Genomic DNA, 72,089 nt, shown 5'->3' with positions numbered 1-72,089 from the left:
ACACATAGGTTTGGTCCCAGCCTTTTATTAATTTTCAATAGAATTACACATGCAAGTATCCACCCCCCAGTGAAAAGGCCCTTCAAGTTATTACAAGACCTAAAGGAGCTGGTATCAAGCACGCCAATAAGGCAGCTAATGACACCTTGCTAAACCACACCCCCATGGGAAACAGCAGTGATAAAAATTAGGCCATAAATTAAAGTTCGACTTAGCCATATTGTATTGGGTTGGTAAATTTCGTGCCAGCCACCGCGGTCATACGATTAATCCTAGTTAATAAAAAATCGGCATAAAATGTGCTAAGATGAACTCAATCCAAATAAAGTTAAGCCTTAACCAGGCTGTAGAAAGCCATGGTTATCGTAAAAATAAATTACGAAGGTAACTTTAATCACAATCGACACATGATAGCTAAGGTCTAAACTGGGATTAGATACCCCACTATGCTTAGCCCTAAACTTAAATAATTCGTCAAACAAAATTATTCGCCAGAGCACTACTAGCAATAGCCTAAAATTCAAAGGATTTGGCGATGCTTTATACCCCTCTAGAGGAGCCTGTTCTATAATTGATAGACTCCAATAAACCTCACCAATTCTCGCTAATACAGCCTATATACCACCATCTTCAGCAAACCCTAAAAATGAAATATAGTAAGCAAGATTATAAAAATATAAATACGTTAGGTCAAGGTGTAGCCTATGAGTTGGAAAGAAGTGGGCTACATTTTCTAAAATAGAATACAAATAAACACCTTCATGAAAATGAGGGCCTAAGGAGGATTTAGTAGTAAGCTGAGAATAGAAAGCTCAACTGAATTCGTCCCTAAAGCATGCACACACCGCCCGTCACCCTCTTCAAATCCTTAAATACAGCTAAACATATTAGATAAATACTAAAGCATGAGAAGAAACAAGTCGTAACAAGGTAAGCATACTGGAAAGTGTGCTTAGATAATCAAAGTGTAGCTTAAATAAAGCATCTGGCCTACACCCAGAAGATCTCAGTAATATGTTCACTTTGAACAAATTCTAGCCCAATCAACACTTAACATAAAACAAAATAAAAGTGCATAAACTAAAGCATTTACTAGATTAAAGTATAGGCGATAGAAATTATATAGTGGCACCATAGAAAAAGTACCATAAGGGAAAGATGAAAGATGCATTTATAGTACAAAACAGCAAAGATTACCCCTTATACCTTTTGCATAATGAACTACCTATAAATACTCCAGCAAAGAGAACTTAAGCCAGAAACCCCAAAACCAGATGAGCTACCTACGAGCAGTTTAAAGAACCCACTCATCTATATGGCAAAATAGTGAGAAGACTTGTAGGTAGAGGTGAAAAGCCTAATGAGCCTGGTGATAGCTGGTTGTCCAAAAAATGAATCTAAGTTCAACTTGAAATATACCTAAAAGCCTAAAAACTGTAATGTAACTTTCAAGTATAGCCTAAAAAGGTACAGCTTTTTAGAAACAGAATTAAATCTTAGAGAGTAAATAGTATAATAACCATAGTTGACCTAAAAGCAGCCATCAATTAAGAAAGCGTCAAAGCTCAACAATAAAACATAACTAATACCACAAATCAAAATTAACTCCTAAACTAATATTGGACTAATCTATTAACAAATAGAAGAAATACTGTTAGTATGAGTAACAAGAAATAAATCTCCTTGCACAAGCTTATATCAGAATGGATAATCCACTGATAATTAACAAGAAAACAAACTAAATCTAAAAATAAAACTTTGTTAAACAAACTGTTAACCCAACACAGGTGTGCATATTCTAAAGGAAAGGTTAAAACAAATGAAAGGAACTTGGCAAACACAAGCCCCGCCTGTTTACCAAAAACATCACCTCTAGCATAACCAGTATTAGAGGCACTGCCTGCCCAGTGACTCACGTTAAACGGCCGTGGTATTCCGACTGTGCAAAGGTAGCATAATCACTTGTTCTCTAAATAGGGACTAGTATGAACGGCTAGACGAGGGCTTTACTGTCTCTCATCTGTAACCAGTGAAATTGACCTCCCTGTGAAAAGGCAGGGATAATATAATAAGACGAGAAGACCCTACGAGCTTTAATTAATCAGCTTAAAGTTAACTCAATACCACTCTAAAAGAGATAAAAGTTAACAACCTAAGCTGTCAATTTTGTTTGGGGTGACCTCGGAGCAAAAAACAACCTACGAGCGGTCAAATCCAGACTGACAAGTCCAGATAATCAGTTAATTGATCCAATAGCTTGATCAATGGAACAAGTTACCCTAGGGATAACAGGGTAATCCTATTCAAGAGTCCATATTGACAATAGGGTTTACGACTTGATGTTGGATCAGGACATCCCAATGGTGCAACTGCTATTAATGGTTCGTTTGTTCAATGATTAAAGTCCTACGTGATCTGAGTTCAAATCAGAGTAATCCAGGTCGGTTTCTATCTATTCATGCACTTTTCCCAGTATGAAAGGAGAGGAGAAGTAGGGCCTACTTCACACAGGTACCCTCGAATTAATAAATGACCCTCTCTCAATTTAGCTAATTCATAACAACCTTCAATCCTAGATTCAGGACTAGCTAAGGTAGCAAAGCATGGCAATTGCATAAAACTTAAACTTTTATAACAGAGGTTCAACTCTTCTCCTTAGCACTAATGTAGGTCATCAACATACTAATAATAATTGTCCCCATCCTCCTAGCTGTTGCATTCCTAACATTAGTAGAACGTAAAATGCTAGGCTACATACAACTACGAAAAGGCCCAAACATCATAGGCCCTTGAGGTTTACTCCAGCCAATTGCTGATCCAGTAAAATTATTCACCAAAGAACCCCTGCAACCTCTGACATCTTCAATCACAATATTTATTATAGCACCCATTCTAGCACTGGCACTCACCCTAACCATGTGAGTGCCACTACAAATACCATACCCACTAGTCAACATAAACCTGGGAGTATTATTTATACTAGCCATATCAAGCCTTGCTGTATACTCTATTCTATGATCAGAATGAGCTTCCAACTCCAAATACGCCCTCATTGGGGCACTACATGCAGTAGCTCAGACTATCTCATACAAAGTGACATTAGCGATCATTCTATTATCCTTACTATTAATAAGTGGATCCTTTATGCTCTCTACCCTGATCACTACCCAAGAGAAACTATGACTACTAGTACCCGCATGACCTTTAGCCATAATGTGATTCATCTCAACCCTGGCTGAAACTAACCGAGCACCATTCCATCTAACAGAAGGAGAGTCCCAGCTTGTCGCCGGCTTTAATGTAGAATAGCAGCAGGCCCATTCGCACTTTTGTTTTTAGCTGAATATGCAAACATCATCATAATAAACATCCTCTCAGTAACACTTTTTATAGGAGCCTTTCACAACCCCTACATCCCAAGCCTTTACACAACTAACTTTGTAGGAAAAACACTCGCCTTGACCACTCTATTCCTATGAATCTGAGCATCCTACCCATGATTTCACTATGACCAACTAATACATCTATTATGAAAAAACTTCTTACCATTGACACTAGCACTATGCATATGATATGTATCAATACCAATCGCCATGTCAAGTATCCCTCCTCAATCATAAGAAATATGTCTGACAGAAGAATTACTTTGATAGAGTAAATAATAGAGGTTTAAACCCTCTTATTTCTAGAAAAATAGGCATTTTTCAATCTCCGTGCTGAGAACTCAAAATCTCCGTGCTACCAATTTACACCATACTCTATAGTAAGGTCAGCTAAATAAGCTATCGGGCCCATACCCCGAAAATGTTGGATTATAACCTTTCCGTACTAATAAACCCCATTATATTTGTTATCTTAATAACCCTATTCCTAGGAACTATACTTGTTCTAATTAGCTCTCACTGATTAATAATTTGAATTGGCTTAGAGATAAATATACTAACTAGCCATAGTCCCTATCTTAATAAAAAATTTTAACCCATGAGCCATAGAAGCAGCCACAAAGTATTTCCTAATTCAAGCCACCGCATCCATGCTATTAATACTAGCTATTACCCTTAACCTAATAACCTCTGGACAATGGACCATCACAAAGATACACAACACCGTACCATTGACCATTATCACTGTGGCTATGGCCATAAAACCAGGAATAGCCCCATTCCACTTCTGAGTACCAGAAGTAACACAAGGAAGCCCATTATCATCAGGCATGTTACTTATAACCTGACAAAAGATTGCACCAATCTCAGTCCTATACCAAATCATACCTACAATCAACATAAATATGCTAGCAATTATAGCTGCACTTTCAATCCTAGTTGGAGGCTGAGGAGGTCTAAACCAAACCCAACTATGAAAAATTATAGCATACTCCTCAATTGCTCACATAGGTTGAATAACAAGAATTATAGTATACAACCCGGACATCGCCATCCTAAACCTCCTAATCTACATCATAATAACACTATCTATATTCACAGTACTATTATACAACTCATCAAGAACAACTCTATCCCTGTCCCACCTATCAAATAAAATACCACCAATTACAGTTCTCACACTTCTAATTCTACTATCACTCAGAGGCCTTCCTCCACTAACCGGATTCATGCCCAAATGAATGATTATCCAAGAACTTACTAAAAATAACATAGTAATACTACCAACAACAATAGCGGTAACAGCATTACTTAACCTATATTTTTACATGCATTCCTTCGTATAAATAACATAAGTTTCTGATTACTCCCTCCCTCTTTTCTACTTCTCCTGGCATCCTCCATGGTCGAGGCTGGAGCTGGAACCAGGTGAACTGTATATCCTCCTTTAGCAGAAACTTAGCACATGCAGGGGCATCAGATCTATTTTTTCTCTCCACTTAGCAGGTATCTCATCAATCCTGGGGGCTATTAATTTTATTACAACTATTATCAACATAAAACCTCCTGCAATAAATCAATACCAAACTCCACTATTCATTCATATGATCAGTCCTAATTACAGCCGTACTTCTGCTACTATCTCTACCTGTACTAGCCGCTGGCACTACTATGCTCTTGACAGATTGCAATGTAAACACGACCTTTTTTGATCCTGCTGGAGGAGGAGACCCTATCCTATACCAACACCTATTCTGATTTTTTGGGCATCCCGAAGTATACATTTTAATTCTCCCTGGTTTTGGAATAATTTCCCACATTGCAACCTACTACTCAGGAAAAAAAGAACCTTTTGGGTATATGGGCATAGTCTGAGCAATAATATCTATTGGTTTTTTAGACTTTATCGTATGAGCACACCATATATTCACAGTTGGAATAGATGTTGATACACGAGCCTATTTTACATCAGCTATGATTATTGCAATTCCAACAGGCGTAAAAGTCTTTAGCTGACTGGCAACTCTGCACGGTGGAAACATGAAATGAGCTCCAGCTATGTTATGAGCCCTAGGCTTTATCTTTTTATTTACAGTTGGAGGTTTAACAGGCATTGTATTGGCCAGCTCATCCCTAGACATTGTCCTTCACCATACCTACTACCTAGTAGCCCACTTTCATTACGTCCTCTCTATGGGAGCAGTTTTCGCTATCATAGGGGGCTTTGTTCACTGATTCCCACTATTCTCAGGATACACCCTCAACAATACATGAGCAAAAATTCATTTCACAATCATGTTTGTAGGCGTAAACATGACTTTCTTTCCTCAACACTTGCTTGGACTATCAGAAATACCTCGACGTTACTCGGACTACCCAGATGCTTACACAATATGAAATACTGTGTCCTCTATGGGATTTTTTAAATCACTTACTGCTGTAATGCTCATAGTCTTTATAATCTGAGAAGCATTCGCCTCTAAACGAGTTCTCATAATAGAATCAACAAACACTAACCTCGAGTGACTACATGGCTGCCCACCACCATATCACACATTCGAAGAGCCTGCCTTTGTAAATTTAGTCAAAGGAAGAAAGGAAGGAATCGAACCCTCAAACAATGGTTTCAAGCCAATATCATAACCTTTATGTCTCTCTCAATCACAGAAGTATTAGTAAAATTTATATAACTTTGTCAAAGTTAAGTTATAGGTTTAAACCCTTTATACTTCTATGGCGTATCCACTCCAACTAGGCTTTCAAGATGCCACATCTCCAATTATAGAAGAATTATTTCACTTTCATGACCACACACTAATAATCGTCTTCTTAATTAGCTCTCTAGTACTATACATTATTTCTCTCATACTAACAACTAAACTTACCCATACAAGTATGATAGATGCTCAAGAAGTAGAGACTATCTGAACTATCTTACCTGCGATCATCTTAATCCTCATCACCCTGCCCTCCTTACGCATCCTTTACATAATAGATGAAATTAATAATCCCTCTTTAACCGTAAAAACAATAGGCCATCAATGATACTGAAGCTATGAATATACAGATTATGAAGACCTAAGCTTTGACTCATACATGATCCCAACTCAAAACTTAAAGCCTGGTGAACTTCGACTTTTAGAGGTAGATAATCGACTTGTACTACCTATAGAAATAACTATCCGCATACTCATTTCATCTGAAGATGTTCTGCACTCTTGAGCCATCCCATCTTTAAGTCTAAAAACAGATGCTATTCCCGGATGTCTAAATCAAACAACCCTGATGTCAACCCGACCAGGCCTGTTCTACAGACAATGCTCAGAGATCTGCAGCTCAAATCATAGCTTCATGCCAATCGTCCTTGAACTAGTGCCCTTAAAAACATTTGAAAGCTGAACTGCATCTATACTGTAAATCATTAAGAAGCTAGTAGCACTAACCTTTTAAGTTAGAGACAGAGAACACATCTCTCCTTAATGACATGCCTCAACTAGACACCACAACATGATCTATTACAATTATATCCATAATCCTAACTCTCTTTATCCTATTTCAATTAAAAATCTCTAAACACCACTACTCTCACAATGCAGAGACTTCAATAAAACTACACCATAAAACACTCACTCCCTGAGAAAAAAAAGAACGAAAATCTATTTGCCTCTTTTATTACCCCAATTATAGGAATCCCTATTGTCACAATTATCATTATGTTCCCAATAATCCTCTTCCCAACATCAAAACGACTGATTAATAACTGTGTCGTATCTATCCAACAGTGACTCTTAAAACAAACATCCAAGCAAATAATAAGTATCCACAACTACAAAGGACAAACCTGAACCTTAATATTAGTAACACTAATTATCTTCATTGCGTCTACAAATCTGCTAGGCCTATTACCCCATTCATTTACACCCACGACACAATTATCAATAAACCTGAGCATGGCTGTTCCCCTATGAGCAGCTACCGTAATTACAGGATTCCGACACAAAACAAAAATATCTCTAGCCACTTTCTACCCCAAGGCACACCAACCCTTCTTATCCCAATACTAGTAATTATTGAAACAATCAGTCTATTAATCCAACCCCTGGCACTCGCGGTATGACTAACTGTCAATATTACTGCCGGCCATCTACTAATACACCTAATTGGAAGCGCAACTCTTGCTCTAATATCAATCAATCTCACTGTGGCCACAACCACTTTTATTATCCTAGTCCTATTTACAATTCTTGAATTTGCAGTCGCACTCATTCAAGCATACGTATTCACTCTCCTAGTTAGTCTTTACTTACATGACAACACATAATGACCCACCAAACTCACTCTTACCACATAGTAAATCCAAGCCCTTGGCCTCTAACCAGAGCCCTATCTGCTCTCCTAAAAACATCAAGTCTAGCAATATGATTCCACTTTAACTCTGTAGTACTACTGTCCCTCGGACTAACAACAAATTTTTTAACAATATACCAATGATGACATGACATTGTACGAGAAAGTACCTTTCAAGACCACCATACACCTACAGTCCAAAAAGGACTCCGATATGGCATAATCTTGTTCATCGTCTCGGAAGTATTCTTTTTCGCTGGCTTTTTCTGAGCATTCTACCACTCAAGCCTAGCCCCCACCCCTTAGACACCTTAGTGAGTCATAAGAACAGTAAAGTTTGTTCACTTAGTAACAGTAAAGTAAACTTAGTTCACTGTTCTGTGAAAATATCAAGTAGTACAGTATTTCACTAATAAAAATTCAAAATTCTCCTTTCTGCTCCTCTCTCATATCCCATCCCAAATCTTCTCTAGTTGTGGTCACTATTGGACACTTTTTTAACCTTTCTATGCAAATATGAAAGCATAATTCATGAATTCTCAACAGTTTACAAATCTATGAAATATGAAGATAATTTGGGCACAAAATAATTATTTGAGGCTTTAAAAAATCGTGTTCTAATAATGGATAATCTTAAATGAGCACTTTGTTTCAGGTACTGAACACTTCTAAGTGTGTGATCTCATATTTTCCTCTCACATAGATAGTGGATGTTATTGAACAGATGGAAACATTGAGGCATAGTGATTTACCCAAGATAAATACAACATTAGTGAGAGCGAGGATTTAAATTTACAATTTGGACCCAAAGCTCTGCCTTGCAACCAATATATTATACCACTTTACTCAGATTAGGTGTTTCACTTTGGGTCCCTAAAGGCCTACTGACAGAGAACCAAAAAATTTAAAGGGTCATTTTTTAAAAAAATAAGCACAAAATTAAGGTTCAAAAAAGATTCAATATTCCCAGTATTATAATCTATTCACACTAGACAACAACTTTCTGAAAAGAACTCTGTTTTAGTTCTGGGTCCCAAGGTTCTATTCATACAATACCTAAAAGCAGTTACTAAGCATCCGTTGTGAACCCTTTCTTAAGTTCCAAACAATGTGTGAGTTTCTATAAAAAAAAAAAAATGTCTTTCACATTTCTCAGGAAGTTTCCTCTGGGACATTGGCTGTTTGTTACATAATAAAGGACACTTTCCTAGAAAACTCACCAGCCAAAAAAACAAATGTTCTTGGAAGAACTATGACAAACTACCTTTGAAACATCATGTTTGAATCTTTTGACTATCTCATACAAATTGAGTCTGAACCAGCATATATAGCAACAATATACATAGCCTTGCATAGTAAACTTGACCTTTTAACTCATACTAATATTTTCAAAATCTATGTCTATTGCTAATGATTTATTTTCTTTCATTTTTGTGATTAGTTTTCTAATAAGTATAAATCCAAGAAAGAAATATTCTTTACCAAATCAAAAGCTGGACAAGAAGGAAACTTTCTTCTTAGTTGTCCCGTATCTGACCTATTTCCACTTTCATTTGTTTACGGATTCTGTTGGATTTTCAAAACAAATTGTGTGGTATCATTATCATAGCCATACTTTGCTCTACCTAAAAAGTCCTGATTTGTGTCTGTTGTTTTATTATAATTATGAAAAACAGACCTTGTCATTATTATGAATGTTAATTGTTAGATGATCAATTTTGTGTCCACTTTACATATGACTCTATTACATCAGAATTTCATATTCAGGTAATTATCTTATTTTTTCTTTATTCATAGGACAAAGAACCATCTGATTATAAATGACCTAAATATGTGTTATAAATTTGAGCTTTGTTTTAATGGTTGGAACTGACCAACTTTAACTGATAAAAGCAAATGGAAAATATCAAGATAAAAAACTTAAGTAAACTTAAGACAAAAATTTGAAGGACTTGTCATTGTACCAAAATACAGTGAACACGAAAAATCATGGTTTCTCAAATTATAGTGACTAATTATATTTTACAATGATAAGAATGATTTATTTTTTAAAATACAAACAAATTAACTATCTTCAATAGCTAATTCAGACAAAGTGGAGATTGATTCTTATCCATCAGGGATTATAGATAGAAAAATTTGGATTTTGAGTTCATGAGAATTCCTATGGTATATGTACAAGTTCGTGAAGTGTCTTATGACACAAATTAGATACTTTAAAAAGCCTGTTCCTCTTTGATAACAAGCCTTGTTATTATCAAATCTATGTAAGAAGTTTTGACTGGTTTGATCCTAACATTCAGCTGTTCATAAGTACTCCAGAAGTGCTGGTCACATCTCTATTTTTAAACTATGAAAAATATGAAAATAAAACATAATAAAATGTTTTTCTGTTCCTGTGTTAAAGACCCACCATAAGTGAATAAAATAAATAATAAACAGATAAGGGTATCATTGTTTTTCACAAATTACAGTGGATTTTTATATAGTGCAATTCTGGGTTCAGAATAAAATGAGTCAATCATCTCGGATACACTCCTGAAAAAGCCAAAAGTAAGGTATTATAATGAAGCTGAGGGTGCTTGTTTTCAGCCCCTTGAATGAATCAGAGTAAATAGGAAACACTAGTAAGTTCTTGAACTTGAAGTGATGCAGTCAGCAAGGAAGACACAGTCTAAAAAGAACCTCAGTGTGGAAGACCACAATCTCTTCTGATCCTTAACATGGAGAGCCTGAAACACTGAATTTTTTTTAACTCAGGATAATGCTAGTGTCATATAACTGTGAATAGGCTGCAAAGATCATTATAGATTTAAAAAATTTTAAATATAATGGCATGACTGATTTCTTATTAAAATAGTAGTTACAATCAACAACAGTAATTTTTAAAAATCCTCATTATGTATGGGTATTTTCTTGAACAGACAATATTTTTTCTAAAATGTACAATACCAATTAATCCTAGAAATAGAACTGGAAGTAAAGACAGAGATTTTCAGTTTTTCCTTTTATTCATTTAAAGATGAAAAATCAGAGGTGTGGTTGTTATTTGAAACATTTTGAATATTGAATAACTATTATTTTTAATTATGCAATCTAATAATTAAATTAATTAAGGCTATTATAATTAGTACATCTGAAACAAAGCAGACAAAATATTACCTGAAGTAGTTAACATACCACCAAAATTTGTAGGACAATTATATTTTTTTTTTGAAAAAGAAAGATCAGAGCACATACAGTATGTTACTACATAAAGTAAATAATTAAAATAAATAATAGAGGACAAATTGAGTTTTAAAAGGTGAAATAAATGATGACTTCTTCTCATGGTCTAGAATTTTGATAAAAATTGGAAATTTCTGAAGACCCTATTTTGTCCCAAGTATTTCCTTTATAGACACCAAAATTTTCCAAAGAAATAAAAATAATTTTATTGATATATTAGCCTTTCCAATTACCCATTTAACATAAAATCATATCCCCATAATAACCATAAATCTAGAAATGCTTGTATTTTAATTTTGAATAATGTCATTCTATTTCCTGTATCATCTTATCATAGCATGAATCACTCTATTGTTAAAAACTCTCTTCAGAATTTCTTGGGAAAGGAATGGACAGAAAATTAGTTTCCTATTTGAGAGATTTCTTAGAATTTAAATAAATCTATTGGTTGAACTGAAACCACAAAATTAGCATTTTACTAATCATCAGATTTAAATAGCTGTGAAGCAAAGAGATCAGCCATCATCCCCATCAGCAATCCAGCTTGCTTCCTCCTCCCATTCTTGGGTTCAAGGTATTGTGTTTACATATGGCATTGATTTCACATTGTGTAATCTTTCACTTTTCATTAAGATGCATTTGTACCTTTTCTATGTGTTTGCAAATATTGATAGTTTCTTGTGATATATACTAATAGCTTAAAAATGCACTTGCAAATTTTGATACCACCCATCTCAGAGCTTTAGGAGAAAAATCAGTATAGTTTTATAAAGACTAAATCATTTTGGATAATTGGTAATTAAAATCATATATATATTGAAAAATTAGATACATAATTTTGGTAGAGATTTGTTGTGAGGTAACTGGAAATATTTGGATAATTCTATGGAAAGTTGTTATGCAAAATAATTTCTGATTTTTTAAATTACCGTAGTAAAGATCATACCTGTTAGAATATTTCAAGCCTATTTTTATTCCATGTCATTTGGCTAGTAAAATTAATTCTATGTAGGATATATAAATTATAGACATAACAAACACAGAGATATATGACGACTGTTGTAAAGATGGTTATATTTGGGTATTTGGAAAGATACAAATGGATAAAGCTTGTAAAATCATATTATATTCATAAATATACCTTCTTTAAAAATGCACTTAGATTCTGGAGTTTGTAAACTGAAGCAGCATATATAAAACATGTCAAAATAAATTGTACCTTATTTTGTTGACTAAGGTATAAACAGATTGCATGTGTAACCTGATTTTTTTCCTAATTTCTCTGGAAACCATTTTCCAAGAACACATAAATGTCAGTATTTCTAGATTCTTGCAGTTTTGTGGAACTCAAGAAATCAAACATGACAAGAAATCTGAATCTTATTCCATCCAATTCAATCATCTTCAAGGATATATCAATATAGCAAAACATGAAGTGATAGCTACATCCTTTTAAAAAATAACTGATGGAGGTTAATAGTGCTACATGATGCAGTGGCAGCAATTTTCACTCTTAAAGAACAAGACGTTCTAACATAGATAAAGGAGAAAGACATTTTTTAAAAATTTCAAGTAATTCAAATGCCAGTTCTCAGTAGATTTATTTATTAACCACTTTAACAAATCTGATGATCTAGAAGAAAATGTTTTTCTCTAAATTGTATTTAAATACTGATGGATGTTTCTCCAGTCCTCTGATAAAACCATATTACCACTACAAAGATCAAATGTTTTGTTTTAGAGTGTTAGTGAATACAAATATTGGTTAAGAACTTGGCATTTCTTAATATAAGCATTAATCAAGATAACTAGAATGATAAACATTTATATTGAATAGCAATATTTAAAATCATAAATTAATAAAAATGCTACTTCTCAAAACTATTTTTTTCATAAGATGCTCCTTTGTTGGAAAATCAAGAATTTCTTTTTTTATAGTTTTTCCTGAAACAAATTTTATTGTAAGACATAATTCTTTTTTATTTTGTTTTCTTACATAGGCCTGGGAAATCATGAAGCTTCTTATCCTTACCTGCCTTGTAGTGGCTGCTCTTGCCAGGCCTGTGAGTACAGTAGAGAATTTAAGATTCTTGTTAGACATGACCTGACATAACATTAAACACAAAATACTGAGAATAATAATCTTAAAGTATGGGATGATCTCTAATTAGCTACTGACGTGTTGATACTAAAGTTTTGGTAATGCTTCACATTTGATCATCATTATGTAGCCCATTCAGGCCCTTAATTCAAAATAAAATGTCTGACTTGATATACAACCATCTCACACACACACGCACACACACACACAAATTAAGAATAAAAAGTAAATAAAAGGAGAAATAAAGTATTGCACAATATAATAAATATCAAAAGAATTTAATTAGGTTCTTCCCTGGGTCCATTACAAAATTAGCATATTTGCAGACATATAATAAATGGCTGCCCAGTATTTCTTAGCAAGTATAGCATAAAGCCACAAGTTTCAGTGTATTTTACTTTTGAAGCCTAAGTCAGAACCCCATTTGAGATGGCTTGTGTCCATCATTTTTTTCCAAATTATAGAAAACCAGGTTGATTCTGCTGATTCAGAGATCAAGTTACTGTGGTCACTGTAGAGAGTGAACTGAAGTTAGATAATGTAAATGAAAAGAATCTTTCTTCTTAAAAACAAGTTATTCAATTAGTTATGCAAAGCAAAGTTATTTTGTCCCCATGTAATGTGTATCTAATGAAAGTGAGAGCAATATACAGGGATCACCTGAGTACAAATCAATACAGATAAAATAATGATCTGGGATATTTGGCCTTTGAAACTACCAAATACAGAAGCAAAAGTTTCTGGTATGCTGCGATAATCTATTGATGAGACTTTTATTCTCAAAATCCCCATTTGTAGAATGCAGAATCACCAATCACAATAACCACCACTTTTTAACCAATACAGTTTTTTACCCTACACCCTAAGCACCCATAGAAAGCGATATCTGACTGCAAGTCTCTTAGAAATGTGTCATTGGATTAGTTCTTACCTTGCCCTTTCACAAATGAAATGGATAAAAGTGTCCAGAAAACAGATGCTACACTCCTATTGCAAGAACACATCAGTTTTTTACATGCTATCATTTAACAAACTCAAGTCTTATCCTCACAGTCAAAATGCAGGTTGAGATAAAATTTTATATAATTTAATTGATGATAAAAATAAAATCCAGACAAACAACATATGGTTAGGAAAATACACCTTTTGCTCCAAAAATTTCTAATGGTTTAAAATCACCTTTAGAACTATCATGTAATGTAAATAGTTCAGAAATCTAAATAACTTCTTTATCATTTTGGATTAATTAAAACTCAAAATCTCAGTTTTAGCCTTTTTATCTAGTTTTCTCAATTCTTTGACATTTTCTAGAGGGAAATAACTTATTTTTCTTTGATATTTTTCAAAATAATTATGGTTCTTTTGTTTTGTTTTTGCTGTCAGGAAAATTTGGTCTCAGACAGATTTAGCTATTAAAATACAAACCTTTTTTAAAAAGCAAGGTTATAATTCATAATATTATATGTATATTGTTGTTGTATATTTATTGCTTTTTGTTTTTTAGTTTTACAATCCTTGCATTGTTTTTCACAGAAATTTTCTGGTAGTAGACACCCAGAACTCATTCAAGTAAGTATTCTATTTTATGCTCCAAGAACATCCTCTAATTCTGCAACTTAGATGATATTATATTGACAGCATATAGACCCTAGACCTGTTCCTTCTTTTTCTATGAAATAGCCAGTTTCACACTCACTGAGGTATAATAACTTTAATTCAAGTACTGACAAATGCTGTTTTGTTCTCACAAACCTTCTTGGAGAGGAGGGCATAGGGACTTTGATAAACATCTGTGGTTAATAAAAATCTTAATATTCAAGAGATACAGTTACCTAGACAGAATATTTTAATATGGTTTATTTTAATATACTGATTCTTTCTACTTCTATTACCTGCACTCAAACATATGATTTACAACTTGGTTTCACTTAACACATTGTCTCTTGAATTAGAAACCTCGATCACACCTTTCTATAAATTATTAATCCTCCACTCTGTCCACAATTAACTAATACCTTTTTATTTTTATTTATTCTTTGTAGAATGAACCAGACAGCAGAGAGGTACGGTTTTTCCTTCTCTCTTTCAGTTAGTTATGATGAATGTTGAATGTCTGCTTCATTCCAATTTTTATTTACCTTCAAATATACTCATGTGCTCAGGTACAGGGATAACTCTCTGAATTCTCTGTTTTGATTAAATCCTTATTCAATTCCTCCTTTGACATTTTGATAGGCATGGACTTACTAAATCTCCAGGCCTGGTGAACAAAGACCCAAATAGGGTATCTCCTTTGGATTTTAAAATTAGACAGTAAGACTAAACTTAAGTATCTTCTCTTCTACCTAAGAAATATGCTGGCTTACCAAATTAAATGGAGACCTTGGGTTCAAATGGAAAAACATGATGCTCTTTTTTGGTGTGTTTTCATTTTTATAATTCACAACTTAATTTCTATAGGAAACCCTCAAAGAAAGACAGTTTTCCAGGTTTGTTCTGGTGAGTGTTATCCACTTCTTCTTAAAAGACAAACATATTTTTCCAGGAAAATTAATTTAAATTTAGCTTATAAAAGTTTTTTCACTCAACTTGATTAAACTTTCCCTTCATTCAGTCACCCAGGCACCCACAAAGAATATTGAAACCACAGATGCAAATATTAAAGAGCTGCTTTAAATTCAAATTTTATACTTTTGCCTCTTTGCACACTTGTGCTTTCCTTTGCATAATCTATGTAGAATAAACAGCTTCCACACTCATTAAGATGGAATGTTCTCTATCTCTAAATAATAACCCATATATGTTGTGTAATTTTGTGACTTTATTGTCAAATAGAACACAAATAGGAATTTCACTTCAAGGATACTATTTCAAAGATTTGGGGCAACCCAATTTTGCCTGAATGATTTTTAATATAATCTTTCTTTCTTCCTTTTTTTTTTTGTAGCCTATAGGAAGAGAATTAAGAGAGGTAAGAAAGTCTCAAGATTACTATAGGGTGAACAAAGGGAGGCAAGTGTAGTGCTTGCCCAGTCAGTGTTGTGCTGTCCAATTCTTTATTGTCTTTTTACGTAAATAGCCACTAGATTTATTGAACCAGACAGATGAGATACAGAGGACTCAGAACTATGACTAAAACAAAATGAAAGATAATAATAATAATAAAATTCAGTGGAAAAAATGTTTTAAATATTCTAAGTGCACATTTACATATAGTTTAAGCAAAGAAAGCTTAGCGAAGAGACAATGTTAGAAATGATAGAGCAAGCAATATTAGTGCATTCAAGAAAAACATACTTGTTTTTTAACTTGGAGCAGCACAGTGTAAGGCAAACTATCTCACAGATTTTTATTCCTTTATGTCTCTCTTCATTAATGTTGTTTTTCTGCTCTATTCCTAAGGAATACCAAAATGAAATGAACAGGGTAAGGAACACCAATGATATTTAAATTATTTTAAAATTTGTCTTTTCAAAAGTATATTTTACAAGCTGTACTGTATTGTTTTTAGCAGAGAGAACTTCTGAGAGAAAAACAAGAAAAACAGAGTGATGAAATCAAGGTACCAAAAATTTTCTTAAAATACTATGGCAAAAAAAATGTATTCTTGCACTAAAAGAAGTGTTTCAATTTAGAAAACATATTTTTTCTGTGGCATTTATGTTTTCCTTGAACTTTTCAGACATTCAAATGGCCAGTGAATTCTGTTGAGAATTCTAAAGAATACTGATTTCATTGACTTAACTTTGTAGCTATGAGGAGATAAGGCATTAAAATGAATGAATGAATGAAATTATGGATTGGTCAACTGTTTGCATTTATCACCAAAGTTGATGGAATGCTTCACTAAGGATATTACATAAAGTAATATATCTGTTCCAAGAATGTTTTACATAGTCACAGTTGATCCACTTTCTTTGTAAACATGATTTAAAAAAGAAATTCATAGATTTTTAATATATATGGTGTTGAGACCACAAAGTGCTCAAAATTTCTGACATAAAAATGTACATCTCCTTAACTATCCTTCATACCTGAATGAGTGTCTTTTCTTGGCAAGATACTAAGAATGAATCAACTGAAATAAAATGTTGTTTTAAAATTATCAAATCCAATATAAGGAAAAGAGAAAAACAAAACATTTCCTTTAAATACCCTACCCACATTGAAGTTTTGACTGTTAAGTCAAAACTAAGGCAAATATCTCTAATTCAAAGAAAATAATATTTTATATGTCAGCCAGAATTAGCTGGATAACTAAACCAACACTAATATTTTGAGCTTGTTTACGACAATATCACTATTCTGTATATTGCCATTGTCATGAACACCGAACACAATGTACTAGATGAGGAAAATCATTTTGCTGAAGTATTCATGTGTCATTTAACCAATTCTTTGTGTAGTTTTACTTACCACACATCTTTAATCCAAAGCTCCTGTTTAACATCCAAAAGTCAAGTTAAAGAAAAAACGATGTTAAGCTGTTTAAAAGAAAGTGTAGGATTATTACATTGATTTGTCACAACATATAAAAATCCAAAATAGTTTTTATTAAACTCTGGAATGCAAATTAGGGAGGTAAATCCTTTGGTTAACTCAAGCCAAAGTAGGCAGGCTTTTTGTTTTCCTTATCCCTTAGCTATTGCATCAATTTTCTATTTTCTTTGGCATCTACTATATTTGCTAATTATTATTTTACATTTGAATATTCATCATGAAAAATAAAATTAATTCTCTTTTCTTTTTCTTAAGGAACATGTCATGGGAGACTCTGTGGTAAGATGGCTCTATTTCATTAATAAATTCTACCCTCATACATCACACATAGTAGATGCTATATGCTTTAAGAAAGCTATCTTCTCAACTGGAGCAAGATTTAACTTCTCAAACAGGGCCATTTTACCCAAGAATGTAGTGCTGTGCCAGATAAAGTTAAAATTGGAAAAGGAACTTATCATTTAAATAATTATCAGTGATCAGTAAACATGGCTAATGTATTAAAATGAAAAGTAAAAAGCAAGTGTACGTGAATGTTTAAAATGAAACATGAGACTACCACAAAACCCTGTCTCTGACGTCTAAAGGTTTGAGCTCACTCTCTTCTGTGCTGGGGGTAGTCCTTGCACAGAAAGAATCTATGCAGCAATCGCCTAGCATAAGCCTAATTTAAAAATATGGAAGAAAAAATCTGCTAGCTCATAATATATGGTTAATCAACTCTTACGATAGATGAAAAGTCTGTTGAATATTAATATGAATCTTTTAAAATAGGTTCATAGGAACAAATATGTTCATATGTAAACATACATACATGACTTAAAAGACTAAACCTTTCAAAGTGTAGATGTTTTAAAAGATGGTGTAATTTTGGTTCTATGCTGAAATTGATTGTTGCATTTCCTTGTTTCCAGTTTATTCACATCAAAGTAGCCACAAGGATAAAATGAGAATAAACACTCAACTCAGGGTTCTGTGTGACCCAACTCACTAGCACTCTTTCTTCAAGTCTCATTTTTATCACAAAAATCCATGTACATTTGCATTCTACTCAATCATATGCTTGTGTTCAATAAAAAAAAATGTTCTTAAGTTATTCAGTAAGTCATTATACCTCCACTTTAAATAAATTTTTATCAATATTTTACATAAAATTGATACTCCAAGAAAATACATTATATTAGCCTTGAATCTTTTCATACCATTTCTTTCAGTTCTGAAACTAGAAGTTAGCAACTTAGTATGAAAGTGTGGAACTAATTTCCTTCCGATTCTAAAAGTTCCAGGTACAGTAACACTGTTTTTTTTCTCTTAGCAAAGGGAATCTGGCAGCAGTTCATCAAGTGAGGTAAATAATTTTGATGTTGATCTAGTGTACTAATCCCAGTTGGTGCTTGAACAATAGAGATTTGAATATGTGGGTCCACTTCTATGTGGATTTTTTTCAGTAAATACAGTATAGTACTATTAATATATTTTCTGTTCCTTATGATTTCCTTAAAGGTATTTTCTTTTCCCTAGCTTATTTTATTGTAGGAATGAAGTATATAATACAATAATACATATAACATATAAAATATGTGTTAATCAATTTTGTGTTATCAGCAAGGCTTCTAGTCAACAGTAGGCTATTAATAGGAGAGTTAAAATTATAGAGGAATTTTCAGCTTAGGTTGGGGGCTCAGGGCCCCAACCCCCTTGTTGTTCATTGGTCAACTGTAGTTAGAAAATGTTTATGAAAGCTTATTGTACCATGAAGGTCTCATTGTACAAGGTACTCATATGTAGTTCTATCCTAATTTGACATGTAAATATCAACCCAACTGATGTAAGAAAGCAACTATCTGTCAGAGACAAAATTACAGAATTATTTCTGGGCAAACAATCTTCTGGACATCTGAGGTGCCCAAGCATTTTTTTCCTAATTATTTTTGCCCTTCCCAGATTTGGTAGAACTCTATCCTGTTATTAAAAATTATAATAATGGTTATGCTTCTAAATCAATGATGTAAAAATGTTACATTCTGTGTAGAAATCAACAAATTCTAGGTTAATGAGACACTGGAATCCTTTACAGCTTGCTAATCTAAAGAAAAAAAATATAGCAGGTATAGGTGATGAGGTTTTTCCTTTAACTTTGGGAGAAGACCTTCATCCAAGTTACAAAATAAAATTAACTCAATTATGTGGTTTCTGTGAACTCAGAAATGGTGAATATTTCATATCTACCTTCAACATCCTGAAAAACTTCCCTGGTGAAAATAGTGAGAGAAAAGGGAGCTTCGAGTCTAACATGTGCCTCAAATTACTTATCTTGTCTCAGTTATCCAGGAATTTGTGGCTAACATCAGGTTACCACAGGTTTAGCAATACTATATAGTTAGTTAATATTGTTACTTTAAATGTAAATTAATAAGATATAAAACTAAAACTGTACATACTTTTTTTTCAGGAAGTTTTTCCCAGCAGTGCAGAGGTGAGATATATTTGCTAAGTTTAAAATATATATGTTACAATTTACTAAAACAACACATACATATATAAATATATGTAATATTACATATGTTTTTTTTTATTTTAGCAGAAGCATATTATGAGGGAAGATGTGGTCAATCAACACTATCTGGTAAAATTTCATTAAAGTTTATCGATAGCAAATGTATCAAAGCATGAGTAAGGGTGTAGTATTGATAAATTAGTTCTCCTCAATATCTACTAAACTTTAATTCATAGTAAGCAGTCTGATGGACTCTAGAAGTTTATTGATTCCTATCTGAAAATAAAACTAACAACTTTTTTATCCCAGCATTTAATTCACTTCAGTCAAATATTTGTATTTTATTGTCTGCTTTTATATTTGAAAGACATAGTGTTTAAGTGGCACTCTACAGATTTGGCCAGACTTGAGTTTGATTGTAAACTCTACATTTTACCCACATATGATGTTAGACAGTTTACTTATCTTTTGTAAGTCTATAACTTAATTCTAAAATGACAATGTAATAAAGTTTAAATGATGTAAAGCAATTAATACAATCTATTGCACAAAGTAAACAACTAATGAATGTGGCTAGTATTAGAAATATCATCATTTTTTGTTCAGTTCATCTAATACTCTAATTTAATTTTGCCAAAGTTAAATCTTCAGTCAGAAAGCAAAAACAACTTTCAATTTTCTTAGTAATTCTGACATAAAATACAAAGAAATAAAATTGCCTGAGTACTCATTTATATCTGACTGCATTGTAATTTATTTTAAGTAAAAATTAGTTAAGAAAGTAGTTTTCTTATGTTTTAAAAAGGCATAATTGAATTAGTCCAATTTCTATTTGTGATAGAAATAACATTAGAGTAGGGTAAATAGTTCCACATTCTTTACTCTTGGGAAAAGGCTTTGTGGGATTTTAACTTCATTACTTGAAAATGATAGGGTGGGACTGAATGGTATCCAAGCAATTGAGAATATTTTTCATTTTGAATAGGAACAGCTTCGCAGACTGAACAAATATAACCAACACCAGCTGGTAATATTTATTGTAATACAAAGTCATATTCTGCTGTATTAAAATATATTACATTTTGAATTGGGTTCACTCAAATATGTTTTCACTTTTCTAAAGAAATTATTTATTCTAGACTTGACCTTTAATAACTGACAAACTTTTAATACAATTGCCTATTTATTTACTGTCAAGGCTATTTCTTTGCATTTCTGCCTAGACTAATACTATATGTCATATCTATAATTATTAATCAGAAAGAAATGTACTTTGACTGAATTCTACATCAAATCTTTTTAGAGCATCCCTAATGATACATTATATTCAGGAATTTATCATTTGTTTATTTTCCCAAATTCAATTCTGGTTGGGGATTCCATAAATATGCCTGCTTATGAAAACACAGATATGCCAAATAAACATTCTGTTTAAGGAAACAATGTAGACCTTAGAGAAGGAATCAGGAGTACTCAACATTCAAATTGCTTTAGTCAAAACTCTCTAAGAAAGAATGAGTTGATCTTATTGTCTCTGGACCTATTTCCTAATGTGTAAAAAGGAACTGTAGCTATTCTTACTTCCTGTTGTTATTTTGAATATTGAATGAGCAATCCCCCAATCAGCTATCCCTGAGTCTAGCTTACAGGAAGTCCAGTAAAATGTTCATCCCACCTCTTTCTGTCCCTGCCCAGTTTCTATAAAAGTTGTCCATGACACTTCTGATAGTATTATGAAGGCCTTTCATTGGGGTGTGTTTGAATTATGTGTCATAAACTCCCTATGTGCTAAGGGTGTGCAAAGATCAAAAACATCAATCAGCACAACCCTTGTACCATGATTTAGTTTTGATCCTTTTGAGTGTTGTAGTCTTTTACTGGGAGGACAAAAAATCAAAAAACAAAAATCAGAACAAAACAAAAAAATGCTTTTAGTTATAGCAAAGAAATTTGACTTAATTAAGACCAGGAAAAAGGCCTTATCCTAGTTTAGTAAAGTTATATTTTTCACATTTTTTTTTTCATCAAAGTCAATAATGAATTTAATTTGGACTCCCATCTGTTATTCTTATTTCAGTTTCCCAGTTGCTTGTGTTTAAAATCCAAATAAATTTAAATATATCAGTACTCCAGGGGATTCATCATTACTGATCTAAGAAATTATGTGAAAAATATATTTTGTTACCTTAGCTATGATATAGCTAGGCTGCAACCTTCACAAGTGCTGGTCTTGCCCATAGTGCTCATCGTATTTCATAGTTGTGTCCCAGAACTTAGCATAGCCCCTGAATGAGTGAAAGTACCTAGTAAATGTTTACTATTCATAATGAATAAATGAATAAAATCAATATACTAAAAGAAAATATTTTTTCTTCCTCAGGAAGCTATCTATGACCAGGTAAGATTATTTATTAAGTATAGGATATTTTAACATTTCCTTTATGTGCTGTGTTTTTATAACATGTGCTCTTCTTTCTTTAACAGAAATATATTCCAAGAGAGAATTTGTTCTTCCATCCACAACTGGTAATATCTTATTTAAAATTTATCAAAGATAAAATGTAAATGATTTAAATGACTAATAAACAGCCATGAAGAGAAAATATGTAGTCCCCAGAATATGAACCCTAACAAATTTGTTACTTTCCCAAACTATCGTAAGCCTGGCCTTAGTTGAATTTTTTTTCTGAAGTTAGAAAATATAAAAAGCATTTTGACAATTTTTTGTAATTCTGGCAGTTTATCCTAGATTTCATTGATGATGATATACTCTTGGTATTTCTTGGTACATGGTAAAATGAATGTGTTGTACCAGATGATATCTAAGTAATTTAAAATACGCTGTATTTTCTTTATTACAGCAACAATTTCGCAGAATGAGTGAATACAACCACATCCAATTGGTAATATTTTGCTTGATAAATCACACAATAATAACATTCTGTGAAGTTTAAATGTTTGTTTTTAAATAGTCTCACACTTTTGAAGAGATCTTCTTCTCAGGCAGTTATTTCTCATTCTCAACTTTCCAAAATGATTTATATTAACTGACCTGAGAGATGAGAACTACTTGTCACTATTCTTTGGAATAGGAGCTGTTCTCTCTATCTCAGCTAAAGAAGGCATCATATTTATAACCATAAGCACTATGAAATGTTTATCTCCAAGGTTACATTAATTTCTCTTTAACAGAGTTCTTATTTTACATCTTTTATGCCCATAATTTGATTCTCAAATGTGATTTATATTCAGTAACCTCAAGCTCAGTTACAGTTTTGCTCTCTTGAGCAAAACACATTGGAGATCTATGAGTTGACACACTTTTCTTTTGAAGAAACCATCTAGAGAGTTACTGAATGTCTTCGTCAAAACACTCTGTCTGCTCACCTGTGAACTGAGATCTTCATTAATACATAACACATGCTGATTCTTCCCTGCCCTGAATTCCATCCATTCCACAGTGCTGCTGGAGCTTCTGATTTCATTTTTAAGGCAATAACCAATTACAATCAATATGTACTGCCATAAAAATTCTGATTCCTGTGTATAGCTAGGCAAATTCCATACCAATCGTGGAGCCCTCCAACCACTACTTTCCACTTAGTGAGTCTTGTAAGATTGTTGATGTCTGAGAAGAAATTGTCTCCCGGTAATACAATTAACAAAATTACTATCAGTTCCCAGCTCTCTAGCTTAAAAAGCATTTTAAATAGGTTGCTTCTTCCATCTTTGAAGTTTTATTCAGCCTTAAAAGGTAACTGATTCTCTTTTCCTTTCTATGATCTCACAGAGTAATCACCTCTTGTGTTGCTTGTAGCCATGTGTCAGAAAAGAATGAAATGATTCATTTTCAGAGATTCGAAACAGTGGTTGCTCATAACATTGATGCTTTTCAATGATCTTTCCTTCCAGCCTTTCCAACAGTTCTACCAACTTGATACCTATCCCTATGCTGTTTGGTACTACCCTCCACAATTCATGCAGCCTATTGCTTACCAGCCATTCTACGACATCACAAAACCCACCGTCTCTGAGAACATTGAAAAAACTGACATTGCATCAGAGTGGTGGTAAGTTCATTTAAATTACTCCATATTGATGACCTACCAAAGGAAATAAAATAAACTTACTTCCAGAACATGCCATTAAAACAGATTTATAATGAACACGGTAAATCAATGTTTAATGTTCATACTAGAGTTTTCTGAAATGGAAAATTGGTAATACTTTTTTGCATCTATGGCTAATGTTAAAATCCAATAGTCAGGAACATGTGGAGCAGTGCTAACTATTCTATAAGTGAAATTCATTCTGATAAGGGTGGGGAAAAATCTCTCCAGATTAAAAATATGAAGAGCTCTTATAGATAATTCAACTTTATCCTCTTTGCATTTTTACTAAGCTTTAAATGCTTTCCTTTTGGTTATACCCATGATGTACATAAGGATGAAAGGTGGGGAATAGATCATAGATTTTGGCATCCTGCCATCCTAAATTCAAATCCTTTTTGCTTACTTGAAATAATATAGCAATGCTTATATTTTAAAGCTCTAAAGGTGATTAAATATAATATAATAATCTTTGCTAAGTATAGAGCAGGGAAGTTAGACACAAAAAGTAGCAGTCATTTTTCCCTGTTTTAGAAAAAATTTATTGCTGTCTTTATCACTTTATTACTTATCACTCAAAAATTTTAACAATTTTTTTCTTTAGAAAAATTAAGTCAATTCTCAGAAACTCCACAATTATGGCTCATGGTAAGTTTGGAAATTACCTAACCATTGATCCTTTTTCCATGTAAGGACTAAGTGCAAAGATATGATTGGAGACTATAAAGTTTGTGTTTTTGTCTATATTTTTCCTGAGGTCTAGCTACTTGTGGACACATTAGCACTTAGATAATAATTAAATTGGCATAGACATTTGCAATTTTGTTTCATAATCATACTATACTTAAATATAAACTTAAAAATTACCTAATTTTAACTATCATAATATATAATACTGAGACTCCTATACAAGTATAGGAATGTGACTATTACTAACTTTCCATGAAGATGTGACTTTGAGACACTGGAGAACCCAGCAGTGGTATCTTGTTTACTCTCTGCAATAGAAAGCCTTGGCAAGTCACAAAGTGAAACTAGGTGATGTTTAGTAGGCAAACACACCGCAACATGCATAGATTTGTTTTAATTACCTTCATCTACTATATTGGAGCTTCTAATTGTGTGTGTGTGAGTGTGTGTGTTTTCCATTTCCAATGGTGGATACTTCCCTTCCAACAGATCAAACTAAGGAATATGTTAAAAATCTGAACTATATGGAAACCTTTTCTTCTAATTGCTTTGCCATATCTTCTAGTCACTGTAAATTAACATACTATCTAGTCATAAATTGTTTTTATAACTTAATAATTAGGAGCAATGGGTATGTATGCCAGGAACAGGGTAGCACAAATAACACTGTGAGCTTCCTCTTAAGAGAAAGAGAAAATGATGATTAAAATGTATCATATCATGATCGTCTCTTTCCCTCAATAATATGTAATATAACCATTTATTTATTTTTCTGTTTACAGATGTGATTGAAAATTCCATGCTCTAAATTTCTTCTATCATGTAAAACCATCTGATCCAAAGGCTTCAGCTGTTATTTTAGAATAGGACAATCCCAAATTGAGGACAATCTTTCTTCTTCTGTTCTCTGCTTTACATTAGATAACACATCATTATTTTCCTTAGGCTATATTTTCCTGATGGTTTACTTGCCTAAATTCCAGTTGTATCATGCCAGTATGAAGTCCATTGAATCAGAGTGTATTAAAGTCTTTATTAAGTCTCTTATATGGATATTTTGTATACATATGCTTTTTCTGTAAGTGCCATCATTTCACATAATTGTGTGCAGTGACTGAGTTTTTTTTTCTTTTCAATAAACTACATTTTAAGGCACAATACATAGTTCCTGTCCTTATTCCATTCAGCAATGTTTAATCCTTTATGAGTCTTATGAATGTAACACTTTGTTTTCACTATATTTTGTATAACACTTTCACATCAATGAAAAAATTTTAATGTCACTTATGGCTGATGGTGGCCAATCATAAACTGGGTCTGAGGACTTCCATCTGAAGTGAGCTGTTCATAGGGCACCTCCCCTGGGACCACCGCAGAGGAGAATGGCAGTGTGGTGGTAGTGGGCACACTGGGAATTTGAACAACTGATTATGCAGTTTACTTTTGCCATCAGAACCCATTTTGGTCCAATTCACTTAATTATACCTGTATTTATAGCAAGGTAGTTTAGAGAATAACCATTTAGAGGGTCATCTCAGCACACACATTCACCTAATATCCACTGTGGGCTGTTCAGTATCTTCCAGAGCCCAATAAGGAGCTATTTCTCAAAATGACAATATTTACTTGCTCTGGTATCCTAAAGCCCCTGGCGAGACTTACTTTTCATGGTATATTCCAGGCTCCCCAACCAACCTAACTTGTCATGACCCTTTATGAGCCACCACATCCACCAAGTCATTACATACAAATGACAAAGGTCTCTTGTACCACAGCCTAAACCAACTAGAGAGTCATCAGCTTTTCTGCACCTTACTGATTATATATATAACACCCAAACATGAATATTTTGCCTTGAAAATCAAAAGAAAGCCATTTAGCATTGGGTCTTCTGCCTTCTTTCAGTGTTAAGAAGTACAAGGTGATACAACTTGTTTTCATCTACAGAAAGTTTGCCAACATACTCAGACTCCTGGGCCTGCAGGAAATTAGTGGAGGATGCAGGCCCCTGTGTCATCATTAAATGTATCTCTCAGTTTCTGTTATCATGTCACTTCCAAAAGCATCAAGGACTTGATACTTTTTTTGTTATGAATCCTATAGGAACAAACTCATCGATTTAATGAATTATGAACCATAGAAAGATAAGACAGTTATGCTTCCTGCAGACTGCATTGTGGTACAAGACTAGAGAAGACATGTCCTTAAAAGTGTCACATGAGGCGGAACCACTGTTTTATAAGATGAAAGCACACTATTTCTGGTATTATTTTCTTCTTTAGTTTTAAAGGCAGAATGGAGAAAAAATCGTTTACCATGTTACTAGCCATAACACAAGTCCTAGGAATTTACCTGACGGCATATTTTAAAATACCACCTGTAATAAGTATCACCACCTCATTAAATTTGCAGTTATCCATTGATATTCTCCAAGAAGCTCTTGAGAAGGCCAAATGAGGAAACAGAGTAATGATATCATTCACTATCCTTGTATATTTTAGTTTTTAACAGTCACTACAATTGCTCCAGAGAAGCAAGATTGTTATTTTATTATGGAAGGAGACACAAGAATTATTTCTATTCAGTATTTTTTACCTCCTTTCTCCAGGGAGATAATGTGGGGATTCGATTGACCAGTTTCTAGATATACACTCTGAACTGAGAACTCACCATGAGTGATTTAGATTATCACCAGGCCTGAAAGGAGGCAAACTCCAGTGACAACAATGATTATTAGCTGACTAAGGGAAGTCCCAATATGAGCAACAGGTAATCAGAATATTCTCCGTTCCAAGTCATGAGTGGTAAGACAGACAATGGATCCCAGGGTCTGTAAGATGATCAGATAGTTCCCTTTTCCAAGGTTAATGCCTCCAAACTCACAGGGTGAAGTCAAGAACCAGGGTTGGAAATATGATGTTATTATATCAGGATCTTTCTTATAGAACTTTGGCTTCTCCTTCATTCAAGGGATATAAATCTACATATTGATTCTTATTCAGAAATTGGGGCTGGGGTGATCATCACTCTCTCTGATGGTAGCTTGACCCAGAATTCTGTTCTCCAGAATATTTTAATATTTATACATTAAAAAATCACCCTGATGAGACTGTCATTAAACTTTCCCTACAGTTATAATAATTAGCCTCACACACAGATCACTTCTGGTTTGACCATTTTTCAAGCAATAATTATCCCATCCACTACATCTCTGAAAATTTTAATTATCATCTTGCTTCAAGAGTTTACCTGTTATGTCTTGGTTTGGGGACACTAGGCTCCATTCCATCCTGAGATCAGAAATGCAGTTTCAATTACTGTGTACCTCTCGCTAGAGTTCTCAGTTAACTAGGAGTTTTATAGAAGTCTATTCTTCATGGAAAAACTTAAAGGATAGTCATTTCTGATTTATCTGTAAACACAGGGAAGTGATGGGTAATTAGAGTTAAGCATGTCTATCTACAGATGTTTTATAATGTTTCCCTCTTCATTATATTTACCAAACCTGACAGACAACAAATGAGTAAAAAAATGGTTGGGGGAAAAATGATACTGATAGTAAACTGAGGAATGTGTGCCTTCCCCTTCTGCTGTTCCCCCCAATCCATTGTTGTCGTGCAGAAATACACAGATCAAATGCAATGAAATCCTGGAACTCATAGGAGAAACCAGAGATGTGGGTTGAGGTGTAAAATCCCCTGATTTTTTAATATGGTCTGTTTTTTTTAATATAAAATACACAGTCCCCTTCCCTGTGTTTGCCCTATCTAAAGCTCCTAAGACACTATAGTCTACATACTCTGCTGTATACTAAGGAAAGAACTTTCTATGCTTTTTATTCTTACTTCCAGCCCATACATATCAAGATTGAATCCTAGGTAGAGTGAAGCAAAAATGAGGAATGGAAATTAAATTGAGGTAACCATTAGTTATAGCAAACAAAGAATCCATGATTGCATCATAAAAAGAGGCACAATGAGAGCTTCAGGAGCATTTGGGAGTTGGGAGTTCTCTAAATATTCCTTACCTTCCAACATATTTCACTTTTTACAATAATTAGTATTCCACTTTCCTAGATTTCACATGAGACCCACCATCTTTGTGAGTTTGTCTCATTTTAATTGCTGGAGATGGAATGTTTGTGTCCCTCCTAAATTCATATATTGAAACCCTAATGCCTGGTGTGATGGCATATTTGAAGGTGGGTCTCTGGGGAAAATTAGGTCATGAGGGTGGAACCTTCATGTGTGAGATTAGTGCCAATATAAGAAATGATATAAGAGTAATGATCTTTCTTTCTCTGACATGTGAGGATAAAGCAGAAGGTGGCTATCTGCAAGCCAGGAAAATAGACTTCACCAGATGCAGGATCTTCTGGCATCTTGAACTTGGACCTCTAGCCTCCAGAACTATGAGAAGTACATGTTTGTTGTTTAAGCTATTCAGTCTATGGTATTGTTATAGACTGATGTAAGACACTCATTGTGTAATTTAAAGCCTCAATCTTGAATTTTACTTCTTCCTCTAAAAAACTCTATGGTCATAAGCAGTGAAAGATCCACTAGCATAGAACCCTGACATAGGAACTTGATTCTATTCTGTCAGGAACCTCATGGTGACAAGTGATATAAATAAACCTTTTCTCAAATTAATAAAGACAAGAAAGGAATTTATTTGTTCACATAACTAAAAATTGCAAGGGTGAAGTACAGTTGAATTTAGGAATGTGAAAGTGGTCATTAACCCTTTTGTTTACCCTTCGACATCATTCTTCTTTGGACTGACTTAATTTGCAAGTGATAGGAAAGATGACTTCTCTACATCTCAAGGTTTTATGGTCATTCAGGTCCAAATCCCAGAGTAAGTGACTACATAGCAGCTTCCTTGAGTGTTCAGATATCAATAGAAGAATGCTAATTGGCTCTGCTCCATCAAATACCTCTCCCTTTGAATAAAGGATTATGGCATCATTATACTCCTAGACTGGAATATATGCTTTATCCAAGAGTCATTGAAATTTTCCTACATGTTAAAATACACCAAATGGCAATTGTAGAAGTTCAACATTAAGTCTTGTACACTACTTCAACTTTATCATTTTTAAATAATCCGCCCTTTGGGGAATAAATTTTAATGTCTTCCTATTTGCAAGATTTGTTTTCAGTAATTTCAGTAAAGCAAAAACCTTTTTGTTCTCTATTTTTTAAATAACTTGATCAAAGGTTTTCAACTTATTTTTGAACATTGTATAACCACAATCTGTATGACTCATTTTCTTAGTTTCCTAGGGCTGCTAAAATGAAGTACTACAAACTAGGTGGCTTAAAACAATAGAAATTTATTCTCTCATAGTCTGGAGGCTACAAATCGGATCAAAAGTGTTGTAGGGTCCTGCCTCTAGAGATCTTTATTTGCCTCTATCCTTGGCATTCCTTAATTTTGGCTGCATTTGTAACAGCATTACTCCAACTTCTTCCAAATTCATCTGGCTATTTCACTATGTATTTGTCTGTGTCCAAGTTTCCCTTTTCTTATAAGGACAACCATCTTCGGATTTAGAGCTCTCTGTAATCCAGTATGACCTTATCTTAACTTGATTACATCTACAAACTGCCTATTTCCAAGTAAGGTCATGTTCATAGGTATCAGGGGGTAGGACTTGAACATAATGTTTGAAAGGGCAAAAGTCCACCCACTGTATTTTTTTATCCAGAAAATTCAATATTTTTGTAGTATATTTAGATTGGTTTTCAGATTGGTTCTCTCAAAGAATAAAAAATTCCTAAAGTTAATTGAAAAATTTTAAAGAGAAAAAACATATTTTTATGTTGAAGTGTTCAAGTTCAGTATCAACTTTGTCATAATATTCTATAGTTCATTTTCTTTGTGTATATATGAATACTTGTAAATTTCTACAACTTCAGCTTCCATTTAGGTTGATTCTTTCCTGAAGTGTTTGGAAGCAATTATGAATTACAGATAAGGATGCACCCTAAGTAAATGGAGGTAAGGAAAGATGCAAAGCAATGCAAGAACCACCTCACTGCACATTGAAGGATATTTAGCAGATATGCTTTATCAACACACAAGAATTCTCCAGAAGGGCTATATATAACATTGGTCACCTTCAGTTGGTCTGGACTGGCTGTGTGTTTATCCCCAGAGTCCTATCCTTGGCAACACTATGGTATTTAATAACTAAAGATAAACAATATTCTTAAGTCTGATGTCTGTAAGTTGCTTGGGACAGGATGCCTGTCAGGATTGTTCAGTAATAATTACATATGGTTTGTAGCAGGTTACAGTAGAATCTGGGAATGGGGGTGATTTCCAGTGGTTAAGACTTGTCATATAGCTAAAATATGACCAGTTTTTTTGGTAAGAGACCCTCCCAGCAAGTAGTTTTGAGCTTTCTGGTGCTGAGGCACTTTACATGCCCTCCATTAGTGCTTTAAGATCTAAAGATAAAGAAAATTCTAGGCTACCGAGCAGTGGGAACGGATAAATTTGTTCCTGAGATCTTAGCACCTTTTTGAATGCATATCTTGTTCCTGCTGTTGCTGTACTCTATCCTTTGCCTGGAATAAAGCTCTTTTCTGCTGGTTTAAACTGTTTTGAGTCCTCCAAATCCTTTTGGTAATCAAAAATTTAAGGTATGTACTTAACAAAGGCTGCACAGAATTACTGCAAATGAAGTAGGAGTTCATTTGCTTCTCTCCCAACTCCTGCTTCCCATTTTCCAAATTTCACCCTAGTAAGGGTGAAACCATGCATTATCCAGCCACTCCAAGGAAACCAGGTCCTCCGACCTAATATAGAATTGCATTCAAGTCCAAAAGTTACAGAGGTGATTTTGCATTGCTGAGGCCCCACATATAGGGAAAAAGAAGCCTTGGTCAAGACACTGGAGAAGAAGCACATGATTTTAAATGTAACTTACATTTAAAATTTTAAAGAGCAACAAGCATGAGTATAGAAAAGTACAAACATTAAAATAAATTATCACAAAATAACCAACACTCAGGTTAAGGGAAAGAATATCAGTACAACTGAGAGCCACATCATGTGTCCTATCAAATTCTGCCTGCTCTCAGGTAATCTCTAGTCTAAGTTATATCACCAGAAATTAGTTTTTTATTGATTAAGACAGATTCTATTTATGGGGTTGTACACTTTGTGTCCAGCTACTATCATTCAATTTTATTTAAATAAACTGTATCCATGCTGTTTTGTGTGGCAGTAGCTCATTCATGTTAATTACATAGAATATTCCACTGTTTACCACAAATTATCCAAAATAGTGTCGATTCACATTAGTGTTGATTTTAGTTTTGGATATTAAGACTAATGCTCCTAAAACATTGGTGTATATTTTTAGTGCACATATATACACGTGTTTCTGTTGGCTATGTACCTAAGAGTGGAAACACCAGTCCTAAGATTTGCAGATGTCTATTTTTGACAAAGATTGACACAGGCTTCCCAGGTGCTTGTGCCAGTTTACATTTACATCATAAATTGCTTAGCATTTGTTTGTTTGTTTGTTTTTGCAAACACTTGGTATTGCCAATTTTTTTTTCCATTTTAGACATTCTGATTGTTGTGTCATATTATGTACTAGCTTTAATTGCATTTTTCTGAAGGCTAATGATGTTGAGCACCTTCTCGTATGAATACTGGCAATTAAGATATCCTCTTGGTGAAAACACTTATTCAAATAAGTCTATTGTCTACATACAATTATATTCGTTGTCTGTCCTATTGAAATATGCCCAGTTAAATTTGAGCAAGTCAGACTGGATCCAGATGAAGAATTATGTTTGGCCATGCCAAGTTTATTAATTAAAATGAGATATTAATTAAATACTCAGGTGTGGAAGCCAAGAAGACAAGTTGAGTGCATGAGTTTGGAGTTCAGGAACAAGTAAGTTAGAAGATAAACATTTAGAAGCTTTCAGTCTGTGGATGGATTTAAGGCGTGGAATTAAACAGTATCAGCCAGGGTAACGCTAACTCCTAGGGTTCTCGAGTCATTAAGTGTTTGGAAAAAGAAATGTCAGAAGGGAGACTGAAAATAAGTGGCTACTGAGTTAATATAAAAAGCAAGGGTTTAACAGGTTCAGGATTTCAAGTGAAAAGAAGTATATTTCAGAAAAGAAGGGATGGTCAACTCTACCAAACAGCACTGAGAGATTAGGTAAAAGGAACACAGATTTGCAAGGTGAAAGTTCTTGGTAACCTTGAAAAAAGTGATTTCCATAGGGACAAAAGCTTGATGGGAGCAGGTTAATGAGAGAATAGCATATGAGACAACAGCAGTATTATGGATACCTCCTCTATGATAGTTGCCACTGAGGAACCTGAAAAACTGGGAGGGCCTTGGAGATGCACTGCTAAAGATGGGATATTTTCTTTAACGATAAGATATATGGTAGCGCAAATTTGGCTTGCGCTTGATCCTGAGGGTAAGGAGAACTTTGAGGAAAGATGAAATACTTTCTGGAGACAAGTCATTGTGTAAGCTCATGGGGATGGCCTAGAGTGCACTAGTGCAAGAGTTGGTAAGAGGGATGAGTCATTCAGTGAAACAGTTACTCCACAGTCAGACACAATGACTGTCAGAGCGTCATACAAGTTTTGTTTTCTTGGGTATTACTGGCTAAAACCATGCAATCCCGCTTATTCTGACAGTGATACTGGTTCTTCTGCTTTGGTGTAAGTAGCATCAATAACATGCAACAGCAGGGAACACTTACTATGTACTGTGCAGTGCTCCACTCACATTAAAACTTCAATGAAAGCCTTTGAATTGACTTTTGTAGACGTAGACATGGAAGCTGTGAAAGATTAAGTAACTTTCTCAGCACCACTTAGCTACCATGTTGTAGAACTGTGAATCAGATTTCACATTTAAAGCTTTTTTTTTAAATCTAGGGTGACCATAAATTTTAACATCCATGCTGGGTACTTTTGAGAGTGAAATGTACATGTATAATAGTTTAACTGGTACAATTGGTATAAACCAAGACTTTCTAGAGCAAACACAGTGTATGGTCCCCTATCTTCTCCTCCATGTTTTGACATCCTTTAATACCCAATTTAAAACATTCTATTCAATTTCAATTCTTCCATGACTATTTTTAACATCTTAAATTAACATTAAAAAGGCCAATTATGTTTAAAAATTATAATAAAGACAGGAAAACTTAAATATGCCTAAAGGATTAATTTATTGACATGACTGGTTAGGAAATAATTTCTTAAAAAAAAATAATAAGCACAATTCCAGAAACTATTTGCATACATACTTTTGGTATGCTTATGGCATTTCCATCTCAAAATTGAACTCCTATGATATTAGTTGAATGAAAATTTGGAAAATGCAAAGTTGAATGAGTTGAATTCAAATCAAGAGGAATGCCAGATAATGCATAAATAAGTAAAGGAATAAATTTTCACTTTTTCCATATAAAAATTTTTTTCCCTTTAAAAATTCTTCTTTTAAAGATTATTTATTTTTGGTAACATGATACAGAGATTGAAAGGATGCCACATTTCCAGTCGCTGTCAATTCTGTGGAACAGAGAACAAACAGAGAATTAGTTCTTTTATATGTTGTAACTATTCATCTCTCCCCATTTGTAATATTGGTGTAACTAATTCATAAAAAATTTTTTATTACACATGTACCATGATGGGTCCTACATTGGAGGCATATAAAAGTGCCTCTAGGGCCAAATGTCAGCTCACTTGGATTTTGTTTTAGTGAAAAATCTAGTCTATTATCACCATAAAAGGGTCTGTATTTAAGAATCTCAGAGCTGTCTTCTCTCCCTTTTTTAATCCTGATACCTGGACTAATTAATTATGTTTGACTCACACATTAAATGGTAATATGTAAATTTTAAATGAGATGGAAACAATTGCAATTTATGAAGCTCAAGTTATAAGTAAGAATGTACCTTAATCATTTAAAAATGTTCAAATACATTTGCATAAAAGAAGAAACTATTTTCAGTTTTTCCTAAAAATGATGATAATCAAGCATTAAGACATAAGCATTTGAAAGTAAACTAATCAAATCTGTCAATGGCACATAACTAAAATTTAAAATTATTTGAAATACCAAAGATACATAATTTTCAGTCAGTAAATAATATTCAACCATTGAGATGTCCATAACAGATCAATAATTATGAGTAAATTGGTATGTTGATGGAATTTGTTACTTTAGGACTTACACAGAACAAAATGTAAAAAGATACTAACTATAAAAATGATAACTTTAATCTCCAAACTCCCAAAGCTTACCAAAAGTAAGAAGAGGACATTAACTCTGAAATCCTTTTAGACCTTAAAAAAAAAATTTTGAAGTAAATAAGTATACAATTCACTCTTTAGCAAGAACACTTCCCTAAGAATTCTGTGAGTAATGAAATAAGCATCTAAATTGTTTGCCTTTGTGTACCAAAAACAAGGTGTGTGAAATATTACATGGAGAATAGATGTGCATAAGAAAACCTTCAAAACCGTAGAAAATAAACCTTCTTTATTCTAAACCCAATCAGATTATCAAATTTAATTCTGCTTTAGAATGCCTTAATCCTCTTTACCTGAATTCTCAACAGATCAGTTAAATCAGAATCTCTGAAATAATTTGTTCCCAATACTAAGTATCTTCTACACAGAAAATCAGAACCATTATATCAGAATCTCTATGAGTAGATTTAGACTTTGAGATTTCGAGAAAAAAAAAGTTCTACAGATTATTCTAGTGTAGCAAGTGTTGAGAATCACTGATCTAAATTATGTGCATTTTTGATTGATTCATTATTCATTTATTCTTTCATTCTAGATCTCAGTTTTTCCAACATTGTAACTGAACAGCAACAACAGAATTAGTAAATATGGACTTACAAAAATGGGGTTGGAAACTGGGGCAAGTGGTTTAGTCACAGGGTAGAACTCCTGGGTGGAGTCCAGTAGAGGCTCCTGATACAGCAGAAGGGCCTGGACAGGCATATCTCTCTGGGGGTAGGGTACCACTTGCTGGGGTAAAGTCAGGACTTTGGGCTGAGGAAGGGATGGCAGGGACTGAGGAGGAATCAGCGGAGTCTGAGGAAGAAGCCGGGGGACCTGGTGCACAAAGGGCTGGAGCAGAGGCAGAGCAAAGGGATTCAGGGTTTGGCGTTCTGTAAAGGTCGCTGTTGGAGATTCAAGAATGGGCATCAGTTTGCGCTTAGGCAACATGGTCTGCTTAGTTTTGGGGACTTCCGTTATTTCAGGCTGAAGGAAAGGCAGCACCATAGCAGGCCGAGCAAGAGGCAGGACATTTTGTGGAAAGACAGTGTAAGGGATGGGCTCAGTGTAAGGATCGACTAGAGGCTGTGGCTGGAGAAAGGGGTGGATTTTATCCTGGCGTTCATCCTGGAAAGAAGGAAAAAACATCTTTGAATCCTTATAATAGTCATTCATGAGGATTAACCGTCTCTCTTTTGCACAGTCATGACTGAGTGAAAGAGAATAATGAAAATCTTTTACTTATTTTGGTTAAGAAATTATTCTGGGTCATGTGAGGACTAATGAGTCTCATTGAGGGATTTTTCATTAACCCACTTCCCTCATAGAAGAATCCACAGATCTAACTGAAATCAATTATTAGGATTTTAAGACTTCTTTCACTTTTTCCTGAGTTACAAATTACTTCTCTTTGTTGCTGCTCCTCATGTTTGAACTTTTCAAGTTTCTGCTAAAAAACAAACCACATATAAAGAAAAGTTATCATCTGTAAAAACTGAATGTAGGAAAATTTGAAACTATGCACATCTAAATATGAGAGTTTTACCTTGATATGTGTAATAGATTACTTAAAAAAATAAAAATAAATTAGGTTTAGTTCTAATGAATGATTCTTATTTGTCAATATAAATCAGAATATGAAGGTATTTAATAGGTTAATGTAGACATCTTGTTTGATAATATCATTAAAAACTCAGGAGAATTGCTGAAATTTATATGTTATACTATTCTGTGTAAGCCTGTTGTATAAAAAAGAGACAGATGGATGCAGTCAAGAGACTTAAAAAAATTGGTGAACATGTAACAAAAAAGGCATTTTAAGTGCTAATTTCTATTACTATGCTGTTCCTAAGACAACAAATGATCTCTAATATTACATCTAATTTTAAAAGAATAATATTATTGATAGTACATTATAATGACAATTGATGCATTCATTTAATCATTTTTAGTTCACTTTCTGTGTTTAGGCTTCAAAAGAAGTGAAAGAAATAAGGATATCCCCTAAGGATATTATAACCTTTGTGGAGAGACAAAGTTTAATATGTCATTTAACTAAGAGGTGATGACCGGCTAACAAGAGTGTTACAAGGGTCAGAACCTTACCTGTCTCTTCCAGGCAGATTTAGGACTTCAATAAATCTCAATTTCTTTTATTTACTAAGTAAACTATAGGAATCACAAAATGTGTCCGTTTGTATGTCTGCTCACTCACTATATTGCAAGCTCTTTCTCATGGGCATCCCTGTTTTCGGTCTGTAACCCAGCTCCTAGTCAATATCTGATCCACAAAAGGCATTTGATAAATGTCAAAACAGCGTATGAGAAAGAGCTCAAGACAGAAAACAGAACTGTATAGTTTATTCAAAAATTAGGAGACTCAGTGACATAATTTCAAGAAGTGAGCCAACTTAGTGCCAGAATACTGATTCTCCAGACATTTATTGTATCATTAAACATACACAGTGGAAATTTACATCAGAACATAGTTGCATTGACTTAACAGCCCTAATGTGACACAATAGAAAAAGAGTACCCATTATACTCTTCCTAGCTTGGGAAATTGCCACTGAATGAACATTGTCTAACCTCACTGCTTGGGAGTCTTTCTGCATTCTATAAAGGAAGAAAAACAAAAAAATAAAAATAAAAATAAAAAACCTACTTCTTCTACCTCACTGCATAATGTTATTACTTTATGGTTGGAAATTTCTCTGTGAATAAAAATATCTTACCACACCAGATACTTTGAGTTCTTCCTTCTGTGAAGAAAAAAATGCCATTTTAATTTCCATAGCCAACTCATTATTAAACATTTTTCCTGCTGCCCAATTCATGAATTATTAAAGCCAATTAGATTTCCAAAAATTTTTCCCCTATTTAATCTTTACTTCAATTATGCAGAGCTCTTTCCCAAATTTGAGAAATAAAACATGTTACAAGTCTTTTGAGAGATTTGAAAGGTAATTGTTTTTATGTCTTTAATATTTAGTAGCTTTTTATTAGTATATTTTTATTTTACCTGAATGAAGAACAGTTTTTGATAAGTAGCAAAAAAGGAGTTAATTTATATCCAACACTTTATTTTGATTACAATTATGTTTATAATTATGTTTATTCCCTGACACTGCATCCTCTGGATGTCTTTGGAGAGGCACAGTTAGGATTTGGCCCAGTGCCTGATAAGAGGTATATATATTTCATCACTAGAATAAGACATATTTATCCAAGTTGGGCATACATGCGATTATATTCATGCATTATTACTGTTCTTTTCATATTCCTTTCTTCTTATTTTGTCTGCTGCCTATTGTTTAGTTTACTTTTCCTTTCGGGACTGGTAACATAGTGGTATAAAAGGGTTTGACCCAGTTTTGTGGCCCTCTAGAAGGACAGTGTTGAAATAATGAGTAATGTAAATAATTGTCTAAGTCAAAAAAATATGTTGAAACTCTGCTTTATTTGTACACTTATGATGTTGATGGGCATAACCAGATAGTCCACTGTATCTTAATTACTTAGAGATTTTCTTACCTCCCTTGCAAGAGCAAGAGCCACCAGGCAGGCAAGGATAAGAACCTTCATGGCTCTCCAGTCCTGTGGATGGTGAAATGAGGCAGTAGTAATATAATGGTCCATCTAATATATTTTCTTATTTAGGTAGGGTTACTTACCTTTTAAGGAAACAAAATAAAATGCATAAGAAAAATACCTGTGTTTTAGGAAAAAATACTAATAGAAGTTTTATCATATAGCCAAGGTCAGAATCTACCATGGCTCCTTACTCTTACATGTCAATTTCATACTTCATTGAAAAAACCATGCAGATTATTTCAGCTATAAGCCATATCTTACCTCACTCTTTTTATTTCATTCATAGTACTATGGGTTTTTTATTTTTTTGAAAGACAAAAAAGAGTTTTATGTATTTACAGAAAAAAAATGATTCATCAAATCATTTGTTTAAAAAAAGTATTTATTTGTTACTTTTTATTGCCAGACATTATCTAGATGCTAGGATTATAGCAGTGAACAAAATATTAAGGTCTCAGCCCTAATGGAGACTCAAATCTACTGGGAGGAACTGATCAAAGAAAATGTATACAAAGAAGATCATATTTTATTTTTATCTTTCCTTTACTAAACTACCAGTTTCATGAATATTTGGTTTAATTATATCTCCCTCTTTCCAATAAGACTGAAGTTTTCATTTGAGCATTTCCTTTATTTGCTGTATATATCCAGGTGCTTTCTGGGACTGATTGGTTTGTTTTTCTCCATTTACACTCACTATGCAGTCCTCATCCCCACAAAACTAATGGTATCTATTCTCCCTTGTGTCATATAACTTTAGAGGTTATATACTATGCTTATTCTTTTCTCTCTGATCTCTTGCTGATTTATCATAGGGTCAGTTTCTCTATGCCAATCTCAACTATGGGCTATCTCCTCTAATAACACAACGTAAAATGAACGTTAATTAACACTTTTGATCAAAAGATACTAACTACTTGGTTTTGTTGTATTTCTATAATTTTTCATAAAAAATAATGTTTAGACCACCAATAGGCCTTGACATACAATCTTCAATCTCAGATTTTTAAGCTAAATTTCTGAATTAAAACTATTTCATGGAAAACTCCCTAATTCATGTGAAAAATGTCCTTTCCAATATTTGAAGTCTGAAAATAATTCTCTTTATTAGGGAAAGATATTTTTCTAGATTTTTCTCATTGATGCTATTAATTTTTATTAATTTTACTCTGCCTGAGACTTCCATAAGTTTCCAAATAATTTTTTATTGTCAAGACTCAAAAAAATAATACAGTAATCTATTAGGGATCATTATGTGTAGGGAGAATCCCATTGAATTTTCTCTATTTTATAATTAGCATTTTATATACTAATTTTTAAGAAAGAACTTCAATATATTGACTAATATTCTAAGGTACTCTTTCTTTCAAATTTTCTCTTTCCTTTTTTCCCAAATCATCTCTATCCCATCTAGAATTTCTGACAAAGTAAAACACTTGTTCTTTTTTAACTTAATTCTGAATTTTGTATGTTTGTTTTAACATTATTTTGAAATATTATAAACTAAATGATAAAGAGAGAAATTGGATGTTCTAAATAAGTTTGATGAATACATTCTACTTCTAAAAAAATTTATTTATAAGCTTTTCAAGTAGTACATGTCCCTAGTTACTGCAATTTCTTGATTCAGTGTGCTACCTCTCTAAACTACCTGTTGTAGAAAGCTTTCCCAATAATTAAGCATATTCCCATACAAGAGTTTAAATATATTTTTGTTCTAGTGGCTGTGGTATATTTAAACAGATTGGAAGACATTAAATTCAGGAAATAGACCTTTTAATATAGCCTATTAACTAGCCTTGCATTAAAAAAGAATAATCACTGTTACTACATTTTCCTAGACTCATAAAGCTTATGTAGTCAGTATAATTTTTACCAAATCTTTATAGATATTACTGTTTTTTTAACCAAAGTGTTGAAAATAGTATCAGCACTATTTTAAATACTCTTATTTCAAATATCATATTTTAAGCAATTGTTTTCTTTATATATTTCAACCTAGTTTGACATAAATGTGAAGTGGGATTATATTGAATTTATATCTGAAAGTCTTACCTTTTTTCGTGGAGGACAAGAAGTGAAGGAGGAGTTAAGTGAATGACTGTCTACTTTTGTGGCTGTTATATACTGTATTTAGTGGCATGCTAATTTTGTGGTTTGAAATAAAATCAATTGTGAGCTTCAATTCCAAGAAGTTCACATGATTAGAAAATGATTTCTGCCTACTATCTGTCCCCAGAAATTCTGGGGAGCATTTGAACAAGGGAGCAATTCACAAGCTGATAAAGGAAATGTGTCCAGGGAATGAAGGGAATGAAATTGTCTAATAACTAAAGGCAATGACTATAGGACAGTGAGACTGTGGCCAAGTCCCCAAGTTATTATGCTCTCTTTAGCATTTGGTGTGTCCTCGAGATCTCAGTTGTGGGGGAATTTTGTGTGAGCACCAGAGACACAAAGGACCCTCACAAAAGCCACAGTTCCGTGCCAACCTGAGCAGTTGTTAGTATTTTATGCCACAGAGGAGAAACTGACAAGATAAATCCATGATGATTGCTTAGTCACAAAAAGCAGACCACTAAGCTCCCAGACCCCTTGATTTGGAAAAAATTAATCATTCACAAGGCAATGAACTTTCCTCCATAGTGAAACATCTCAGAAAAGGAATCTGAATGCCTGGTATAATTAAAGTCCTTGTTAAATCTGTAATAAAAGTTTTGCTTAATGTCATAGAGACTTATTTACCTGATAAATATTGATTGCCTTTTTCTATTGCAGGCATAATTATAATCACTTATTACCACTTTTTCTTTTTTTTTTACTTAATACTAACTGTTATATATTAGGCACTCTGTACTTTACTGACATTATCTTCACAAAAACATAATCAGATAGCCACCTCTCCATAATTTGATTGAAGAAATTAAGACATCACAACGATGAGTAATTTGCCTTGGTACTCAAATCATATAAAAGAAATGCTGATACTTTTGATCAAAATATGCTAAATAGTTTTGCTGTCCTTCTATAATTGTGTGTAAAAATAATATTTGTGCCATGAAAAACCCTTTACACATAATCTTCAATCCCAGATATTTAAACTGAATTTCTGAATTAAAAATATTTCATGAGAAAAATTTGCTAATGGTGAAGATACCATTTAAAACCAGATTTGTCCAACTATCTGTGTTTCCATTATCATAGGCAGTGCCCATATTTTAACCCACTGAGATTAGTTATAAAATTTAGCTGTCAATGTGCTTTTGATTTTAATTAGAATTTATTTATTCCTAGATTGGGAAAATGAGGCACTGGGTGCTTGATTCTGGGCCACCAGTAGGGTGGTCATTAAGGAACTGTTATTTCAGTTGCAACTTAAAAGACTGAGTAGAATTTTGAGAAATGATTAAATGGGAATAAAGCATTTGGCTGAAGGAAATACAGGAGCTTAAAGAGCAAAATACCAGGTTTGATGAATTCTGTATTTTAGGATATATAAAGTGTATAGAGTATAAATTAAGATTGCAGGGGTTCTGTGGAGTCAGATCACAGAGGCCTTTGAATTGTAATTAGGCAGTGTGAAAGAATTCACTGGATATAAGGGAAAATATGAGAAATGTGAAAGAAGGAAGGATTGCGAAGTTCCTTGGATTTTATGACTCTATGACAATACCTCAGGTAACTTATTAAGAGAGGTTGTTATATCAGATTATTATAGTAGTCTGAGTCCAACATTATGATGGCCTCTACTAGCAAATGGTGCTGGGTATTTTAGGCAACAGAAAAACAAACTTGTCATTAAAATGAGAAATGTGAGATACCAAGGAAATTAATGAACTGGATATGCCTGAGTGATTGAAAAGTTAGCCATGTTATAAACCAAGTTAAGAAACCAAGCATAAATTAGAAAAGGGATACTGTGTTAAATTTGTATGTGGTAACTTGGAAGGTGTCCAGAAGGCTTTGTGATGCTTCAAAGAAGTCATAAGTACAATTGTAGAGATTATTATTTTTTTTTTACAGATGAAGGAATAAATGAACTTCCCTAGGGAAAGAGAAGCAAGTGAGAAGAGAAATGGTCTAAGAATAGATCTTGAGTATCTTCTGTTATTCAGGGACTGGTAGAGCAAAGGAAATAGGGAAAACACAGAGTATCAAGGAGATGAGAGTAGAAGGTCTGGAAGCCACGGGAGGAAATAGCCAGAAAAAACAAATGGAGTCGAGTGGAAATGCTACACAGACGTGGAATGAGGCGGGAGCAGGGAAGAGATTTTTGGACAAAGGGAGTCATTAACACTGTATCAATTGAGATACATTCCAAGTACTTAAGATGCAAGTAATGTGTGAGAAATTAAAAGCAGCACTACTTTTCTGAGATTTTACAAGAGGAGGTAAGGAGACCTATGGAATGGTATCTGTGCCTATAGGGGCAACCAGAATCACAGGAAGGTATTTTTAGGAGACAGATTTGTAGCTTAAGAGAAAGAAGCCAATGGGGAGAAAGAGCCTAAATACACCAGAAAGATGGGAATAAATTGATAGAAGATATTCCAGTAGGATCGGGGTCTCAGCCAAAAGAAGTAGACCTACACAAACTGTACCAGCTTTCCTGAGACAGGAGAAAAGAAGATGAGTAAAAATGATACATACCGTGTAATACAGGGTAGAGAAGTTGACATAAAATTATCTTAATTTTTCATTGAGGTGGGGGATGTGTTTCTCAGGTAACAGTGAGGTAAGTAGCTATGGTTTGGGGATATTTTAAGAGGGGAAATTTTTGTTTAACATGAAAATAAAGGTGAATAAAAGGATCCACAGCAGTAAGTAATATCTAGATGGAACTAGGAACAGATTGTTTTCCTTCCCATGTATGGCAAGATGGTTCCAGTATATTATCAATGGGTAGAGAGAGCTTTTGGGGTGGAGGAGGGTTGAATGAGGAGTATTTGAGTCAAACCTGAACACTAAAAAGGGCTGACTAGAGGTATGATAAATGGTAAAGACCAGGCCCGATGAAAGCGAACATTCTCAATAAATATAAATTAGAGCTTTTTATCAGAAGAGAATTTCCCATTAGAACGAAGAGAATTTCTAGATGATGATAGTCATGCATACAGTGTGCTGAAGATCCGTGGACATGAAAGTTGTGAAGATAAGGTGTCGCGTGCCCTGTCCTCGCCGGCAAGAACAGCACGCAACAACAGCAGGATTCTTCTGCAGAAAGCTTTATTCTTCAGCTCTTTGTGAAACAAATGAGTTGGGCAGGACCCAGAGGGGAAGGAGAGGCTTGCTTATATAGTTCTCATGCTCTGACCTGGTTGGTGCGGCTCCATATGCCTTATTAGCATAACCATTTGGTGGGTCTCATTGGTCCTTATGCCAAGGCGCAATTAGCATGTAGTTTAGTGGTGTGGGATGATTTGTCATTAGGAAGTTCGGGGCCTTCCGGCTGCCCTGCATGGGGCGCTATTTTCTGAGCACGGCTGCCAACATCTCCCCCTTTTTTGTCTAACAGAAGCTCAAGGCGGAACTTGCCAGCAGAGGCGGAGACAGAGGCCTGACCTCCATCATACTTCCTGATGCCCCCTTTTTGGAGAGGGGTTCTGGGCATCTACCCCTATGCAGTCAGGCATGCCTCTCAGAGGGGTCCAAGACCTCTTGCAGTGCTTTGCCTCGCATCCTCTGGCTGGCGTTGGGACCGCTTGGTACAAAGGGTTTGGACCCTTTTTCTCAACCCTCTTGCACCATGAGCTTCTTAAAGAAAGCTGTGATTAAGCATTGAGGTACTCGGGCCTGGTGCAGTGCCACATGGGCTCAGGGTGCAAGAGCTACCTCAAGCTAAAGCCGAGCTTCCTTCTTAAGCATGTTGAGCCACACTTGGGGAGAGGCGCCAACGTCTATCGCCATTAGGGCTTGAGCAAGGATCACCTTGTCCTGCTTATGTTGGTTGCGGAGTCTGCATAACAACCAGAGTAAGAGCATGAGACCTCCAAGCAGGAACACGCCCATCCCAGCCATGCCCGCCCACTCCTTGACGTGGGAGAGAGCTCTGAGGAACCAGGAAGAGAGTCCTTCCGCTACGGAGATATCTAGACGGGTGGAGTTGATGTGGATAATTTCTCGCCGCAGCTCTTCTAGTGTCCCATCGAAGTCTTGGGACCAGTTTCCTGAAAGATACTGGGACAGGTCTCGTGACAGATTAGCTGCCCGTGTAAAATTTTTATATTGAATGCTAGTGATGCAGAGGGCACGATATTTCCGCTCACATCCCAATTGGGCCATTTGCCAGAGCACCTCCATTTGTTCCTCCACGAGATCTATGCGTTGATTGAGGATCATTATTCCTCCTTTCAGTTTGCCATCAAGTGTGGACTGTTGGTCCAGGGCAGAAGCTACTGAGGCTGCAAGGTTATTGAGCTCTGTAGCCGATTTGATGGAGGTGTCTAAAGCTATACCAGCGGCGGTGGCTGCGACCGCGGTCGCGGAGATCAGGAGCACTATGGCGGCTGTAACACCGAAATCGCGCCTTTCTCGAAACAGAGTCATGGTGTTAGGGGCGTCTACGGGAACAGGGACCCAACGGGGGATGCGGACTACCAAAGCATTGGTAAAGTTACGCGCATCCCAACACTGAGACAGAAAGCAGGTTTCATTGGAGCAGGAGTCAAAGCTACTATTGGATAAGATAAACAGAAATGGGGGGTATACGCATACTGGAGAAGGTGGAAAAAGGGAATTAGGTGACTCTGGACCTGATTTTGCTGAACACGTGTAGTTCTCGTTGTTATGGGTCATGATCATGTTCCAGTGTGCGCGCATGTGGTTATTCTCGCACCAAAAGGTGATATTTTTTACACCGATTCCCCCACCCTGGAGGGCGGAAAAGGGGGAGAGGTCGGTACACGAGCCATTGACTCCACACAGCATCCATTTATGGAAGGGGTTCATGCTCAGCTGCTGACGAAACTCGCCTTCGAGCACCTTTACTGGCCACCAAGCCTCATTGGCTGGCCGTCCCTCCATATCTGGGGAGATGGTAAACTCCTGCCTCTCAGTTGCCCACGTTACTACAGTTGACTGACAGTCAGTCCAGGGCCACAGCTCTCCCTCATAGTCGCCCACACAATGGGAGGCATATTTGGGTTGACGAGGCCTTTCGGTGGAATTGTTCCTGGGAGAGTGTACAAATGTGCCATTGATCCAGAGAACCATCTGGTGGATAGTCATGTTCTTATAGGACGGGCTCCCTTCCTTATTAGGCCCTTCAAATTTAGCTGACATAACGGGGAGGCTACTGGCCTCTAGAATTATGTCACTGAACCATCCGTATTTCCTCCGTTTCAGGGAGATACAGCCAGCTAGATTCTGAGTGGTGAAGCATAATGACCCATTAGTTACGAAGGATCGGTTTTCTCCCAGGGGAGCTACTAGGGTGTCTTTAACTAAGTAGGGCAAGTTCATACTAGTATTGGTAGTGAAAAAGCGCGGAAAAACGGCTGCATTGAAACGGACAGGCATAGGCTTAGGAAAGGCAGACAGGATTCCCCATCTCAATACTCCCTGAGTCGGGGTCTCCAGTGTCAGGAGCAGGGTCAGGAGGTACAGCGAAGTCATCTCCTTTGTTTAGGACTTTCCTCGTTAGGCGCTCCGGGATCCAGAAGGGATTTTCTTCACCCTGGGGGAAAACACACACAGCTCCCCTGGATCTGATTATGATTGGATCCGGGCCCTTCCATTGGTTAGATAACACGTCCTTCCATTTTACTAGTTCTTGTGGGTCTTTTGGCCACTGATTATGGCGATCCGCTGCTGTATGGCTTTGAGCATCCAGATTCAAAAAATTTATAGTGAAAAGTGCTAGGGCTATGGCAGTTTTTGGTGTGGGGGGTATATCTTCAATTCCCCCTTTTTGTTTAAGTAAATAGGATTTGAGCGTGCGGTTCGCGCGTTCCACAATCCCTTGACCCTGTGGGTTGTAGGGAAGGCCAGTGATATGTTTTATCCCCATGTGATGACAAAATTGAGCAAATTTTGTAGAGGTATAGGCTGGGCCATTGTCTGTTTTCAGAATCTGTGGTAACCCCCATGCGCTCCAAGCTTCAAGGCAGTGCTGGATGACATGGGAAGCTTTCTCTCCTGACAATGGGGAGGCAAAGATGACTCCTGAACAAGTATCCACGGATACATGCACATATTTCAGTTTCCCAAAAGACGAAATATGCGTCACATCCATTTGCCAAACTTGTAAAGGCCTAATACCTCTGGGGTTGATCCCAACATGAGGTGTGGGAAGGAAGCTGCAGCAATGTTGGCAGCTAAGGACAATGTTCCTAGCTTCGGCCCTGGTTATGCTAAACCGCTTGCGCAGTGTTTCGGCAGTGACATGAAATTGTGTATGGAATTTTGAAGCTGTGGTGATAGGGTCTAGCAGGGGAAAAGCTATATTTCTGGTTGCGAGGTCTGCCAGGTGGTTGCCTTGGGTCATAGGCCCGGGAAGGCCTGAATGTGCTCTGATATGAGTTATATACAAAGGAGATTGCCTATGAAGTAGTGCTGATTGTATCTGTTTGAACAAAGTGGCTACTGGGCTGGACGCTTTGATTAGCCCGGCCACTTCTAGAGATTTGACTGCATTAACTACATAACAGGAGTCAGACACAATATTTAAAGGTTCAGGAAAGATTTGTAGGACCTCTAAGACTATGCGACATTCCACTATTTGTGGAGTGTCAGGCGTGTAGCCTTTTGTCACAACTTTGCCATCATGGACATAGGCACCTGTGCCTGTCTTAGACCCGTCCGTGTAAACTGTTTTTCCATGAGGCAGCGGGGTTAGGCTAGTGACCCGAGGAAATACTAGGAGATGATTTTTGGCGAAGTTGATGAGGGGATGTTTAGGGAAATGATTATCAAAGGTTCCTGAGAAACTGTAAGCAAGTATGGCCCAATCATCGTTCATAGCACATAATACTTGTATCTGTTCTACGCTGTAAGGGGTTATAATTTTAGCTGGAGCCTCTCCGAAATGTGTCATGGAGGTTTTTACTCCTCTCAAAGCAAGTTTGGCCACGGCTGCTGGATAGTACTCTATTGTCCTAGCCTGAGAGGCTTGGGGATGAATCCAGATCAGTGGGCCGTGCTGCCATAAGACTGCTGTTGGCAGCTCTGGGGTGGGAAGGACACACAACTCAAAGGGTTCATTCGATTGCACTCTATTTAATTGTGCTGTCATCAAAGCCTGTTCTACTTTGCGAATGGCTTGTAATGCCTCAGGTGTGAGGGAGCGCGGTGACGTTAGTTGTGGGTCTCCTTCTAGGGTTTTAAATAGTGGAGTCAATTCAGTGGTGGGTATCTTTAAGTATGGGCGCAACCAATTAATATCCCCTAGGAGTTTTTGGAAGTCATTCAAATTTCGCAATTGATTATGTCTTATCTCAAGCTTTTGGGGGCAAATTACATCTGTGTAAATGGTTGCTCCTAGGAATTTGCTAACACTAGATTTTTGGACCTTCTCGCTTGCTATATTCAGTCTCCAATTTTCTAGGGACCTAGTGAGATCTATATATGCTTCTTCTATTTCCGCTGGTTGTGGGGAGCAAAGAAGGATGTCATCCATGTAATGGATGATCTTTAGCGTGGGATAGGTCTTACGAATTGGGTCTAGCGCTCGCTGAACGTACAGTTGACATATGGTGGGGCTATTTGCCATTCCTTGAGGGAGGACCTTCCACTGAAATCTGGCATCGGGTTGTTCATGGTTAATAGCTGGCAAAGTAAAAGCAAATCTTTCCCTGTCCTTGGAGCTTAGAGGTATAGAAAAGAAACAATCTTTAATATCTATTATGAGCACTTTCCATTCTTTGGGTAAGGCAGAGAGGAGTGGCAGTCCCCGTTGTACGGGTCCAAGCATTCTCATTTGAGCATTTACTGCTCTCAGATCATGAAGCAACCTCCATGATCCTGACCTTTTCCTGATTACAAATATGGGTGTGTTCCATGGGGACACAGAGGGTTCTAGGTGTCCCACTTGGAGCTGCTCTTGCACTAAGCAATGAGCTGCTTCTAATTTTTCAGAGGATAGGGGCCACTGAGGAACCCATACGGCCTCCTCTGTGAGCCAAGGTATGGGCATGGCATCTTCAATGGCCCCTATGAAAAACCCAGGCCGTGACGGTCATTCTTTACTTTGGGCAGGATGGGCTCTATGTGTCCCTGTTGGTGTTTCCCCAGCCCCTTGCCAGGGATGTATCCCATGTCCATCATCATGCCTTGGGCGGGGGTGGAGTATTCATTAATGAGTTTGAGGCCTAAGTCTCTCATGACATCCCTCCCCCATAAATTGACCGGTAGAGGGAGTACATAAGGGGTGACTGTACCCTCTTGTCCTTCAGGGGCTCGCCATTTCAATGGTTTGGCACTAATTGAAGGGCTTGACTCATATCCTAAACCTTGTAATGAATGTGAGGATTGGGTCACAGGCCACTTGGAGGGCCACCAGGTTGCAGAGATAATACTTTTATCTGCTCCAGTGTCTAGGATTCCCTCAAAGCTCTTTCCCTCTATTTGAAGAGTTAATTTTGGTCTGTCTGCTAAATCTAATACTATGAAGGCTGAATCCCAGTCAGAGGAGCCGAAGCCCCTTTCTCCCCTCTCCGTGTTGGTAGCAGGATAATTGGCGTGGAGACTAGGTAAAACTAAGAGCTGGGCTATGCGGTCTCCCGGGGATATAGGATAGATTCCTCTGGGAGCCGAACACATGATTTTTACCTGTCCTTCATAATCTTGATCTATGACTCCGGGATGAACTACCAGGCCTTTCAATGCAGCAGAAGAGCGCCCTAGGAGTAACCCAATGGTATTTGGTGGTAGGGGGCCTTTAAAGTCTGAAGGGATAGGCTGAACTCCCATCTGTGGAGTCAACACTATTCTGGTGGTGGCACGGATGTCCAATCCCGCGGAACCTGAAGTGGCTCTCCTTGGGGGGCCTGGTTGTTCCCGAATGACACTTGCGTGCTGGTTGCCCCATATATTTGCGGGCCCTGGTAAAGGGGGCCCCTCTGGGCGTTTTTTGGCAACTCTAAGGGTTTCCCTTCTATATCTTTAATAGACCGGCACTCATTAGCCCAATGCCTGCCTTTCTTACACTTAGGGCACAATTCAGGGGTCTTTTGGGTTGTTTGTTCTGAAGCTGGGCTCCTACACTCTCTCTTTATATGTCCTAATTTCCCGCATTGAAAGCATTTGATACTTCTGTTAGTGATCCTGGCTTGTTTGTGGCTCTGTAATATGGCCGCGGCTAGGCCCGCATTGGTGAGTGGCCCTCCTATTTCTCTACAGGCTTTCAACCAGGCATGTATCCCTTTTTGTTTCCAGGGTGTTATCGCCTGTCTGCATTCCTTGGTACATTGTTCAAATACTAATTGCTCCACTAGGGGCATTGCTTGTTCCTGATCTCCAAATATTCTGCCTGCGGCCTCTATCATACGAGCGACAAAGTCAGAAAATGGCTCGCTCAGCCCCTGAATAATTTTTGTCAAATTGCCTGATACTTCTCCTTTGTTGGTGAGGGCTTTCCATGCCTTGGCGGCGCACGTGTTTATTTGTGCGTATACCTGTAAGGGGAAGGCGGTCTGGTCAGCTACCCACTGTCCTTGGCCCGTCAGCATATCATATGACCATGCAGGCTGTCCTTCGGCCGCGTTTGCGCGTGCCTGGGTCATGCTGATATCATGCCACAATGCCTTCCATTCTATGTATTGCCCCATACTAGAAAGGCATGCCTTAGTTACATATTGCCAGTCTGCGGGTGTCATGGCTGTCTCTGTTAATCTCTCAACTTGTGCTATGGTATAGTTAGCACTGACTCCATAAGCCCGAACGGATTCTGCTAACTCCTTAACTTGTTTATGGCTCAGGGGCTGGTGAGAGCGTACACCGTTATCCTCAAATACAGGAAACATTTGTCTAATTGCCTGAAGAGTATCTGGGTGGCAAAAGGAGAGTGCGCCACTCACGTAAGGTGGCGGGGCAAAGGGCGTCGGGGGACACCCTGCTTTCATTTTTTCCTTGGTCCGCTTTTCAACTTTGCTGGTTCCCTTACTTCTACACTCTGCGGTTTTATTTTCTTCCCCTTCCTCTGCGGACGTTAATTCCTCCTCAGATTCCCTATTGGAGAGTTGGAGGTCCCTCAACTCTTTCCAGGGGTATTTACTATTTTCTCCGAGGCGATTGTCACTCGCTTCTCGGGGCTCTTTCGCTTTTGCCCTAGGTGGGCTTTCTCCCTCACTCTGAGGTTTCTTTACCTTCGTTTTTGTGGCCTTTTTTCGGCCGCGCGCGCTCTCTGTTTCCCGTTCCGTTTCTGACATGCTCTCTTGGATATCTGTCAATGCTCTCTGACCTTCTTTTATTACCTTTTCACATCTCTCATCTTGCAGACAAGCTCTAATCAGTTTCCAGAGGGGCCTGGTGCCTCCCCTCAGGCTACCCTCCTCCTCCTCTCTATCAAGATCTTTCCCCAGTTTGTCCCAGCTCGGGATTGAGAGGGACCCTGAACAAATGAACCAGGGGGCCACACGGTCTATCTCCTTCACAAAAGATCCTAAGACTTTGCTGGAGACCTTCAAGTTTCGCTCTTTGAGAGCTGTCTGCAGCGCCGTGACTAATGACGGTGCATTCCCCATGGTGCCTCCTTATTTACAGAGAACCATCAACCATTATCCTAAAAAGCAGGGGCCTCTCGGAACTTACCCCTCCGGGCTTTCTTCTGACCTGCAGTTCTGAATCCTCTCCAGATGTCTGAAGGGTCCTCCCTGTGCCGGTGATGTTCTGGTTCCCGGGATTCGGCACCACTTGTCGCGTGCCCTGTCCTCGCCGGCAAGAACAGCACGCAACAACAGCAGGATTCTTCTGCAGAAAGCTTTATTCTTCAGCTCTTTGTGAAACAAATGAGTTGGGCAGGACCCAGAGGGGAAGGAGAGGCTTGCTTATATAGTTCTCATGCTCTGACCTGGTTGGTGCGGCTCCATATGCCTTATTAGCATAACCATTTGGTGGGTCTCATTGGTCCTTATGCCAAGGCGCAATTAGCATGTAGTTTAGTGGTGTGGGATGATTTGTCATTAGGAAGTTCGGGGCCTTCCGGCTGCCCTGCATGGGGCGCTATTTTCTGAGCACGGCTGCCAACAATAAGGTGTGAAATATTTCTAAATTAAATGTATTTGTTTTGCCAGAATGCAACAATAAATAAAAAGGTATAATTCTTGTCCCTAAGAAGAGCAAATCCTTCACGGGAAAACAAATATGAAAGTCTAGTTGTTATGAAATGTAATAAATATTTTAATAAAGCTGTACTAAGATACAGTAGGTACAGAGTAAATGTGTAGTTCATTTTAGTTAATGGATAGGAGAGAGAAAGAGGGTCTCCATGAAACCAGGAGAACTGAGCAGAATCTTGAAGCAGAATATCGACCTGAGGAGAGAAGAGAATTTAGGCTAAAAGGAAATGAAGAACAGGGTCTTCCTTGGATTTGAGAAACAAGCGACTACAACTAAATCAAGTGGTGAATTTGGATCACAGAGTGTAAGGAAGGCAGTAGATAGAGAAAGAACAAAGAGAAAGGGGTCACATAATAAGGGACAAGTGTGTTGTGCTTCTAAGGAACATGAGTTTTATTGTGTAGGCAGTGGAGATTTGCAAAGGATTTTAGGATGAAGAATAACATTTAGAGAATAAGTACTTCTGTAGAACAAATGAGAACTGTACATATCTATTAAATGGGACTTCTCAGGTTTGGAATCATATCTTTGCAGTGAGTCAGTGTTTATCAGTTAATGTTTATGGAACTACAGAAAATGGAAGGAAGGAAGGAAACAGAAGCCCAGAGAGGAGCAGGGTCTTGCCCAAAGCACCACAGTAGAGACTGAGTCTGGAATCAGAGGTGCTTGATACGTGCCTATTTGCAAAAGTCGTCTTCAAGTGTCTTTACCTCATTAGTAATTGATGTTCATAAATGTAATTGGCTGACTGTAGGTGACACAATTTTTGCAATGTTTATTTCTTCTATTCTCTGCTGGTAATAGATACATTCAGTACTTAAGCAGATAGATGTCCTTCTAAAGTAAGCAAGTAGAATTTGGCATAATTAATAGTTTTCCTTTATAATATAATTTACATTCATAATGCTAGATGGATGACAGAGGGGAATACTCCTGATTGTCATACATGTTTTATATTGTTTAGAAAAGCCAAGTGTATTTGAATTATTCAGCTAATGTTCATTGTAAGTCTATGATCATTTTGAGCCAAGGGGAAGCCATGAAAAATATTATGAAATGACCCAAAGGTCATAGATCCAACTGAGCAGTCCTTATGTACTAACACTCAGTTGCCAAGGCCACAGGCAAAAGAGTGTGATTTCTAAGAAAAGGAATACAAAAGCAAGCATGTTCTACCCATTCAACATTTTCATTTTATTTTCTCAGCAAGATGCTGTATATATTGTGCAATAAATACAGGATTTCCTTGTCTCTAACCAATTTTGAATTATATTTATAAGAATAGTTATTCAATTGGGCCAGAAAAGTAGACAAAAAAAGTGGTCAAGGAAATGACTAACAATACACTAGAGAAAGTGGTTTGTCCAAGGGAAAACTGCAAAGCCAGAGGTTTAAAATAACACAAGGTGCCACTAACCAGGTAAGCATCAGAACACAGTGACAAGTAAGGAGCAAATTGCCATGTGGGCAGCCCAGGCTTTCCTAGTGCACAGCTTAAGAGTTGCTGTTTTCAAAAGGTAAAATGACAATTTCATACACAAATTTTATAAGACCACCCTAGGTGACAAGTAAGATAATCAAAGCAAATGTTCCAGGGCCATTTGTCATAAACAGAATTTGTTCAGCCAAAGCTCTTTCCCATATTGGGTGATTAATCTGAAATATTCAGCATGATATTTGGGTGGAGCATTAAGGTAATAGCTGAAGCCATGTAAAAGGCACTTCAAAAAGTAACAAGACCAAAAATTGTTCAGAAAATAACTGGAAGACACCCTGGATATCATCCATATGGTATTTTTAAGATATTTTAGAGTTGAAGAAGCTGAGGACCCAAGAATTTGCATTATTTGTTCCAGATATTATAGCTGTTCAGAGATAGAGCTAATATTAAAACCTCTGTTTCCTGAGTAATATCTGAGGAACTGTTTAATAACTTCCATAACATGGTATGGGGAATAAAAATAAAATAAACAAATAGCATGGGTTTGTATAATGATCTAGGTTTATGAACAATATAACATAATTAACTGACAAATTTTGAGATAAGGAGGACATTTACACAGAAATACTCAAATGTCAACTTTCACCTGGAAAATGCATAGGAAGTTGTTACTCCAAAAACGTGAAGGGAAACATTTACCTCAGCAATACATGGGAAAGTCATAAAGATATACATAGGATGTTTTCAGAAAAAGTTGTGGATGAAGCAGAAGAGGCAAACATTGAAAGCCAAATATCTCCCAGGAAAGATATGGTATGGCTTTGAATGTTCTGTTAATCTTGGATATTATCCTATATGTAATATGAAGATATAAAAATATTTTTTTCAGTAAAATGACTTATCACATATGTTTCTGCAAAATAATTCAGAGAATAATGTGGATAATGACCTAGAAAAATGTCAGGTTATAAGTAGAAAGACTATTTAGAAAACAAATTACAATTACCCAGGAAAGAGATAGTGATATGAGTAAGGCAAAGTCAGTTGAATGCAGAAGTTATGGAGCAGAATCCACCAGTGTAAACATTTTGGTAGTTTTTCTATACATTAATCTAGGTTCTTGGGATGTAACCTTCGAGAAACTTACGTTCTTGTTGGTAAAGGGTGGTTGAAAACTGGTGATGCAGTTTAATGAACAGAGAATTATGAGGTAGTGTTATTGAAGTAGGATGGAAGAACACTAATGATTTGCCTGGGTTAAAGGAAGACCAGTGGAAATGAAGTAAAGACACAGAGAGTAAAGGGATGATATAGAAGGGTAATGGGCTTAGGTGAGTCATTGAGAGCAGAGCTGCCCAAGACGAATGACTGATCCAGAGCTTCTCTGGAGAAATGAATAAGCATGGTTGTCAAGCCCCAAAATAATTAGCAGGGATACAAAAATGAATAAGATAAATTTCTTGACAAAGTTTTTTTTAAATAGGCCTATACAAAACAATATGACTGGTAAGTTATAAAATTAATAGGCAAAACAATATGATTGAAATGAAATGAAAACCAGAAACAGTAAAAAATACTAATGCCAGGAAAATAATTCTGTGTGACAAACCACTAAAATCAGTCAATGACTGTAAATAACAGAATAATAATTGATCTTGTAATATTGCAATGTAGCAATGTGGGATAAATTTTTAAAATCCTTCTATACAAAATGATTACAGATTTTTAAAAACATGTTTATGCTTATATGGCTTGTTATTCAGGTAGATAAATTTCTATAATTGATAGATGGCTACCTAGCATTAGTTATCCATTAATTCAAATAAAGCAGCATATTATTTTTATGATAATGCATTTTTTTACTACATATACAGATGTTTTTGAGATACATATTCAACAAAAATTAGAAAATTGATTTGGAAAATTCTTCTTGCCCATAACCATCCAAATTTATACACATGAGAAACTGAGACTAGGAGAGAGTTAAGAATGTCCTTGGGTCATAGAACTAGAGCATGGCAGAGGCAAGTTCACATAAAAACAGAATGTTAATAGTCAGTATACACAATAACATCCTCATTTCCTGTTACCATTTTCTAAACCATCCTGTGTGAAATACTCCTTAATATATGTGTACTACATGTGGTACACAAATTGGGCAGAGAAACAATATGGGATCATAGCGACTTCTTTGGCATTTGAACCATAGAATTACCATATCATGGAAAAACTAGATTTAAACTGTGTTGAGATAAGTCATTTCAGATCTGGACTTCTTGTTTTCCTTTTGGGAAACAAGGTCTATTTTCTCATAACTTTTCTCTCATACTTCTTACCTATGGAAATTGTCTGTACAACTAAACAATATTATTTAGCAAAAAAAAACCACTTTTTTTTAAAAATGCAAAGGTAAGGGGATACTTTATAATATGTCTTCTAATTAGCACAAGACTCATTCAACATTCTTTACCAGGTCTTTCTTGACAGAATTGATGTATACAAATTGGAAACAATGTATTGTGTTTGTTTTTATTGTTATGTTATAAGAACCTTGCTTTTTGATGGGAGGGCATTCAAAATGAAGATTTTAAATATTTAGGAAACTCTTTATCTGCAAAAGAGTGAAAAATAGCCTCCTTACACTGCTTTTGTACAGATGATACACATAATATGTCCCACACAGTATCTAGAAAAATAGCATATGCTTAGTGATTAGTAGCTTTTTTTTAAGCAGCATTTTAAGAATATTTCTTTGATACTTAATTTTTGATAACATGATTTACTTCACTAATCTAAAGAAAATTCCCAATTACAACATATTGGGAATAGCCAAAAGTACTTCACTAGTACCTTATGGCATATTTACACTCATACCATTGTACATTTAAAATATGTGAAAAACCCCTTTTGACTTTATTAAAATACCTAAGTGCTCAAACAATTACAAAAAGTAGAGAATGTAGTTAGGAGGATAGGATTAACTCCAAATCTAGAATTTTGAATGCTTATATTGTAGACGACTTTGGAAATGAACCTACATCAGTTACCACCCCCACCACCCCTCACCCCTCACCACCACCCCACATACAGTTTTGTGAAGATCTTTCCTCACTAAATGAAAAAAGGAAAAACCATAGGTTCAGTTAAGCTTTACAAAGGAGCCAAAAGATTGAAATTTGTTCTTTTTTATTTCTGTCTAAAAGAACACGGAGTTCCCCTCATCCAGTCAGGAACTAAGTACAGTATTCCGGCTCTGAGTAACAACAGTACCTAAAGCACCACATTAGATTTGTGCATTGTTGAAATCCTCACAATTTTCCTCTTTAATTTTCTAGAGATCACCATATAGCAGTAATGATTTCACTCCAGTCATCATGTTAAATATAAGTTTTAAACTGAGACAAAGTGGATTCTGAAACAAGACTCATGTTTTTCTGGTTCCATTAAAGAGCTAATCCCAATAGCACTGATGGATTTGCTTCAGTTGCTTGCTAGATACTTTATCTCTAATAAAGAGAAAAGCAATCTTGAAGAAAAATTAAAAATATCTTCCCATAGTTGTTGGTTTTTGCAAAACGAGCTGTAGCTATGTCCACTGTAGCTGAGCCCTAGAAGAGAAGGAATCAGTTCTCTGGAATATAATGAGTTAGTTACTTGGAGAAAATTGAACATTGTACATAGAAAAATTTTGACTCTATACTATGATTTACATTATAATTCAGATAGAGGCAAGGAATTTCTAGATAATGCAGTCATTCTGTTTCTTTGAGATATGTGGAAAATGATGTGAGAAAGTAAGTCATCAAAAAAAATTTTCCCCTTGTAATGTCAGAATTATTACACTAAACATAATTTATTTTGCAGAAACATGCATAGGTCAAGACTGGACATCTTTCCTAGTCAGGTAAAATTTATTTTCATTACTTTGTTCATTTTTTATTTGATGAAATACATCTTATTCCAGTAATTCTAAATAACTCTCTCACTCACCTAGAATGAATGTGCAGGTGGTATTGCTTCATAGCTCCCTCAGTCTCAGGCCTGTGTGAAGGGATCTCAGGAAGGGGCGCATACTCCGGGGCCGTGTGAGAGCCACATTGTCACAGTGAGACCTCTCTGACAGGAGGTATGAATGTTCCACCACCTTCACTTGCTTTTCTCAATGCTGTACTCTTTTGGTCACAATTTTATATTTCCTTACCTACTATTTTATTTAATTCCAAGGAATACTATCCTGACATTATTGTAGTTGATAGTTTTCTCTTAAATTGAAAGTTAAACCAATATTGATTTTCTATTTCTTTTCAGAAGGGCATCCAATCCACAATCTATGAGGTACAGCACCTTGACTCATGTCATCACAACATGAATTGAAAATATTCTCCTCATTTTACCTGGATTTAAATTAAGAAGATGGATAAAGAAGACAAAGCAAATTTGAAAACCAGGCATACCTGTTCACATTTAATAAATTTATTCTTTTTACATAACTTCAGGTACTGCTGTCTTGGATTTTGAATTTATTGTCAGAAAGGTTGAGTATCAATATTCTTAAGTCAAGGATGTTACGCATATTAGACAGAATGCCTGGAGCTTGAGATACGAATCTTGATTTTTCATGAAACGAATCCTTTTTAATCGTTCGGTCCGCATGATTAGAAAATGCATTTCCACAGGGTGCGAATGCATGGCCTCCATTCTTTTTTCCTCTGTTCTCTCTAGCTGCCCCATGGATTTAGATTTTGTGTTCACTTCTCACACATTTGCCCATAAGCTTTGAGGCAGAGGATGGAAACTATAGACTGTGGACCACAACCAATAGTTTTTTAAAACATATTTAAATCATTGAAAAATGTCAAAAGAAGAATGAGATTTTGTGACATGTGAAAAGCATATGAAATTCAGATTTCAGTGTCTGTAAAAAAAATTTTACTAGCACCCAGGCACACCTCTTCTTTTGCACGTTTTTTGTGATGCTTTGGCCTTTGTGCTACAGCGGCGTTGAGTCGTTGTGACAGACACTGTATGTTCTGTGAGGTCTGAACTAGTTGCTATTTGGCCTCACATAGAAAAGACTTGGCTCTAAGACAAAGTCAGATTTATTAACTGAGATTCTTGGATGAATTCAACTCCAGAATTAATAAAAAGCTCTTAAACACTTCACTTTTTTGTAAAAAATCTCCATTTTTTTCTAAGGAAATAAACCACTGTGTTCAACAGAGCTGCGTATATTTGTCAACACACATAAGTTAAAAGTTATGATCTCAAACTATTCTCACAATTGGGAAAACTAAGATGATATACCTGTTTTTGGCAATAATACCATAGCATGTATTTACGTAAATTATTGTATGTAGATGTGCGTATAATCTTTTTGATAATATACATACCAATTAAAAATTAATTTTTTCCTTTTATAGTGTAGTTCTGGTGACTAAGCAATAGGGGTAAACTTAAAATATATATTTTTTAACTATGAGTAGAAAAAAACACTCTTTTGGTTAAATTCCTTGTATAGTTTAGTTAATATAGGTGTATTCTTGGAAAGCTCCATTAATCATCTAGCTTCTTGAATTCTCTAAAGTAATGGAGAGCTTGTCATTGAGTAAGTTTCATTGTTACAAGCAAGTATTTCCCATACTTGACATTCCAAATGTTTGCTATATTCATTTCCTATCTAGGCTATACTTAATATTTTAAACTCATACTCTTTAAACAGTTCATTTTAAATAGAAGCTTTATATAATATTAACCCAAGTCACAGGTTTACTATGTAGTTATATGTATAGTTTTCTAATACACATTAATCATAAAATCTTAAAAGCCCTTCCCTTCATGTATTGCCTAAAATCATCTTGTACATTTATATTGTTAATGTAACAAATATTTATAGAGCATATACTTCATGCCAGACATTCTTCTAAGGCTCTGAAGATAGAGCAGTCCACAAACTCACAAAATTTCTGTCATTACAAGCAGTAATAAAGTGCAAAAAATAATTAATTTTTTCTCTTTATAATAAAATACAGGCTCTATAATGAATATTATAGGAATAATAAGTCTATTTTTTTCTTAAGAAAACCCCGAAGAAGATTGACGATGTGGTAAGATATTTCTATTTACAAAAATATATTAGAAGTCTGTATAATTTGTATTCTCAAAATCTATTTGTGTATTTATAGTATTGTTAATGAGTTAGAGAAAGATTGTTAAATTGCCTTCTCAATTGTCCTGAATTCTTCAGTTAAGATTCTTCCACTGAAAAATAAGGTATTTATTATCTCTTCTACCTTTTTTTCCCAAGAGCAATTAAACAATTGTTGGAGAGGAAAAATTTTCCTCTACCCTTCAAGATTCTTCTTGCTGATTGAAGAATCAAATTAATGTGAGAGATTAACAGGAGAGAATCAAATTTAATTTCATACATACAAGAACCCCACATACATGAGCAGTTTACAGACAGAAGGTAAAATGAGATATATATGCCAAGGAAGATATATATGCTAAGGAAGATATATATGCTAAGGAAGGAGATAGGGGCTTCAGAAGGGAAGAGGGAAGTTTATAGGGCTATAAGCAGAGCATATGTTCAGCAATCAGATGTTTGCCCCACGGTACAGATACGTCACTCATGAAATTTATCTCTGGTACAAGAATCCAATTTAGATTCTTCTAGGTAATTAAGGGAGGTGCAAAAGTGTCTCTGGAGGCTGCAAGGTCTGGATTGCCTTCAGCTCAAAATTGTTCATGGACAAAGTGGCACATTTTGGAGAGGCCTGTTCTGAACCTCTTTGTAATCAAGAGCTAAATAAACAGATTTCATTGATTTTATAAGCTAAAACTGTTAATTCAATTCTTCCTTTTACTTGATACACTAATGATTATGTTCATAATATGAGAAAGATTTCAAGTCCTCGTGGTATTCAACAAATAATGGTGAGATTTCAATATTCCCTGGTATCAGATTGTGATCTTTTAGAAAATAATCATTTAAGGAATTTTCTAGCAGCTTGTCTACTGAGGTAAGATTTCCTTCTAAGTCAACAAACTAATTAATAGAGAAATATTATTTAGTCCTGTTTCTGTGTGGTACCATGTAATATTTTCATGTAACTGAAGATGGTTATGGGTGGGGTCTTCAGCAGATGCTTGACCAGATGTGGCAGCCTATTGGATTCTGGTCCCAACTATGGAAAGGAGCAGAGGTCCGGTACATCTTGATAGAGAAGCAACTGGCTCCTGTGTACCACACCTTGCTAGCTACAAACCCATCACACCAGTACAGCTACGACCAAGGTAATAACCACCTATCCTATTGCAGGGTGGATGCAAGACTGGACCCAAAGGCCAGGGAGTGGCATGGCACAGATGCCTACACTGGCCAAATGGGGTGCATTTTTACAGCACTTTACCATTTCCTTATCACATCACTTTTCTTTACTTATCAATGTCCCCTACTAGTCTCTCAGTTCCATGATGTCAGGCAATGTGTTTTGATGGTCTTCATACTTCTAGTATGTTTCATAAAGTTTTGGAGCTGTTTGGTCAGTAGCTGTTTGGTTTGTAAATGCAGGAGTGAGTGTGTTACTGATTTTTCACACTTGCTTTCACAGGACGCTGACAGATACAAAGATCTTTATCTTTGCCCTCATCACGGCTCTCATGGTTATCATGGCTGTAAGTGTAATAGGAAATACTGAAGAGCATGTTCTCAGTAATTGCCCAAAGATTTCCTTGTGGCTTATAGGGTGGTTTATATATGCATTGATTTGAGTATGGCTTTATAATTTTTAATGTTTTTAGACAGGCATTTTCCTTGAACTCACATAAGTACATTAAGGACTTAGAATAAACCTGAGTGCACACCACATTGACACACAGACACTCAATTCTAATTAGCTTAATGTGAACAGTTTTTAAATGAGCTCCATAAGGATGTGGGGCTGAGAGACCGATAAAAGACACTGAAATATTAAAAGCTTCTACCTACCAAATGTCAGGAGCTTTGACTGCATATTATTTACTACTGTGCATCCCTGGTAAAACTTGATCTCTCTGAAACTCTTTCTGCCTCCTCCTCCTGCCTCTAATTTTTTTTCTTCTTCTGTTAGATGTATGGTTCCTTTCGCTGTGGCATTCTTTGTGTCTAGATACTGGGAAATTAGTCAAGAAATAAAAATAATCATCAACTACAACAAGTTTTATTGAGCATTTTAAAAACAAATTGGTTATGGCATTACAGTTTATCACACCATTTTTTTTAAGTAGGAAAATAAAAATCTAAGGACAGAGAAACCATACCACTCTATCAACACAATAAATATTTGAAAGTATGTAGCTTTTAAACTACATAAAACATATCCAAATAAAATCATTTTCTTCAACAAAACCAAAGTCTAGCTCTTCAATTTCATTCTTTTATTTATCATGATAGATTTTCTTCTCTTTAATACAGAAAAGAAATTTGGATCATGTTTCAATGTAGCAAATTAGTTTGAACAAAAATACCCTTTACTCATTTTTAAAATGTAATTAAAAGATAAAACTGGTTTAGTATATTAGTTACCTAAAACTTTGCTTCTTTTTACTTTCATGATAATTGTTTAAGATATGTACATTTTTATATTCAATCTGGACTTACAAAATTAAGGTGTCCACCATTTACTTCTCTTTTTTTCCAAGAGAGCTGATTCATCTGAAGATGTAAGATACTTTCTTTCACTTGAAAACTTGATAATTAAATATTAATTACAATGTTAATCTGTTCTTTATTTGTACAGAATGGTCATTGGTATACAGAATATGAACATGTAAGTATTCCCCTGATGCTGTGGTATGGTAAAAACATATTTTCTTCTTTGAATATTTATTCTGTAAATAGCATCAATAATTATCTCTGGAATATATCTATATAACATATGGCTAAATTACATGTTTATTTTATTTATTTATGATATATTGGTAACAGACCCCAAGTCTTGTGAACTAGTAATATTTAGATAGAAAGTCCTAATGCCATGCTGAAAAAGCCAAAATTATTCATTCAGCATTTAAGTATGTTTGTCTTGTAAGTAATTTCCTTGATCTAAGAATAATTGAAATCCTATTTCTGTTAAGTAAAATATAGATCTAATCATGCATAGCGGATGTTAAAAATACCTGTGATATGATAAGTTCCCATCTTCTGATTCTTTTGGAAGATGAGAAAATCATAAGGTTAATTTAATTTATATCAAGAGAAAAGTAGACCTGGTTTAGGAAATGCAGCCTGGTACAGCTCTCCTAAAATGTGTTTATTTATGTAAGGGTTCCAAAAGAAGAATGGATTTTAGAGACAAGAACACCTGTGTTTGTATCCTGGTCGCTTGGTATGTAATTAGACTATGAGATATTAGACCTGGAAACAAAGGAATCCTTTAAGAAATTGAGAATAAATAATTGGAAATAAATAATGTTCCTTCTGTTAAATTAGATAGAAAATTTCATTATTTAACATTTTTTTCAATTAAAGAGTTATTGATATCCTATTTTGGCATATATCAATGTGATAAGGTCTCTAAAATTCTAATATAACAATCAGATGAATTTAAAATGGGCATCAAATAAGATATAGAAAGAGGGATAGGATTCTTGGATTAACAAAAGCAAATATTTAAAAATATAAGAGTTTTAAGAGACAATAAGTTCATAAGTCGAGGTGAGAAGTGCAATTCCACCTAAGCTGTAATTGGTTAATTCCTCCTCCCTGAAATATTCACGATTGGGCAAAGAAATAGCTTGAAAGTAATATTATAAAGAATATGTAAGCCTTCTGGGGTGGCTGGCTCTAATCAATGGCCCCACATGTATTGTAAAACAGCAAAATTGTCAAGAAATTGTTGAAAGGTAAATGCCTTATCATTTTTACCACCTTTTAGAGTCTTATAAAAAAGTGAAACCTAACTAAAAGTTTGGAAAAACAATCATGTTGATGACCTATTAAGTCTTACTAAATTTAATATCCTAATTTTTAAGTGGAAATTCCTGTGAAATATTTGCAGTCATTGTCTCAGTTTTTGCAATATTTTCTTTCCTTTTGTTGTATACAGGGAAGGTGTTTTCCAAATCCACCATTGCCACAATATCCACCATTTTCATGAATTTATCCATATCCTTTTCCATATCCTTAGAACACTGCTCCATAACCACAAAATATGATTACAGAGGTAAGCCATGATTAGTGACATTTTATATCCTTCAGAAGTATCAATGGTGACAATTAAAACACGACAAACCAAAAGTATATCAAGAGAAAAGTAGGCCTGGTTTAGGAAATGCAGCCTGGTACAGCTCTCCTAAAATGTGTTTATTTATGTAAGGGTTCCAAAAGAAGAATGGGTTTTAGAGACAAGAACACCTGTGTTTGTATCCTGGTCTCTTGGTATGTAATTAGACTATGAGATATTAGACCTGGAAACAAAGGAATCCTTTAAGAAATTGAGAATAAATAATTGGAAATAAATAATGTTCCTTCTGTTATTATTATAAGAAATAAGGCCCCATGTGAACCTTGTAATCATTCAGTCATTGGATATCTATTGGCCACATCATGATCATGCAGAGACATAGCTACTGCAGATATAAATGCCACTAAGCCACAGTCTTAGCTAGTCTTAAAGATGGGTATAAAATCAAGAAAATGTCAAAATAATTTAGGATGAGAAGAGCTGAAACTGTGAAAGTGGTATAGAGAGCACTAAGTGGAGTCTGATTGCCTGACTACTTTAGAATCATTTTATTTATTTGTTTATTTTTTTATTGAAGTATAGTTGATAAACAATCATATTGGTTTCAAGTATACAACACAGTGGTTCAACAGTTACCCACATTATTAAATCCTCACCCAGTAGTGCAATTATTACCATTTTAATAAAGCTTTTTTCTATGAATGATTTTAACCAAAGCACAGCTTTTGGTCAGGGATCTTTTCAAATGTAAAATTTTTTAAATATTTAAATTTAAAAGAGGAGACACATTTTTCAGAACACAGACCATTGCAAAGGGAGATCTCTCAAATATCAGAAACCTGCAAGCATCTCAACATCAAACAGAAAAAGGCTCTTTTTTAAGGTAAAGAGAATTCAGCAAAGATTGGCGGTAACATTAAGTGGAAGCTGAGCAAGAAGGGCAAAATGATCAGGAGGGTCTGACACAGAAAGTGTCCTCTCTGCTCAGCTACTTCTTTGTCTAGGTCTGGGGGCTGCAGTTGAGATCTTGGGACACTGCGGAGAGTGAAGAAGGAAGTGAGAGTCATTATGGGGGGTATTTAAAAGAAGGCACTTTATTCTGCACAAAGCTGTACTTTTTATACTGCGATAGTGCTTATGGTTACATAAGTAGTAAAAACGCACATATATGTGGCCTTCATGGTCAGGTGTCCAGCCTTCAAGGCCCTTATCAAACTCCTTACTCATTGTAAGGTAAAAATGAGCCAAAATGACCAGGCGAGGAGGCTACAAAGGAGCCAAAAGTTTAATAGGGTGCAATCCTGGGTGATGTTTGCCAGTCTGATTAGTCACAGGCCAGAGAAGTCATGCCCAGCAGGGCAGGCAGCAAGTTTCTAAAGACGGTAGGGGGAGGCAGAGCACAGATTTACAGTGACATGAGGATTGGCTAGCCTAAGGCACAGGTTGGGAGGGGGCAGCAGCTGGGGACTTTGGCACATCATGAGTGTCCGATGTGCTCACCCCTCCCTCTGGTGCCTCCAGCCTTACATTCCAGCCTTTTGGTTATAATGGGTGCCGACTTGATCTGGCTACTTCCAGCTGAGGAGGGGTGGCGTGGGTAGGGTTGAGGCTGGTGGGAGGCCAGAGGGAAGGGGCGAGTAGTGATGTACCCACATGGTCTTGTGCACTTTTGTCCAACCTGTCTATTGGTGGCCGAAGGTTCTAGCAGATATGTTGTCTTCGTCTCTCAGGACAGATATTTCTAGCATGGTCACTTAGGCTTTGCCCCGTCTAGTCCTGCTGTCTGGACAATGAGAGACAGACTGAGGCTTGTTCATAGCAGGCAGCCTGGATGAAAGAATGGAAAGATGAGCATTGGACAGGACAAGTGGGTATCTTTCTTAGGAGTGAGAAGGTATGTAGGTAGGAGAGGTGTCTGGGGGAACTTGAGATAAGAGAGTATAAGGGTTAGGGATGACTGGGTGAAGAGGGACTACAGCTTTGTTGATTATCCGCAGGTCTTGAACAAGCTGGTAGGCCCCCGAGGGCTTCTTGACTGGAAGGATTGGAGTGTTACAGGGAGAATTAGTTGGTACTAGAAGCCTTTGGGAAAGAAGATGGTTAATGATAGGTTGGATGCTCTTGTGATGGGCGTGGGAAATAGGAAATTGAGCTCTAGAAGGAGAGGAGGATGGGTCCTTGAGGCGGATGAGGACTGAAGCATGATGGCTCGACACTACAGGAGTAAAGGTGTCTCAGACTATTGGATTAATGCCAGTCGATGGTATAGGAGGGTCTGTAGAGGCCTCAGGGCTACAACTTATATTGGCTAAGATGATGAGTGAGCTCAGTTGGGGATGACTAAGGGGCAGGGAGATAGAGGCACCAAGCTTGGAGAGGAGATCTCTCCCTAACAAAGGGATGGGACAGGACGGGATGACTAGAAATGAGTGGGTAAGGGGATGGCTCTCAAACGTGTAGGCTACTAGACCTGTCTCTAGAGGCTTAGAGGCGGTTCCTGTGACACCCATGACTGACACCTGGGAAGGATGTAAACACCTGTGAAAGGAAGGTAAAACAGAGTAGGCAGCCTCTGTGTCTACTGAAAAGGAGATGGACTTATCCGCTACTCACAGTGTGGCCCTGGGCTCAGCAAGGGTGATAGGAGTGTTTGAATCTAGGCATCTTCAGTCTTTGAGAAGGCCCAGCAGGTCTGGAGGGGAGTTCCACAGGGGGGCCTACCTCCCACAAGACTCTATCACAGGGGGATGACCTTCCCCAACTGGCCACTCTACTTTCTAATGACCTCTCTTACCACAAACTGGGCAGGGTTTAGTCAGCTTGTTGGTTGGATTGGGGCATCTGTTTGCCCAGTGGCCTTCTTGGCCACCCTGGAAGCAGGGTTCCAGAGGCTTATGGCTCCAGACCAGTCTTTGGTGTGATGAGACCTCTGTCCTGCCGGCCACAGGGCCACGGCGAAGGCTCGGGTTCGGGACACTGTCCTTCTCTCATGTTCCTCATCACGGGTATTAAAGACTTTAAAGGCCATAGTTACCAGGTCATGGAGTGGAGTTTGGGGTCCCTCTTCTGCCTTTTTAACTTACGTCTTATGTAACTAATACTTGTCCTGGTGAAATCTAGTTCTTTACTAGTTTAGGAGTAGTAAACAGTGACTTTAAATGGCAAAAGACTTACAAATGACAATGGTTAAAGATCTGATGAGAGCTTACTGTAAGACAGTTGACATAAGGAAATTTGGATGTTTCTGTAACACAAAACATTCAGTAACAAAGTTTAGCATTATTCCCTTTGACACTGTTTTCTAGGTAATTAAGCAGGTAATTTTATATCAGATAAATAAGCCAAATTGGCCAAATACTTTCTCTAATGAGAAAAAATTCCTCTGACATGTTCCAGGGGCTCTCTGGAAAATATCAGAGTTAACTAGAGGTAAAAGCACCTTTTTGAATTTAATTTTGGGAAGTTGTTAAAGTTTTTTTTAAGACATTTGTCTAAATAGAATCATAAGTCACTATGAAATAATACTTATCTATTTAACTAGAATGACAAAGATTTTAAAGGCAAATACAGAAGGTTACACAGTTATTAGCAAAGCTTAGTTTTTAGTTTTTTCATATTAAGATCTCATTATCTTAAATATTCAGACAACTCATTGAGACTTTAAGCATGAGAAACTGTTTTGATAAAACAATTAGAGAACTCTTTGCAATCTTTCAACATTAAGAGCAGACTAACAGTTAAGGAAACTTTGCCTTTTTAACTGAAAACCAAATTCTAATTTTGCTGTGTACTTGATACTGAGACTAATGTGCTTTAATTTTATATAGCATGACCATATTAAATTCTTCCACAACCTTTCTACAACTTTCTTTTTACATTCAGTGTTCTCCCTCTTAAATAAATAGCTATACTTTAGAACAATTACCTTCTTTTACCCTCTACAAAACGAATTTCCATTCTTTATACTTTCTCTTATTAAAACACACATCTTTTTAGCAAGTAGAGATGTTTTCTTCTTTAAGTAGCTTTAATTAGACCTCAAAACCATTAGAAACTTTAATTTTCAGTGAACACTGAGAACTGGGCTCTTGTAAACTATTGCACTAGCATTCTTTAGATTAACAAATTCATGAACACACTTTATAATTCCTGACACCATGTGCTTTACAGCATAATCTCTAAGCACAAAATATGTCTGCTTAACTTAGCAAAACTTCAAGATTCTAGGTTACCACAAAAATTTTCAGGCTGCAGAAAGGCACACACACTGCAATACACAATCACTAAGATGTTCACTTGCTACGCCTAGCTCACTCACTCCCAACAACCATGCCAGACCACTTACAAAACAGCGGGTGGGGGGGGGGTGTAGGATCAGGAGAGAAAGGAAGCAGGTCTGTGCTGGGAGGAGTTTAACCGTGGCTTCCAGAACCGGAGGGTGGGAGGAGCCTGTTCCAGTGGGGGAAGAGGGTGGTGAAGGCAGAAAGAGAGGGGGAGAGGGAGGTGCAGACACCGGAAGAGGAGAAGAGCAGGAAGGTAGCGTGGCTGGGAATGAAGGAACTGAAGATGGCAGCAATGCAGGGGAGGACAAAGAACTTAAAGATGGTGGCAGAGGGGGGTAGCGAGCTGAGAGAGGCGGGAGACTAAGGTCTCCTGGCAGATCTGAAAAGGAAGAAAGACTAGGCAGAGTAAGAGGCTGATAATCTTTAACTGGAGATCGGGCCAGGAGAATCTGGGTCATTGAACACTTAACATAAAGGTCTGGGCTAGAGCGCAATGTCCAAAAGGCCTGGACATAAGAGACTTCAGACTACTTCCTAGTTCAGCAACAGAAATTAGTTAGGTCCATGAGGAGGCTAAAACCAAATGTTCCCTCCAAGGGCAAGTGAGATTGATTGTCTAGAGGATACTGGGGCCAAGTTTGAGAACAGAGTTGGACCAGTTTCTGTGTTCAGATCTCCTCTACTATATCTAGGGTCACCAGATTGGATATGAGACACTGCAGAGGGGTCTAAGCCTCCAATTTAGAGGACTGGTTCCCCATGTCTGTTACCTGTTTCTCGGAGTCCCTAAACTGGCGAGCCCAGCATCCCAAACTCGCTCAGGTTAGGAGGAGACAGGGAAGTGCCAAGCACTTCCCCGGAGATCTGGGAGCCTGAATGAGGACATCTCCTCTATCTCAGGATCAGGACAGGCTTAATGCCTGGAGAACCTGGATGTAGCTACGATTTCGAACCAGGTGGAGACAGGACTGGGAAAACAGACTGGGGAAAAGGAGGGACTCACCAAATTGCCGTCCAAGCTGGCAGAAGTCCTGGGTCAGGGAAGGAAGGAGGGGTGAGAGCTGCTGGTGGCCAGCCGGAGCTCTGTACCTTACCTCCCCCTGGGTTTTGGCACCAGCTGTAAGGTAAAATTGAGCTGAAATGACCAGGCAAGGAGGCTACAAAGGAGCCAAAAGTTCAATAGGGCGCAATCCTGGGCGATGTTCACTGGTCTGATTAGTCACAGGCTGGAGAAGTCATGCCCAGCAGGGTAGGCAGCGAGTTTTTAAAGGCGGTAGGGGGAGGCAGAGCATAGATTTACACAGCGAGAGGATTGGCTAGCATAAGGTACCTTTTTCAAGTTGGGAGAGGGCAGCAGCCCGGGACTTTGGCACGTCCTCAGTGTCCTACGTGTTCACACCTCCCTCTAGTGCCTCCAGCCTTACACTCATGGGTACAACAGCTGTGTTTTCACGATTTACAGACAAGGCCAGACACATCTGGGGTGAAGCAGCGAACAGCTGTCCTCAAAGCACAGTAGGGAGAGCGGGAACGTCGGGCCTTTCCCTATATTCTTATACATTAAATTTTTAGTGCTTTTTCAGGCTTGGGGCAAACAGGGTTCAGAGGTTTTGAGCAGCAAGAGAAGCCAACCAACACTAAGTCAAGACAAAGCAGATGGTAACAAATGGACACCTGTGAACACTTGGTCATTCACTGAGGAATCTATCTAGACAATCACAACAAAGAACATCATAAATAGCAGGACTTAATCTGTAGTTCAGATTTAACAACAACAAAAAAATTTTGTCTTTATCCACAGACTTGGCAGGAAGTCCTATTTGCTCTCTTTCTCCTGAGGAATCTTTCTACTCTAAAATTCCTTATCCATCTAGTAACATTGTATTAGCCCTTGATAAAATAAATACATCCAAAGTATTTTTAAAACCATGTTTTATAAAATAATTCAAGATTGAAATATTATTGGTATTATGTTCTGCATTACATTGGAATTTTAAAATAATTTGACATATAAATAATATCCAGTTTTCCTGAAGTGAAAAAGAAAACTCAATCAAAAAGTGTTACATGAACAATACCTAAAATCAATGATCAATATTTTTAAAACAATAATAATGGTATTCCCTGAACTATTTGACATTTTTTATTTGTTCTCTGTATTAATATCATTATAAAAATTTTTTAAAAACCTTCTTGCATAATAAATCAAATCTATCAAGCATATATGGTTATCCTATTGTACCATTTCTTCGGGCAGCTATAACAAAGTACCAAACCAGTGGCTAAAAACAACAGAAACCTGTGCTCTCATCAATCTGTCTGCAGAGTCTCTCTCTTTCTGACAGCCCTAGGATACAACTCTTCTTTGCCTCTATCTAGTTTCCAGCATTGATTGGTCATCCTTCATATTCTTGATTTATGGATGCATCACTTCTATTACTATGTCTCTATTGTCATGAAGCTTTCTTCTAGTTCTGTGTCTCTTACAAAAACACCAGTCATATCAGGAAAAGGGTCCCCTCTACTCCAGTTGACCTCATCTTAACTAAATACAATTGCAATGACTGTAGTCCAAATCCGGTCACATTCTGAGGTATTGAGGGTCATGATTTCATCCTATCTTTGGAAGAAGGACACAGAGCACCATCTTCATCTTCACTTTATATAAAATTTTTCTGCAACTGTGATATACTAGTATCCATACATTTCATCAATATGTCAATATTTGTAAAGAAAAGACAAGCAATGCTATTTTATAATCTTATGGGACAAAGATTCTGGAAGAAAGAAGTTTGTGTCATAGTTGGGAGGTTATTCAAAGGGCAAGAAAATAATCTGAGCAAACTTATTTTAATTTTAAAATAATCTGTTCTAGAAGATATTCCCAACTATGCAATTTGCATGAAATCTTTGGAATACTAATCAAAATTGTGCCATTGATTTTAGCCATATTTTTAAGGAAAACTATTGCACTTTTAGCAAGTAGCTGGAAAAAAATCTCAGATATCCAATGGTTGTGAATATTGACAGCTGATAATCTAGTTTATGCTGAATTACAATTTTTATAAGATACAAATTTGTATTCAACAAATTCTTGGAGAAAGGGCTTCTGACCTCTTGTTCTCCTCTGTGATGACATACTAAATGAGCTGCTGGTAGAAGTAATGCAATAACAATAGAAGGCACCTCTACAATGCCTGACACCAAGCAAATACTTAAAAATGGCACCCAGAATCATTACCACTTACTGTGTTGGAGGACTAAGTGCTCTCCCTCAAGGAATTTTATGAAATTCACATACAATCTTATTGAATCTGGTATTGTTACACCTAGATAAAGAATCCAACAATGAACAGAAATTTGTTTTTGTTTTTTAAATCATTTTACTGAGATAAGATTAACATGGAAAGCTGTACTGTTCAATGTATATTATAAAGCTTGATAACTTTGGGGATAAGTATACACCAATGAAACAACCACCATCAAACCCATAGATATCCATCACTTCCCAATTTCCTACAGTCCCTTTATTATTATTATTATTAATCATTTTCTGTGTATGTGTTTGGAAAGAGCATTTAACACAGCATCTACTGTCTCAGCAAATCTTAGGTATACATTAGAGTATTGTTAGCAATGGGCACTATCCTGTACAGTAGGTCTCCAGAACTTATTTATCTGGGATGACTGAAGCTTTGTATTAATGGGCCACCACTGTCCCATTTTCCTCTCATCCCAGCCCCTGTCAACCAGAATTCTACTTTATGTTCCTTTGAGCATAATTATATTAGATTCTATCTATAAGTGAGATGATAGAATATTCATCATTGAGTGTAGCATATTTCAAGCTTATTTCACTTAGCATTATATACTTCAGGTCCATCTCTGTTGTCCCAAATGGCACAATTTCCTTTTCCAAAGCTGAATAATATTCCATTGTGTGTATATCCCACATTTTCTTTATCCATAACCGATCAAATCACATTTAAGGTGCTCCACATCTTCGCTACTGTGGAGAACGCTGCAATGAAAAACATAGTGTAAGTGTCTCATCTAGATCCTGATTTCAGTTCCTGAAAATAAATACCCAGAAATAGGATTTGTGGACCTTATGGC

At 36.1% G+C, this 72,089-nt stretch overlaps 3 protein-coding genes across 6 annotated transcripts; 1 reads left to right on the top strand and 2 right to left on the bottom strand.

The window, feature by feature from the left end:
• The first annotated feature begins 11,445 nt into the window (after nt 1–11,445).
• On the top strand, nt 11,446–26,007 carry CSN1S1 (casein alpha s1). 3 transcript variants are annotated; one of them, XM_073237504.1, is made up of 19 exons: nt 11,446–11,532; nt 12,959–13,021; nt 14,593–14,628; nt 15,102–15,122; nt 15,520–15,558; nt 16,007–16,030; nt 16,462–16,485; nt 16,574–16,621; nt 17,815–17,838; nt 18,875–18,907; nt 20,012–20,035; nt 20,141–20,185; nt 21,042–21,083; nt 22,437–22,454; nt 22,541–22,582; nt 22,918–22,959; nt 23,969–24,126; nt 24,770–24,813; nt 25,638–26,007. In XM_073237504.1, coding segments are annotated over exons 2-18 (672 nt in total). In that variant the 5' UTR covers nt 11,446–11,532; nt 12,959–12,970; the 3' UTR covers nt 24,771–24,813; nt 25,638–26,007. The 3 variants fall into 3 exon arrangements, with proteins under 3 accessions (XP_073093605.1, XP_073093604.1, XP_017518210.2); XM_073237503.1 differs by having other exon boundaries at nt 16,571–16,621; nt 20,144–20,185; XM_017662721.3 differs by having other exon boundaries at nt 11,447–11,532; nt 16,571–16,621.
• An 8,069-nt stretch (nt 26,008–34,076) lies between these two features.
• Nucleotides 34,077–69,171, bottom strand: CSN2 (casein beta). Of its 2 annotated transcripts, XM_073237501.1 has the most exons (7): nt 68,977–69,171; nt 61,455–61,617; nt 38,689–38,751; nt 37,890–37,916; nt 35,773–36,282; nt 35,167–35,208; nt 34,077–34,428 (listed from the first exon to the last, which is right to left on the bottom strand). In XM_073237501.1, exons 3-6 carry the CDS (start codon nt 38,737–38,739, stop codon nt 35,203–35,205), a joined length of 594 nt encoding a protein of 197 aa, XP_073093602.1. In that variant the 5' UTR covers nt 38,740–38,751; nt 61,455–61,617; nt 68,977–69,171; the 3' UTR covers nt 34,077–34,428; nt 35,167–35,202. The 2 variants fall into 2 exon arrangements, with proteins under 2 accessions (XP_073093602.1, XP_073093601.1); XM_073237500.1 differs by lacking the exon at nt 61,455–61,617.
• Nucleotides 41,367–51,925, bottom strand: LOC140849733 (uncharacterized). The gene is made up of 3 exons (XM_073238078.1): nt 51,496–51,925; nt 44,873–46,423; nt 41,367–41,451 (listed from the first exon to the last, which is right to left on the bottom strand). The coding sequence occupies exons 2-3, from the start codon at nt 46,360–46,362 to the stop codon at nt 41,367–41,369; spliced, it is 1,575 nt and encodes a 524-aa protein (XP_073094179.1). The 5' UTR covers nt 46,363–46,423; nt 51,496–51,925.
• Nucleotides 69,172–72,089: the final 2,918 nt, after the last annotated feature.

Source organism: Manis javanica, chromosome 5 (assembly GCF_040802235.1).
Source record: "Manis javanica isolate MJ-LG chromosome 5, MJ_LKY, whole genome shotgun sequence".
Taxonomy (NCBI): Eukaryota; Metazoa; Chordata; class Mammalia; order Pholidota; family Manidae; genus Manis; species Manis javanica.
Note: the sequence above shows the minus strand (reverse complement) of the source record. Positions and strands in the feature narration are given on the sequence as shown.

What these genes read in the sequence shown, in the direction of transcription:
- CSN2 (XM_073237501.1), bottom strand. Translation starts at nt 38,739, where the DNA reads ATGAAGGTTCTTATCCTTGCCTGCCTGGTGGCTCTTGCTCTTGCAAGG. An exon ending in CTCTTGCTCTTGCAAGGGAG is followed by an intron (nt 37,917 to 38,688) that starts GTAAGAAAATCT and finishes TTTTCTTCACAG; the next exon opens with AAGGAAGAACTCAAAGTATC. An exon ending in AACTCAAAGTATCTGGTGTG is followed by an intron (nt 36,283 to 37,889) that starts GTAAGATATTTT and finishes CCTTCTTTCCAG; the next exon opens with GATGAACGCCAGGATAAAAT.
- LOC140849733 (XM_073238078.1), bottom strand. Translation starts at nt 46,362, where the DNA reads ATGACTTCGCTGTACCTCCTGACCCTGCTCCTGACACTGGAGACCCCG. An exon ending in GGGACACTAGAAGAGCTGCG is followed by an intron (nt 41,452 to 44,872) that starts GCGAGAAATTAT and finishes CTTTTATTACAG; the next exon opens with ATTTAACAAGGACTTTAATT.
- CSN1S1 (XM_017662721.3), top strand. Translation starts at nt 12,971, where the DNA reads ATGAAGCTTCTTATCCTTACCTGCCTTGTAGTGGCTGCTCTTGCCAGG. An exon ending in TTTTTCCCAGCAGTGCAGAG is followed by an intron (nt 20,036 to 20,140) that starts GTGAGATATATT and finishes TTTTTATTTTAG; the next exon opens with CAGAAGCATATTATGAGGGA. An exon ending in TGGTCAATCAACACTATCTG is followed by an intron (nt 20,186 to 21,041) that starts GTAAAATTTCAT and finishes CATTTTGAATAG; the next exon opens with GAACAGCTTCGCAGACTGAA.